The 72,089-nt window shown below is 35.6% G+C and overlaps 1 long non-coding RNA gene across 1 annotated transcript; it reads right to left on the bottom strand.

Annotated features, from left to right (window-relative positions):
- Positions 1 to 54,131: 54,131 nt before the first annotated feature.
- On the bottom strand, positions 54,132 to 61,275 carry LOC110193850 (uncharacterized). Its single transcript, XR_002320567.2, has 3 exons — positions 61,197 to 61,275; positions 56,230 to 56,277; positions 54,132 to 54,264 (listed from the first exon to the last, which is right to left on the bottom strand). It is a non-coding gene; the product is annotated as an uncharacterized LOC110193850 (long non-coding RNA).
- Between the last annotated feature and the right edge of the window lie 10,814 nt (positions 61,276 to 72,089).

Here is a 72,089-nt window from a genome sequence, read left to right as displayed (position 1 = left end):
TACCTCCCACCCTTTCCACTCAAATAGAGACATCAAATAAGTTTAGGTATTTACCACCTCTTCTAAACTATTGTCATTTGCACTTGGAACAGTCTTCCTATAACCAAACTTCTCTTAGATTCTCCCACTTATGTAGCTTTCCAAGTATGTGTTCTAATATACAGATCTGACAATATCATTCACCTCCCTCAAAATTGTCAGTGCCTCTCCATTGCCTGCTGAATAAAAAAACAAACTCCTTAGCATAATAGACTATATATAAATCCATATCAGTCCACCTTACTTTATTTTATATTACTCCTCTTCATACATTTATCCTGCATCATCCTGCCTACATTTATGCTGACCTCTTGGACTAAAATATTTTATTCCCATGTCATCATCTATTAAAATCTTTTTCTTCTATCAACTAGCATAAATGTTACCTCCTAGTTTCTCCAATTAGAAATATTCACTCAACAAATGTCACACATCTGTTTTAAATCACTTCTGCACATAATAATATTCTCCAATGTATTATACTTATTTCTATCACATGCTATTTAACTTTTTATTAGATTGTAAGGCACTTCAAGAACATGGGCTATGTCATTTCATTTCTTATTTTTTTTATTGTTAATGATTAGCGCAAAGCATGACATTACAGCTATTTAATAAATATGAAATTATACATTTGCCAATTTCTGGAAAAACTGAATAGTTAGGCAGACATTATTCTCAGACTAATATCTGACACCATATGTCACAATAAACTCTAAATGGACATGTGATCTGAATATTAAAAACAGTACTGTAAAAAAAAATAGAAGAAAGCCAGATCAGGTACCTTTCATAGCAATAGGTAGAGAATTGGTTCTTAACCAATCACAAGACAAAGGTGATTAGAAAAGAGATAATTTCAAGTATGTGATAGCATTAAAAAAATTTGCATAAACAAAATTAGTGTGACTATGATAACAAAGGAAATAGTCAAATGGGTAAATAGTCCTTGTAGCCAATATCACTAAGAAATTTCTGCTATTCAAGATATATAAGCAACTATATATAGAATATATATATGCATATATAGAATAATACATAGAGAGAAATATATAAAGCAGAGGCCTTTTCTAATAAATTATTGGTCACAGGATAAGAGTGAACAGTCTTCAAATGAAGAATTTTAAGCCATTAACAACCATATCAAAGAATGTTCCAAATTACAATAATAAGAGAAAGGCGAATGAAAATAATTCTGATTCACCACACATAGCAATTTAGCAAAGATGACAGAAGAGGGGAATAACCAATATTAAAGGGATTGTGGAAAGATGAATGCACTAGTCCACTCTTAATGGAGCTGTGAATTGATCCAACGATTCTAGGGAGCAATTTGGAATTATATAATGAGTGCCTAATATTTTCCTACTCTTATACTTATAGATTTAACTTGTAGGCATATCCCCCAAGGAGGTCAGTAATATATTATGACAAAAGATCATATATACACCAATGTAGTTATAGTATTCCTTTTATAGTATCAAAGAACTGAAAACAATATAGATGACCATTGATTAGTGACTGAGTAAAGAAATTGTGACACATAAATAAAATTGATAATTATTGTGCTATGTAAGTGGGTACAGACTACTTCCTGGAGGATATATTAAGTTGAGATGAGTTTCTTCTGGCTACTTCCCTTGAACTATGTACTCAGAACTGAAGAACTTGGGGATAATGTCACAGTTCCTTAGCCCCTAATAAAGCAAAGGGAAAAGATCTAGATTTAACCCAAATAGGATTTACCACCAAGCCAAGAAGAGCTGCCCAATCATTAAAGTTAAAGAGCAATATTTCATTCTCATACAAGTCCTCTACATGTAAATATTTCAATTCTTCATAGAATTCAACTGGGGAGATTGGGACACCTCATCCACCATGGTGACTATTTTGCACATGGCATCAAGCACATAAGTAAAACGGGAGAAGTAAATCTGAGAATGCATATCAAGACCCTGGCTGCCTCTTCTGATTTGTATTTCTTTCCATGAATATAGATGACCCAACAACCATGATATAGATGTTTAGAGCCTGGGGTAACATACCATAAGTTTGAGAAATCAGGAGCTCTTGGGTCCCTCAGTTAGAACTGAATGTCATTAGGTGGATGGTGCAGGAAACAATTAGTTGAAATGTTATTTTTCAAATATTTTCAATTTTTTCTGTTTATATTTTCCAGTTTCATCCTTGAACATCCTTGGGATATTAGAGATAGAACATTGCATATACTTTCAGATTTCATTGCTTTATTGATTACTTCTGGGGTACTTTTTTTCTATTTCTTTTTCATTCTTTGTTATAAGGGATGATTCAGCTATATTGGAAAAATAAGGTGATACAAAACAGAAGACATGAATTCAACTAATCTGAAATAAAGAGAAAATACCATCTAATAATACATGAAAAATATGTATATTCAAGAAATTCTGACAGAATCAGGGGTTGTTGCTTTGAAGAAGCAAAAATGTGAAAACAATCTTTAGAAAATTAGAACTAGGGACAAAGAAGTAGCAATTATTTGAGATAAATATTATCTTGATTTTTTTTCCATTTGCATTTGAATACATTTTTCACTATATAAATGAAACTTGTAAAAGGAGAAAATACATAAGTATTTTGTAGTCATCTGAACTGAGCTGAATATTTTCCTTCCCATTCATAAGCAGCATCTTAGAATGTTTCATTGTGAAAGAACAGTTATTTTTTTTTTAACATGGAACACTCCCATTTGCTTTCACTATTAAAACTGAGACGTGACCATCATTGTCACAAACACTATCACAATTACCACATCATATCATCATAATCATTATTTATAATATTAAAAAAACCACTAGTTTCAGACTCAAAGGACCCAGGTTCAAATGTTAAATGCTTTTTGGTGCTTATGCTTTTGGGCAATTCATTGAATTCTCTAGCCTTCTGATTTCCTCATCTATAAAATGTGAAAAGTCAATCAAATAATTTCTAATATACCTTACAACTCTAAATCACTTTTGAATTTATAATGAATAATAATTAATCATGTTTCCATCGCACATTAAAATTTATAAAGCACTTCCCTCATAATAAACTTAGGAGTAGGCAAAGTATTATTATCCTCTTTTTATGATAGGGGAATGAAGACTCTGAAATGTTAGTTGGTCATGGAACTTATAAGTATTGCAGCTGACACTCAGTCCCAGATATTTTAGTTCCAATACCAGAGTTCTTTTCTTTTCTTTTTTTTTTGGCAATTGGGGTTAAGCTACTTGCCCAGGGTCACACAGCTAGTAAGTGTCAAGTGTTTGGTCTAAGGCCGGATTTGAACTCAGGTCCCCCTGATTTCAGGGCTGGTGCTCTATCCACTGCACCACCTAGCTGCCCCTACCAGAGTTCTTTTAGCAGTGCAGTGGTATTACAGGGCCCATTAAACTATGGTTGCCACAATTTGTTTCATAAAATCTGGTTGGTGATTTCTATGACCCTTCTTTTGATAAATAGAAGTATATTCTTACTTCTTAGAATTTTGTAACTATAAGTATCATCTTTCTCTGGAGAAAGGAAATTAATTTATATTGCTTGTTACAGAATATACAACTTCAAGACTACATTTATGTGTTATTATATTCATAACCTAGGCCTTTTCCCCAAGTTAAGATTCTTGTGTATTGGTAGTTAATACATTCTCTTCCCCATAAAGTCTCTAAGTTAACATATAAATATAGAATTCCAGGAAAAAAGTATAAATGCCTCCATTAGAAGGGATTTTATGTTCATAACAGAGAACAACCCAAAAATATTCTTCTAGTAATGGCCAGGCAATTGAAAGGCAGAACTCCCTGAGATGGCTCATAATCATGTTAATTGGATGATCTACTATATTCCTATATAGTTTTAACTGCTTCACATTCATTTTTGCATTCCTTCCTAAAACCAGAAGAGAGGGTACCCTTATATGCCCAAATACAGCTTCATAGATAAAGATCTGACTCTAAAAGGTCTTATAACAATTTGGATCATAAATAAAATTCTTCCTAAACCTTTGTGATCCTCACATAGATTGTAAAACATTCCAAGTTCACAGGACTCCAAATCCTATGAACCTCAATTGCCTCATCTGTAAAGTGGAGATAATAATACTCCCTCCCAAGGATGTTGTAAGGAGCAATAGAGAAAATATTTATAAAACATTTAGCACAGTGCCTGGCACAGAGTAGCCACTCAATAAATGCTTGCCTCCTACCCTTCTTTCCTTCACCTTTTATGTTGTTCAAGGATCCCAAAGTGCAGATTTGAAAAGAGGTACCAGAAAATGTCTTCTTTTCTCATCAATAACCATCAGGGAATGTCTGAAAATAAGGGATCACCCCTAAAACATATGAGATAGAACTTTTTCTCTGCAAAAGTGAAAATTAGGAAGTCATATTGAAAGCTGCAACAACATCACCCCTATATGATAACAGATTAGAAAGATTTCAGAACTCCCTTCCTATGGCCAGTATTTGACTTCAGATGTACAGGATATCCTTTAACCAATCTCATTTTGACATTTAAGTCTTATATGTGAGATTTCTTCTTTTCCCTTCCCAAGTGTGGGTACTGAATTGTTACATAATAACTAATGCTGAGAGTTCTTTTCTATCAAAAGTAGGTATTAAAATGAGTAGAGATTATTGATCATGTTATCTTCTCAGTTTAAAACTCTTAGAACTCACATAGAGAGCCTTCATTCAATGTTCTGCATTGTTCATCTAAAGAAAATGGCCCCTGTCTATAGGAATTTTAGGAAGTCATAGTCAATGATGACTTAAAGTGCTATAATATGTATTGAAGTATTTAAAGAAAACATATTATAAACATTCCTATAAATGCATAAATGCTTTTGGCATATATACTCCTTTATTGTTTCATTTTTCTAGTCATTTAATCAACAAGTATGACTCACAAGGTATCTGGAGGGTAATAAGAAAGGGCAAGGCACTTAAGGTGGAATTCAAGGATCAGCTGAAGAAATTAAGGATGTTCACCATGGAGAAAAGAAGTAGAAGTTAGTAGTAGTAGTAGTAGCAGTAGCAGTAGTAATAGAAGAAGAAGAAGAAGAAGAAGAAGAAGAAGAAGAAGAAGAAGAAGAAGAAGAAGAAGAAGAAGAAGAAACAGCAGCCTTCCATGGGTCAAGCACTATGCTAAGCACTTGACAAATATCTCATTTTATATTCACAACAACCCTGAAAGGTATGTGTTATTATTATTATAATTTTACAGTTAAGGAAACTGAGGCAAACAAATAAAAAGCACATGGAGATAAGATAAAAGAACACTGAAAAACAGTAAAAATGAATAAGGGCTTTGAACGTCAAATACTGTTTTATACTTGATAATGAAGATGATAGGGACACTGGCAATTATGGAATGAGGAGTCAGGGAGGTAACATGACCATACTTGAACTTTAGAAAGATCAGTTTGACAGTGGAATAGAGGATGAACTAGAGTAAGGAGAAGTTTGAATCTAAGAGAACCACCAATAGGCTGTTTCAGTAGTCCAAGAGTGGGACAGCAAGGGTCCGTACCAAAGGAGGTAGCAGTGTCAGAGGAGACAAGGGGGCATGTGCAAAATATGTCACAAAGGTAAAATCAACAGTGACTGATTTAGATGGCGTCAGGGAGAGAGTAATGAGGAATTGAGGATGACACAGGTTGTGAGCCTGGGTGACTGCAGGATGATGATCCCCATGACAGTAATAAAGAAGTTTTGGATTTCTTTTTGGTGGGAGTTGGCAGAGTAGGGGGGTGAGGAATGATGTTTACTTTCGGCATGTTGAGTTTGTGGTGATAATGAGATATTCAGAAGTTGAAGATGTGATACTGGAAGTCAGGAAAGAGGTCAGGACTGGACACATAGATGTGAGAATTATCTATGTAGAGATGGTAAATACACCCATGATAAGATCAAAAAACAGAATTGTTAGCAGGTGAAGAAAAGGCCTAGGACAGAGCTGGTGGGGACACCCAGGTTTAGTCATCCATATAGCAGTTGAAATTAAAGACATACAAGTGAAGTTACATGCAAAGACATGCAAATGAGATTACAAAGAAAGCTGAGGACAGAGCCTGAGAGGAGGCTCTCACACTGAGGGAGCAAGTAAAGTAAGATGAGCCAGGTGGGAGAGATTGTAAAGGAAAAAAATTAATTCCTAGTTGGGTGAATTACCCCTGGAAAAAGTGAGACTTTATTTTGTAATTCCATGATACAGAGGAAAAAAAATGAAGCCTGAATTTAGACCAGACATTTCTCCCTAAAGAACAAATTCAAAAAGAGGTTTTTTATAGTTTTAAAAATAAGAGACCACCAATTAACACAATTATCAGTTTGTACATTTAAAAAAATAGGTATACTTTATAATTAAAAGGAAAGGACATCAAAGAAAGTGCAGCTGTGTTAACTCCTTGAATTATTTAAGGTTTTGCTTACCAGCAAGGACAAGCATATGCAGTAAGAAACAGGAGGCTTTTTCATTTTTAAATAACACTACAAATTGGTGAAGCCTCTTATTGCCTCCTCAAGTTAAAGACTCCTGATTGATTAAGAATTAGAGGGTTTTATATCTTTGTTTGAGTGATATTGGGTTGAGGATTAGTAGATAAAGGACTAAAGGGTAAAAGATAGATGAAAATAGATGCATAAATATAGATATACAAATGTCTATGACACAGATGGATAAAGATCAGGTTCAGAAAAAATTAGAGGAAAAAGTAGAAGCAAAAAGATTATTACCAATTGAGTATTTCAGAATTTTAGACCACTGAAGTTGGAACAATTTAGGATGGTGATGGAGTTTAAAATATGACTATCCTAGTTAATAGCTGAGGTACACTGGAGATACAGGTCATGTGGTGGTGTGTCACTATCTCTTCCCAGTTTCATCCTTCATGCTGGTGTCAAGTTAATATCCTTAAAACATTGGTTTTGATATATGTATATTAGAGAGAGAGAGAGAGAGAGAGCGAGCACAGGGTGAGTTGAAGATGAAAGGTTGATATCTAAAAAATAAAATTAAAGGGTGAGAGATGATTATACTGGGAGAAGGTGAAAGGGAGAGGTATAATGGAGTAAATTATCCCACATAAAACAGACAAGAAAAGGTTTTTACAATGGAGGGGAAATGGGAGAACGTGAGAGGGAATGAATGAATCTTATTTTCATCAGATTTGGCTTAAGGAGGGAATAACATACACTCAATTGGGTATGGAAATCTATCTCACCCTACAGAAAAATAGGGGGCAAGGTGATAAGGGGGGGTGATGGGGGGCAGAGGTAATCAGAAGCAAACACTTTTGAGGAAGGACAAGGTCAAAGGAGAGAATAGAATAAACAGGGGAGAAATAAGATCAAGGGAAATATAGTAAATTTTTCACTACATGACTATTGTGGAAGTGTTTTGCATAACTACACATGTATAACCTGTATCAAGTCGCTTGCCTTCTCAATGAGGGTCAGTGGGGAGGGAGGAAGGGAGAGAATTTAGAACCCAAAGTTTTAAAAACAAATGTTAAAAATTGTTTTTATGTGCAACTGGGAAATATACAGGCAATGGGGTACAGAAATCTATCCTGCCTTACAGGAAAATAGAAGGAAAAAGGGATAACAGAAGGATGGGCTGGTGATAGAAGGGAGGGCAGATTAGGGGAATTCAGAATGCAAACCATCTTAGTGTGGGGGGAAGGGAGAGATGGGGAGAAAAATTGGAATTCAAAATCTTGTGAAGTGAATGTTGAAAACTAAAAATAAATTAATCAATTAATGGGGGGAAACATTGGTTTTAAAACTTCTTTATGTTTCTTTTCTAGACTTCATGAATTTTTACTCTGGATCATGATTTTGCTGTATTTATATACAAAAGACTACCTTTCAGGTTTCTAAAACACTACTTACATTAGCTTATTTTAATGGGTTTTCTTAAAGTATTATTAAATTTAATAAGGTTATAAATAAAATTGATCTAAGTCTCTTCCTCTACTGTTTGTTTTCTTCTGTGTATTTTTAAAAGTTTTAATGTTTTATTGATGTCTTTTCCCTTATTTTTTCCCTGATAGTGGTTACTTCCTACTAACTAACCTGCTCTCCAAAAAAATTCTCCCTTTTATCAAATAAGTGTAGTCAAATCAATACATTGGTCATGTCTGAAAATCTGTCTCTATCTGTACCTCTAGGCCCTCACCTTGCTTTCATCCTAATTTGAAACCAAGTACATTTTCCATTATACCAACCTATATCTTACTTTCTCAAATCCCCCATGCCACCTGTCACAGAACTTTGTACTTAGTAGACACTAGATAAATACTTATAAAATTTAATAGAATTAGTTGCAACAAAGGCAAAGGTCAGTTCTCAGGCTGATGTTGCGCTATGTTCATTCTGAATCATAAGACCCGTCAGGAATATTTATTTTTGGTTTAGTTCTTAGTATTATATATCACCATAACTAAAATTGCACTCCCTCAAAATGTTTTGTGTTTCACATTTTTCACTAATTCAGGTTGGCCTCCCCTTTTACTAGTATGAATTTATACATTATGAAGAAGTACCTGAATCCTGATGGTGTACAATCTAATCACGGCACATTTTGAGGAATTGAATGATTACTGGCACAGAGATGATACCTACATTGCTAATGTTTCTGTGGAATTATTTGGGTAGCATAAATAATATTTAAAACTAGCAATAGGATTGAGGAGACAATTTACCATAGGCTCTTTAGTTCCATGATACTGCCAACTCACTTCCTTCTGTCCATACAGATGTAAGGCATGTTATTCTTTGAGAAAATAAGAGATATTTTCAAAAGTGTGTTAATCATCATATGTGATACCTCATATATACCTCAAGGCCTGTTTTTTTTTAAATTTTCTGGTAGAGATGTTTGTGAAACAACTTAAAACTAAATGACTCACATGGGAATTGAAATTTTAAGGTCAATTTCACTGGCAACATGTTCTAATGATTCAAATAACTATATTAATTACATATAAACACCTCAGAAGTAGAAACAAAAAGGAAACTAAATTGGGATGGGTGAGTTTTTATTTATAAGTGGCAAGGGGTAGAGAGATGTAGTTGTCTGGAATTAGAAAAAAAATCATAGATTTTTTTCAACCCATTCTCAAACATTTTTGGCATATCAATAAATAATCTCAAAAGATCAAAAGACACTAGATTCACATATACCACTCCTTTTGTTTCCTATTATTTTAAAAAGTCTCATTATAATTAATAGGAAGGTGGTATGAGCAGATTTGATACACCACATAAATAAGCAAACATAAACAACCTTAATGTTTGATAAATCCAAAAACCCCAGTTACTGAGGTAAGAACTCACTATTAGAGAAAAACTGTTGTCTATCAATAAACATTTATTAAGTGCATAATATGTGCCAGGCACTGTGCTAAATGCTGGGGATATAAAGAAAGGCAAAAGGCAGATGGTACCCTTTAGGATCTCACAACCTAGTAGGAGAAAACAACACAAAAAGAATCTTAAAAGAGGGAGAGATGGAGGAGAATGCTGTATAGCAGAGTGGAACCAGATGGGAAATGACTAAAAGGCTGACCTGTATGCTCTCCTTAAATGGAGGATCTGGGAGGAATTCTCTTCTATCTACCTTCCACTCTCTCCAATCAGAACATATGAGGTGCAGAAACTATAGTTTATTAGAAATAACCCTGGACATTCTGCTTCTAGGAGCCAAGATGGCAGAATAAGAAGCAAGTTCCTTAATGACTTCTGAAAGCCCAGAAAATATTGTCCAAGGAAAAACCCTGGAATGGCTGAACCAGTAGAAAGACAGAATGCAGCAGTCTTGTAGGCCAGAAAGCTTAGGGGATTAACAGGAAAATCCCCTCTCACTCTGGGGGAGGGGAAGCAGTACAAGAACATGAGGCATCCCAGCAAGCTAACAGAAAACCCCACCTCAGCATACCAGGGGGAGATCCTGAACCCCAGGGTGGTGAAGCAGACCAGCACCAAAACCAGGATCCTTAAGTGTCTCAGTGCGGGCAGGGGGACCTAGTGGAAAAAGTCAAATAAGAGAGTTAGAAGAAAAATTCGGAAAAGAAATGAGAGTTGTGCAAGAAAGAGTCAATAGCTTGGAAAAGGAAGGACAAAAATTAACCACAGAAAACAAGTCCTTAAAAAATACAATTGGACAAATGGGGAAAAGTACACTGAAGAAAACAAGTCCCTAAAAAATAAAATTGGCCAACTTAAAAAAAAAAAGTACACCAAAGGAAAAAACTACTTAAAAAGCAGAATTGGCAAAATGAAAAAGTAGGCACAAAAATTCACTGAGGAGAAGAAATCCTTAAAAAGTAAAATGGGCCAAATGGAAAAGGAGATACAAAATCTAATAGAAGAAAACAATTTATTAAAAATTAGAATTGGGCAAGTGGAAGTTAATGACTCAATGAGAGAGAGAAAGAATCAGTCAAACAGAAAGAAAAGAATGAAAAAATAGATGAAAATGTGAAATACCTCACTAGTACAACAACCAACCTGGAAAACATATCCAGGAGAGACAATTTAAAAAATCTTGGTCTCCCTGAAAACCAAGATGGAAAAAAAGAGCTCAGAGAGCATCTTTCAGGAAATCATCAAGGAAAACTGCCCTGATGTTCTTGAACCAGAGGGTAAAATAGTTATCAAAAGAATCCACCAATCACCTCCTGAAAGAGATCCCAAATTGCTAACACCAAGGAATATAGTAGCCAAATTCCAAAGTTACCAAGTCAAAGAGAAAATACTGCAAGCAACCAGAAAGAAACAATTTAAATGTCATGAACCACAATAAGGATTACACAGGACGTTGCAGCATCTACACTGAAAGATCATAGGGCATAGAATACAGTATTCTGTAAGGCAAAGGAGCTTGGATTACAATGCAGGATCAACTACCCGGCAAAAATGTGTAATCTTGCAGGGGAGGAGATGGAAATTCAATAAAATAGGGGACTCCCAAACCTTCCTGATGAAAAGACCAGAGCTCAACCGACACTTAGATCTTCAAATACAAGACTCAAGACATAAAAAGGAAAACAGAACAGAAAAAAAGCACATTATTAATAAGGACAAATGATTTATATCCCTACAAGGGAAGATGACACTTGTAACTCCTGGGAATTGTATTGTTATTACACCATTTAAAAGGAGTATACATAGGCAGAGGGGGTGGGTATAAGTTGACTTTGATGAAATAATAAAAAAAATTTAATTAAGTGGGTTAAATGGATCTAAGTAAATGGATTAAGTGGATCTTACTAAGAGATTATACTGGGAGAAAAGGAAAGGAGGAGGCAGACAAGGGTAAATTACATTAGAGAAAAAGGCACAAAAATCTATTACAGTAGAGGTAAAGAAGGGAGGAAGATGAGCATTGTTTGAACCTTACTCTCATCATATTTGGATCAAGGAGGGAATAACAAAATCAGTTAGGTATAGAAATCTAACTAGCCTTGTAGGAGTAGGAGAGAAATGGGGCAAGAAAAGGGAGAGCGGATGGAAGGGAGGGAAAAAATAGTAAGGGCTTAGGGGAAGAAAAGGAGGGGACTAATAGAAGGGAAGGTGGATTGAGGGAGGCAGTGGTCAAAAGCAAAACTCTAGTAAGGAGGGAAAGGGAGAAAGGAGAAAGAAAATCATAAGCAAGGTGGGGAAAAGGATGGAGAGAAAGACACAGATAGCAATCGTAACTGTATGTGAATGGGATGAACTCTCCCATAAAACAGAAGCAGATAGCATAATGTATTAAAAACCATAATCCTACAACATGTTGTTTATAAGAAACACATTTGAAACAGAGGTATACATATAAGGTAAAGGTAAAAGGCTGGGGCAGAATACATTCTGCTTTAGCTGAAGCAAAAAAAAAAGCAGGGATAGCAAAAGCAAAAATAGATCTTATTAAAAGAGATAAGGAAGGAAACTACATCCTGCTAAAAGGCACCATAGACAATGAATTAATACCATTTCTAAACATATATGCACCAAATGGTATAGCATGCAAATTCTTAGAGGGGAAGTTCAGCAACTTATAGGAAGAAATAGACAGCAAAACCATACTAGTGGAGACTTCAACCTCCCCCTCTCTGGACTAGATAAATTGAATCACAAAATAAACAAGAAAGTTAAGGAGGTGAATAGAATTTTAGAAAATTTAGATATGGTAGACCTCTGGAGAAAATTGAATGGGGACAGAAAGAAATATACTGTTTTCTCAGTGACACATGGCACTTACACAAAAACTGACCTTGTGCTAGGGTATAAAACCTCACAATCCACAGAAAAGCAGAAATGTTAAATGCATCCTTTTCAGATCATGATGCAATAAAAATTATATGTAATAAGGGGCCAGGGAAAGATAGGCTAAAAATTAATTGGAGACTAAGTAATTTAATACTAAAGAATGAGTGGGTCCAACAACAAATCATCGAACAATCCATAACTTCATTCCAAGAAAATGACAATAATAAGACAATGTATAAAAACTTATGGAATGCAGCAGAAGTGGCCCTTATGGGAAGTTTTATAACTCTAAATGTTTATATGAATAAAATAGAGAAAGAGGAGATCAATTAATTGGGCATGCAACTAAAAAACTAGAAAAAGAACCAATTAAAAATCCCCAATTAAATACCAAATTAGAAATACTGAAAACCAAAGGAGAGATTAATAAAATTGAAATTAAGAAAACTATTAAACTAATAAATAAAACTAAGAGCTAGTTTTATGAAAAAAATAATAAAATGGATAAACCTTTGATTAATGTCATTAAAAAAAAGAAAGAAGAAAGCCAAGTTAGTATAAAAAGTGAAAAGGGTGAATTTACCACCAATGAAGATGAAATTAAAACAATAATTAGGAACTATTTTGCCCAACTGCATACCAACAAATATGACAATCTTAGTGAAATGGATTAATCTTTACAAAAATATAAATTGCCCAGATTAACAAAAGAGGAAGTAAAATACTTAAATAAGCTATCTCAGAAAAAGAAATTGAATGATGATCAATGAACTCCCTAGGAAGAAAAATCTCCAGGACCAGACAGATTTATAAGCGAATTCTATCAAACATTTAAAGAACAATTAATTCCAATATGATATAGACTATTTGGGAAAACAGGTGAAGAAGTCTTACCAAATTCTTATTATGACACAAATGTGGTACTGATACCTAAACTGGAAAAAGTCAAAACAGAGAAAAAAATCATAGACCAATTTCCCTAATGAATATAGACAAAAAATTTCAAATAAAATATTAGCAAATAGATTATAGCAACTTATCACAAGAACAACACAGTATGGCCAGGTAGGATTTATACCAGGAATGCAGGGCTGGTTCAATATTAGGAAAACTATCAGCATAATTGATCATATCAACAACAAAACTAACAGAAACCACATGATCATCTTAACAGATGCAGAAAAAGCTTTTGACAAAATATAACACCTATTCCAATTAAAAACACTACAGAGCATAGGAATAAATGGAACCTCCCTTAAAATGATAAGTAGCATCTACCTAAAACTTTCAGCAAGCATCACATGTAATGGGGACAAGCCAGAAGCATTTCCAAAAAGATCAGGAGTTAAACAAAGATATCCGTCATCACCACTGTTGTTCAATACAATACTAGAAATGTCAGCTTTATCAATTAGAGAAGAAAAAGAAATTGAAAGTAGTAGAATAGGCAAAGAAGTAAAAAACTACTTGTAATAATAAACAACTTTAGCAAAATTGCAGGTTATGGAATAAACCCACATAAATCATTGGCATTTCTATATATTACCAACATAGCCCAACAGCAAGAGATAGAAAGGGAAATTCCATTTAATGTTACTATAGACACAAAATATTTGGGAATCTACCTGAAGAAAAAAACCCAGGAACTATATGAACACAATTACAAAGCACTTTTCACACAAATAAAGTCAGATCAAAATAATTGGAAAAACATCAATTGCTCATGGGTAGGTTGAGCTAATATAATAAAAATGACAATTCTACCTAAGTTAATTTATTTATTCAGTGCTATATAAATCAAATTACCAAAAAAATTTTTATAGAGCTAGAAAAAATAACAAGATTCACTTGGAAGAACAAAAGGTCCAGAATATCAAGGGAACTAATGAAAAGAAATACTAGGGAAGGTGGCCTAGCCATACCAGATCTTACATTGTATTATAAAGCAGCAATTATCAAAACTATTTGGTACTGGGTAAGAAATGAGAGATAGATCAGTGGAATAGGTTAGGTATGCAAGACATAGTAAGCAATGACTACAGCAATCTACTGTTTAATAAACCCAAAGATCCCAGCTTCTGGGATAAACACTCAGAATTTAACAAAAACTGCTGGGAAAACTGGAAAAGAGTAGGGCAGAAACTAGACATAGACCAAAATCTTACACCATATACCAAAATAAAGTCAAAATGCGTATACAGTTTCGATATGAAGTCTCACTATAAGCAAACTGGGAGAGCAAAGAATAATTTACTTGTCAGATTTGTGGAGAACAGAAGAATTTATAGCCAAAGAAGAGATAGAGAACATTATGAAATGCAAAATGGATAATTTTGATTACACTAAATTGAAAAGTTTTTTGCACAAACAAAGCCAATGCAACCAAGATTAGGAGGGAAGCATAAAACTGGGAAAGAATTTTTACAACCAGTGTCTGTCATAAGGGCCTAATTTCTAAAATGTATACAGAACTAAGTCAAATTTATAAGAATACAAGTCATTCCATAATTGAGAAATGGTCAAAGGATATGAACAGACAGTTTTCAAATGAAGAAATTAAAGCTATCTATAGTCATATGAAAAAAATTCTTTAAATCATTATTGATTAGAGAAATGCAAATCAAAACAATTCTGAGGTACCACATCACACCTATCAGATTGGCCAACATGACAAAACAGGAAAATGATAAATGTTGGAGAAGATATGGGAAAATTGGACCATTAATATATTGTTGGTGGAGTTGTGAAATGATCCAACCATTTTGGAGAGCATTTTGGAACTATGCCCAAAGGACTATAAAATGTGCATACCCTTTGACCCAGCAATAGCATCTCTAGGGCTATATCCCAAAGAGATCATACAAATGGGTAAAGGAGCCACATGTAAAAAAATATTTATAGTAGCTCTTTTCATAGTGGCAAAGAATTGGAAGTTGAGGGGATGTCCATCAATTGCGGAATGGCTGAACAAATAATGGTATATGGATGTAATGGAATACTATTGTGCTATAAGAAATGATGAGCAGGCAGACTTCAAAAAAACTTGTAAAGTCTTGTATGGACTGATGCTGAGTGAAGTGAGCAGAAACAGGAGAACATTGTACACAGTAATAGCCATATTGTGTGATAACTAACTTTGATAGACTTAGCTCTTCTCAGCAATGCAAGGTTCTAAGACATCTCCAAAAGCCTCATAATGGAAAATGCTATCCACATCCAGAGAAAGAACTATGGAGTTTGAATGCAGATTGAAGCATACTATTTGCTCTTTTTTTCCTTCTGTTTTGTTTTGTTTTGTTTCTTCTTTCTTGTGGTTCCTCCTACTAGTTCTAATTCTCCTTTACAACATGACTAATGTGAAAATATGTTTAATAGAAATGTATACGTACAGACTATATCAGATTGTGTGCTGTTTGGGGGAGGGAGGTAGGGAAGGTGAGAAAATTTAAAACTCAAAAGCTTATGGAAGTGATAGTTGAAAACTAAAAATAAATTAATTGAAGAAAAAAAAAGAAATAACCCTAGATTGTAAATTAGAATAGTTTAATTCTAGTCCTAACCCTGTAGTAATTGACTATGTGATCTGGGGAAAGTCACTTAACTACTTAAGGCCCAGGTTTTCTCATCTTTAAAATGGCTGTTGGGCTAGTTGGGCTAAATGACTTCCAGGATTCCTTCTAGCTCTAACATTCTGAGTCTTTGGGAACTACTGGTCCATTTAACAGATGAGGAATCTGAGACAAACAGAAGTTAAATGACTTGCCCAGGGTTACACAGAGAGTAGGTGCCTGAGGCTGGATTTGTACTCAGTTCTTCCTGACTCCAGGCCCAGCTTTGAATTCCAAATTTTCTCCCTTCCTCCACCTTGCCCCCGATTAAGGCAAGCAATTTAATACAGGTTGTACATGTGTAGTCACGCAAAACATATCCATAATAGTCATGTTGTGAAAGAAAACATAGACCAAAACCTCAAGAAAAATTAAGTAAAAAAAATATGTTCCAATCTGTATTAAGACACCATTAGTTCTTTCTCTGGGGATGGATAGCATTTAGTGTCATAAGTCACATACCATCTCCCAATTGATGGGCTTCCCCTAAACTTCTAATTCTTTACCCTCAGAAAAGAGCTTCTATAAATACTTTTGTACATATAGGTCCTTTTCCTTTTTGTTTTTTATCTCTTTTGGGATACATATTTAGTAGTGGTATTTCTGGGTCAAAGGGTATGCATGGTTTTATATCCCTTTGGGCATAGTTCCAAATTGCTCTACAGAATGGTTGAATCACTTCACAACTCCACCAACAGTGCATGAAAGTCTCATTTTTCACACATCACCTCCAACATTGTGATTTATCTTTTCTGTCCTATTAGTCAGTCTAATAGATATGAGGTAGTACCTCAGAACTGTTTTAATTTGCATTTCTCCACTCAAAAGTGAGAGTATTTTTTCATATGGCTACAGATAGTGTTGTTTACTTCATCTGAAAACTGAGGGCTGAAGGAGGAAACTGATGATATCTTTTGATCATTTAGCAATTGGGGAATGGCTTTTATATTTTTATAAATATGATTCAGTTCTCTGTGTGTTTGAGAAATGAGGCCTTAATCAGATAAACTTGATTCAAATTTTTTTTTCACAGTTACTAACTAATTTCCCTTCAGTCTATTTCCCTTTCCCCCATTTATTCTATTCTCCTCTTCACTCTGTCCCTCCTCAAAAGTGTTTTGCTTCTGACTACCCCCTCCTCTAATCTGCCCTCCCTTCTTTCACCCCCCCTTACTTTCCTGTAGGGTAAGATAGATGCATGCATGTGTGTGTTATTCCCTCTTGTAGCCAATTCTGAATACAGTAAGGTTCACTTACTCCCCCTCACCTCTCCCCTCTTCCCCCTAACTGTAAAAGGTTTCTTTCTTATCTCTTTTATGTGAGATAATTTACCCCATTCTACCTCTCTTTTTCTCAGTACATTCCTCTCTCACCCTTCAATTTTATTTCTTATATATTATCCCTTCGTATTCACCTCACACCTGTGCCCTCTATCTACATATACTCCTTTTAACTATGCTAATAATGAGAAAGCTCTTATGAGTTACAGATATCATCTTCCCATGGAGGAATGTAAATAGTTTAAAATTAAGTCCCTCATGATTTCCCTTTCCTGTATACATGTTTTATCCTTCTCTTGAGTCTTGTATTTAAGAGCCAAATTTTCTATTCAGCTCTGGTCTTTTCATCAAGAATGCTTGAAAGTCCTCTGTCTTATTGAATATCCATTTTTTCCCCTGAAGAATTATATTCAATTTTGCTGGATAGGCAATTCCTGGTTGTAATCCTAACTTCTTTGTCCTCCAAAGCATGATATTCTAAGCCTTCTGATCATTTAATGTAGAAGCTGCTAAATCTTATGTTATCCTGACTGTGGCTCCTCCATACTTGAATTGTTTCTTTCTGGCTGCTTACAATATTTTCTCCTTGACCTGGGAACTTTGGAATTTGGCTGTAATATTCCTGACAGTTTTCATTTTGAAATCTCTTTCAGGAGGTGATTGCTGGATTCTTTCAATGCCTATTTTACCCTCTGGTCCTAAAATATCAGGACAGTTTTCCTTGATAATTTCTTGAAGGATGTTATTTCCTCATTGACTTTCTGTATATCTTTTACCATTTGGCCTAGTCTGTTTTTTTTCTTTGTTTATTTTCTTCAGTACTTTTTTTTGCATTTCCTCTACCAAGCTGTTGACTCATTTTTCGTGATTTTCTTGCATTACTCTCATTTCTCTTCCCAATTTTTCCTCTACCTCTCTTACTTGATATTAAAAATCCTTTTTGAGGTCTTCCATGTCCTGAGAGTAATTTATATTTTTCTTGGAGTCTCTGGCTGTAGGAGCTTGGACTTTGTTGTTTTCTCCTAAGTGTGTGTTTTGATCATCCTTGTCATCATATTAATTTGAATAGAGTTTTTCTGTTGTTTGCTCATTTTCTCATTCTATTAGTTGACTTCTAACTCTTTGTTAAAGTAGGCCTCTGCTTCCAGGGTGGATGGCACACTGTCTCAAGCTTCAGGTGTTTTGTGCAACTATTTTCAGAGGCACTTTAAGGGACCTGTAAGTTTTCAGTTCTTCCAAGGTGGTATGATTTAAGGAAAGGTGTTTACTCCTCTTCTTGCCTGTGTTCTGGTCTGTGAGTGGCCGCAAGTACTCTTTTCTGCCCTGGAACTGTGAGGAGGGTCTCCCCTCCATGCTGCCATAAGCTCTGCTATACTAGTACTTCTCCTCACCCTGGGACTGCCACCCAAGACTGCAACTTGGATCTGAGTATGGATAAAGCAACAGAGTCCTGCCTCAGTGGTAGCAAAAAGACTCCTGTAATTTCCTTCTTACGAGCTTCTCAACCCTCTTACTATCCATGAGCTGATAGCTCTGGAAGCAGCTGCTGAGGCTGCTGATTCATTTACACCCAAGGCCTGTTCCTGGTTTGTTGGGGCCCAGTATGCTCATAATGATCTTTTCAGATAGTTAACAAAGATATTTACATTTTTAATTTACAAATGAGAAAATAGGGATTCAATGAGTTTATGTGAATTACCCATGGTCACACAGCTAGTGATGTGCCATAAGCAGGCTCTGAAATTAGTTTTTCTTGAATCCAAGTCATCAATAACCTAAGTATACCATGTTCTTGAAAGTTGCCTTTTTCTTTGACTGTACAATTACTCTAATATGCAAGTCATCTGAATTTCTTACAAAGGGGGAGAATGATCTTCCCTCCTGTTTTCACACCTCTGAGTCCTCCAAACTGAATCATTATGAAGTTTCTAACCTATGGCAACAACTCCAGACATGGTGGAGAAAGAAATCCCTGTAGTCTCATAGACACTACATAAGTGTTGAGACTGTTAACAGCCAACTTATTTCCAGGTGTTAGGTCTCAGTCATGAGTTATATTTGTGTTCTGCTCTGTGCATTAGCTTCATCTAAACTTTGGGGACAAATCAAGTATTTTCATTTTCTTAAACCCTCCCTATGGTTGGTTTTTTATCCATCCCTAGTGGATCATTATGACTAACTGAGTTTTATTCAGGTAACTGAGAAAAATGAAAACAACTTTGCATGCCCAAAGGTAAAAGAAATTGGGCAGTGACCTTTGAATATAAAATATACTTCACCATTCATTCTATTCTTATTCATAGTAAATCATTGTTTTTAAGGAAGTTGTATGTCATTGGGAAAGTGCATATATGTATTACCTGAAGGATGAGTCTTATATTGTAGCTGGGGATATAATAACAAATAAAATAGGATAGGATAGGATAGGATAAGATAGGACAGTGCAGGATAGAAAAAGACAGGGCAGGAAAAGAGAGGACAGGGAAGGGCAGAAGAAGATTTGGATAGGATTGTATTGAGTTGGAAGCATGATAGAAGGCAAGTAAAATGTCTTAATTTTTCAGAAGAGAAAACTGAGCTTGAGAAAAGAGACTTACCCAAAATTAGGTATATTTTTATAAACATATGGTTCCAGAGATGCCTGCAATAATCATAGAATTATTCAAAGCAAATATTATTAGTGGTATAGTATCTTGACATTTCAAGTGATATAGTCTTACAATACATGTTTCTTTTGATAGTTAGCAGTAGTGACTTAATTTAGCAATTAACAAGTGATAGCTTGGAGAAAAGCTATTTGAGCACAATCTGTCCTGATTCTGCTCCTTTGGAATTTGCTCTCTCTTTATTAAAGTTTTGGTGCACCAAGTTTTGAATAAAACCACCTCCTCAGTCAATAGTCTACTTCACTTTTGAATTGTATCAGAAATTATAAAAGTCTCTACACTAAGAAATCAAAAAGAGAAGCGAGGAAATCAGATAAATACTAGAAAGAAGAAATGTTCATATGTATGAATTTCTCAGCTATGTAGATGAGTTGGAAAAGACAGTCCAGAGATATTTATTAGAATTGTGCATATAAATGGACTTATCAACATAGAAGTCAGTTATAGTTTAATAGAAACAACACTAGACTTTGAGTCAGAAGATCTGGGTTTGAATCTCATCTCTTCCACATACCACAATAACCTCGGATATTGGAAGATGATCTCGGACAAGTCATAAAACTCCAAGACTCATTTTCTCACTTAATAAATGAAAATGATATCTGTGCTATCTTCTTCAGAGTTTTTTGGTGATTATCAAGTGAGATAAGAGCTGTGAAGTCCTTTGCAATGGCTTATAATTTAGTGAGCTATATTATGGCAAAGAAACTGTTAGATAGCAAGGAATGTATATTTATTGTGAGCATTTAACAGGAAATGGTACTGTTGGTTTCTCATTGTTTATCCAGCCTAGCTAAATTCAGGATGGCCTATCAACAGGTTCGTTTCAGGCCAATAAATTCTAGAGGCACAACAACTCTCAAAAATGATTTTTCTTAGTTGCAAAAGGATTGCTGTCTTCATTATACTGAGGAAATTATAAGTCCTGAAAGTGTGTAAAGCAAAAAAAAATCTCTAGAGAATTTGAACTTGATTACTGAGTCAGCCATAGTAGGAGTAAAATTAATTGCTTGTAAAAATGTGGGGTGTGAGCAAAGCAGCATTTGTTCTTCCTGAATATATAAAACAGAGTAATGGTTAAAAACCTTTACTACAAATCTGGCTTTCATAAAACTATTTGGAAATTCAGCTATAAAACACATAGGGCTGGAGGCCAGACTCATCTATGTTTGCTGCCACTACACAAGGCCTTTGGGGTAAAACATTTCATTGGAGATGTCTACATTTTAATGTGCCCCAACCGTGACATAAGTAGTAATTTTCTCAGCAATTTCCATTTTTACTCTACCATTTTGGAAATCCTGTTGAGTCTACTTATAATCCAAGCCCCCTGCAGCCAGTCACTTTTTGGTATCAATAATATATTCATCACACTAATGAACACACTGGTCTATTTGGGAAATCAATTTGGAACTTATCTCAAAAAGTCATTAAACTAAGCATACCTTTTGCACCATCAATACCACTGCTTTATCTATGTCCCAAAGAAATCAAAGAAGAAAAGAACCAATATGTACAAAAATATTTATAGCAGGACTCTTCTTAATAGCAAAAAAAACCAGGGAACTAAGGAGATGACCACTTGTGGTGAATGGCTAAATCAGTTATTGTACATAGAGTAATGATGAATTTTTTGACACTATTAATGATGAAATAAATTGCATCAGATAAAACTAGCAATCACTGTAAAACTTAATTCAGAATGAATTGAGCAGAACTAGGAGAACAATTTATAGAATAAGAACATTAAACAAAAGGAAAAATAGTGTGGAAGATTTTAAAACTTTGATCAATGCAATGACAAACCACAATTCCAGAGACACCAAGATGAAACACCCTTTGTTCCTGAAGCAAGAGAGATAAAAAATGTTGGAATGGTTGTGAGAGATCAGGGATATTGATGCCTAGTTGGTGGAGCTGTGAATTGATCTAGCCATCTTAGAAATAAATTGAGAAGTATGTCCAGAAATTTGCCAAACTATGCATATCCTTTGACTAAGATATACCATAGATCCATGTCCAAAAGAAATCAAAGAAAGAGGGAAAGGATCTGTAGCTACAAAATATTTAAAGTAGTTCTTTTTGTGGTAGCTAAGTAATTAGAAACTAAGGGGTGCATATTTACAGGGAAATAGCTAAATGAATTGTGGTGTGTGCCTGTAATAGAATATCACTGTGCTGTAAGAAATGGAGAAATGTACCATTTCAAAAGAAACTGTGAAGACCTTTGTGAAGCAATGGAGAACAAAGTGAGTGAAATTAGGATAGCAATTTATTCAATGATAGCAACATACTAGAGAAAAATAACTGAAAGAATGTATAATTCTGCTCAACACAATAAATGAAAAGAATGAAAAATGAAACATACCACTCATCTCCTGACAGAGAAGTAATGAACTTATAATTCAGAAAAATATATTTTTGAATGTGACTAATATGAGAATTTGTTTTGCTAGATTATGCAGCTATATATTAGGTGCTTTATTGTTATTTTTTGTTTGCTCAAAGGGGATATTGGGAGAGACAGAGGCAGTGGTGTGCAAAAGACAGCTTGAACTAGCTTGCAAGAGTCAATTATTAAATTTTCATTATGAACATTTACACCTTGGGAATCAGCAAATCCTATAAATTAGTGCTTGATTTATTGCTTTGTTGGTTGCCCAGATTTAATTAAGCGATGGAGAAAATGTTACTAATGCATAACAAACTTAAAAGTGTGTCACTCGTTATTTTTCCTTTGGAGAGCCAGTTGTAAAATATTTACCAGCAGACCACTGGACAGATTAATTTTTAAGTGTATATTAATTTTAAAAAATAAAAATGAAATGAGTATCTACTACAACTCATAATTTTAAAGAAGATAAAACTGAATCCCATATTTATTAGTGTTCACAAAGTAGCTGTTGGATTCAACCCCAATTCCCCTTACTCCACTGCTTTCAACTGACTATTATGTCACCTCTTCCTACAGAACAATTTCACTTCTCAGGGATGAGATAGAGAATCATAACACGGTAAGACCCAAGATTAAGATGAAGTTCCAAGTCCATCCAGCCCAATGTGTTTATTTTACAAATGAGATGACCAGGGCCCTAAGAGTTTAAACAACTTACACAAAGTTACAAAGGAAATAGAGGTAGGATGCAAACTCAGGTTTACTGACTCCAGATCTAGTTCTTTTCCCACTGTGTCATAAAAGTGGTAGGATCATAGATTAATATCTGCATGGTAATCTCAGAGATAATTTGGTTCACTTCTTTTGTTTTATAGGTGAGAAAGCCGAAGTCCAGGCAAGTTACCTGTGAGTGACTCACTCAAGGTCATACACTAAGCATCAAAGGTGGTATTTGTACCCAGACTCCTAAGTCAGCACTCTTTCCACAGCATTATACATTCCTGTTCAGTATAGAATAGACATTTCTTCAGTTCTTTGCAACTATATGATTCTGTAATATGTGATTAAAGAGCTCCCTGAGACAAAATGGACAGGCACATCAAGAAAACCTCAGCTACCAGAGAGATAAAATAAATCAATGACAGTGAGAAAAATAATGTGGAAAGATGAGGAGGAGCTTTTGATGGCAAAGTTCAGCTGCTTTGCAAGTTTGTCTAGGGCTGATCCCAAATAAAAGCAATTTATTAGAGCTGTCAATTATCCCTATGATGGAAGATGCATCTCAATGCATTTTATATGGGACAATAATTTTCAAATTGACTCACTTTGGTATTATTTATTTTTGTTGTGGTTACTATTATTGTTATTATCATTACTGCTACTACTACTACTACTGCTACTACATTTCTATTTGTATTTGTTATGTAAGGTACAATAGTATCATAAGATCATAGATTTAGAGCTTGAAGGTATCTTCAAGGTCATCTAGTCCACCCTCCTCATTACTGTACTGTACATATCTTTGTACTTTCTTTTTAAGCTGGCATTTTCAGAGCACTTAATGGATCTGTTATCCATTATGGGTGTAACTAATCCACAATCTCCATTATAATCACAAGAGCTCAGACCCTGGAATATTTTAATGTCCAAGTGACAATTCCCAGAGTCATAAGTCACAATTCTTAGAGTCATAAGAACTTGAGTTTGTGTCCTGGTTCTCATACAATATAAATTACATGAGCTGTCTAATGATGTAAGACTATGCAAGTCTCTTTACTTTCCTAAGCCTTGATTTTCTTACATATAAAATGAAGGTAAAAATATTCTCATTACATGTCTCACCAGGCTATTTTTGATGAAGGGTATTCAAAAGCCCCAAAGTGCTATATAATTGTAAATTATCATTATCCCTTTAATAATGACCTCAGAATCACACTGTAATCTATGGGTGCTTGTAATTCCAAGTGTAGAAATCATGAAGTGCTGAAAAGAGCTCCAGTGGGAACTAAAACCAGAGGTCCTGAGTTCAAATCACTGTTCTATTAAATATTATCCATGTATATTTGAAGAAGGTTCATCTCCTTTCTGAGTCTAAGTTTTCTCTTCTATCTAAATGAAAGAGTTGGGTAAGATGGAATTCCAAGGAATTCTAGGGGTCTAATATATTAAACTGGACCACATTATCTCCTAGTGTACAAACCTAGTAAAAATTTAATTCACCTTACTGGTATTTCCTTCTGAAAGGTATATACTTTCTTTTTAGGCTGGCATTTTCAGAACATTATTCTGAATCTGTTATCTGATATGAGAGTAACTAATCCACAATCTCCATGGTGGTCATGAGGGCCCAGATCCTGGAATATTTTGATGGCCAGGTGATAATGCCTCTGTTATTCCTCTGAGTGCTCAATGATTCATTTAACAACATTTATTAAGCACCTATTATGTGCCTAGCACTGTATGAAGCACTAGTAATAAAGGCAAAAGAGTTCTTGTTCTCAAGGAGTTCACAGTCTAATGGGAGAGACAACATGAAAACAATTATGTACAAGCAAATTATAGATAGGACAAATTGGAGACAATCAAGAAAGGGAAGGCATTAACATTAAGTAACATTGGGATGAGTTTCTTGTAGAAATTAGGATTTTAGCTGGAACTTAAAGGAATCCAGGAAAATTGAGAGGCTGAGATGAAGAGGGAGATTTTTCCAGTTATGGGGGATAGCCAATTATAACCACGAAACAGTAAGAAGGCAATCTATCATAATCATTAATGCCTTCTTTGCATTTCCCCTTTTAAACTTTAAAGGTTGGCTTAAAAACAAAACCAACTAAACCAAACTATGTCTAACCTGAGGACCTCTTTATAAAACAGTGCTTCTTCACTCATGGGTAGAGTTGTAATTTTCAAATCTCTCCAGATCTGCCCAAGAATCTATCATTCAAGTATTTCACTAAGCTGAGTAAATTACTCAACCTGTATCTTCTATGGAAAACTGCTAGCTTTTCATTATCATAAATTCCAAGTATTTGATGACTTCTCTTTATTCTATTTTTCAAACTAGCTATCATTATGAAACTTACTTGATTTACTTTGTTATTTCAATTACTAGAATTAAATTCAATGATTAATTTTTAAAGCATTTTATTAAGTAACTCTTTCATACAAGGTTTTGTGATAAGCACTGGGGATACAAACATGAGAAATGGCACTGTCTTTGACCAGAAGGAGTTTTCAATCTAACAGGGAAGGTGAGGGATGCTCTCCAATAAGTATGATACAGGTTAGGATGCAATGGGCAAAGCAGACATACAAATAAAGTTCTCTAGGGAAAAAAATGAAGAAAGGAATTTCAAAATGGAGTAATCAAGGAAAACTTCATGGAATAGGTGACTCCTTAGCTGAGTTTTCAAGGAAGAAATATATATATTTTTAAAAAGCATTAGTTAGAAGGAACTGTCAAGAAAATTCTCAAATTAGTTTAAAAGACTATAGGCCTGGAATAAAGTATGGGTCACGTACATAAGCATATGAAGATCAACTCTTTTTTTTTGCATGTTGTCTGTAAAGATCAATGCAATTTGCCACCTTTTAAATGGAATTCTACACTGCCATAATGAAAAATGGAAAGAGCACTTGTTTTGGAATCAGAACTTGGTTCTAACTTTCTGTCCACCTGGGAGCAACCAACTTTCCCTTTCTAAGTCTTGGTTTGTACTCCTACAAAATGATGGGATTGGACAAGATGATCTCTAAGGGTCCCTGCAGGAACTATAATCCATGATACGATAAATGATCTTCCCATCATTTACGAAGAGGCATTTTTCTCTCTGATTTTTTTTTGTGAAGAATCCCAACACATATTTATCAGCTGTATGATTTTTAACAAAAATGCTCAGTTTCTTCCTCTACAAAATAGGGATAATAAATACTTTCACTAACCCTTCTCAATGTTGTCTGGAAAGTAATCTGAAATCCTTAAACAAGTATATAAATTTGAGTTATTGTTAATATTATTACAGATCTGTTTCAGAAATTGCATCTTATAGGAATAGAATGTTGAACTTGGAACTTATGAATTTAAATCCTGCCTTATCCTTTCTTAGTCTTAGTTTCCTCATCTATAATAATAATAATAATAATAATAATAATAATAGCACTTACCTACCATGGTTATTGTGAAGATGAAAAGAAAAAATATATATTATATATATACACATAGATATATATGCATATATGTGTGTATATATGTGTGTATGTATATATAGTATATATACATATATGTATAATGTATATACATACATGCATAAAGCACTTTGCAAACTTTGAAGTGATATGAAAACATTAGCAACTATTATTAATCTCTGTTTATCTAGGCAGCTCCCTAAGAAACATCTAAGTCCATAGGTTATGATCTAGAATAGGGGAAGGAGTTATCATATTAGGAGTTCCTTATGCTGACAAAGTCATGGTTCATTCTTGTGTTTGCTTCTGTGTTTCAGAGGTCAGATGGAAAGGATAGATTGTGATTTACACTGTTGTTAAGTACTGAGCAGACAGAAACTGATCTTAGAAAATAGTCTGGGGGTTTTAGTCAACTGTAAGTTCATTCTGAGTCAACAATGTGGTATGAGAGTAAGCTAACAAATATAATCTTAGACTACCTTATGAGAGGCATGGTGTCCCAGAACAAGGAGAGGATAGCTCCATTGTTCTCTGCCTCAGTCAGACCATATATGGCGTTTTGTGTTCAGTTCTGAGTATCATAATTTATTAAAGAAATTAATGAATTTAAGGAATTAGAAAGCATTCAGAGGAGTATGTCCAATCTGGGGAATGCCTTCAAACTCATAAGTATAGTATAACATAGGAAATGACGCAAAAGAGGTATGTAGGCAAAGTTTTCTGGAGGAATTTAAACAGGACAATAATGTTCTTAGTTGTGGGGAGATGGTTCAAAGGATGCATATATACATATGTGTGTGTATGTGTGTGTGTGTGTGTGTATGTATCACCAGACTTGAATCATGAAATAAAAGAAAAATTTTGAAAGGCATAGATTTTCTAGACAGAGCATATTCCAGACATGGCAAATGAATTACATAAATGCATGGAGGGATGAGTTAGCATTTTGCACTTGGAAAAGGCTAATATTCCAATTTGCCTCTAAACAAGGGAAACAATGTGATAGAGCCTAGAAGAATAATTTAGACCTATATTGGGGATACCCTTAAAAAATTAAAGCATTAAAACTTTGCTAACAAATTACTTATCTTTATTGACTTATTGATTTAGTTCCTCTCAATAAAAAAGATAATTTTTGGAAATTTCTCTAATACTGAGCCACATATTATTTAACAGGGGAAATGAAGTGACCTAGGATTATTTCTAGGGACCTTTCTAGAGTTCAAATAGAAGCCGAACCACTTCCTCCCCATGCGATTTCAAGCAAATTTTCATGACATGCTTTTTCCTCACTCAACCCAGCTGTACAATTAGGTAGAAGCAAGACCCCAATAAAAAACAGATGCTGCCTGTTTCAGCGTTGAGCTTTCCTGGGGAATGTAATTTGAAGGTCTGAAACATGGATTATTTCCCCAAAGCAATGCAATTGTTGATCACATTTAGATCCTCAGAACATTATTGGAAAAGCCCTACTGACAGAATTGATTAGTGTGCTGCACTGGAGACAGGTGCCTTGGTCAGTACGGCTTCAGGGGAAAACACCAAGGGCCTGAAATCTTAAATCACTAAGATTTAACTCTCATCCCTGGTGTTTATTTTATTTAGTGCCATAGTTTCTCCAAAACATGTATACATTTTCTTTACATACAAAATGGGACACCCTAAAAAAAATGAAGAAACTGTCCATACAAATTTTCATTTCAGGCCCAGTTTCCTGTTTACTTCATGGAATGAGCATTGAAATCTCCAGGAGGAAAAAGCGGTGGGAAATGTTGATTTTTGTTTAATCTGGAGAAGAAATCTAAGTTTTAATACTAAAATTTACTGCCATGATCTTTTTGACTGAGCTAATTAGATTTTTAAATTTTTTTTCTTTTAAAGAAGACATGCATTTTTAAATTTTTTTCAAGGAGAACATAAATGTGATTACTAAAGGAAGGAATTCCAATAAAGCAAGACTGCTAGATTACAGTCAAATCATAGTTCTATAACTTACTATCTGCATGACTTCAAGAATGTAATTTTACATATCAAAGCCTCAATTTTCTCATCAATAAAATAAGAAGATTGGATTAAGTGACCTTAAAAGTCCCATCTAGCTCTAAACCTATGATTTATGAATCACTTTCTTAATGAGTCATAATGTGGGGATAGGAATGGGGGGGGAGTATAGGAAGAGGTAAACATTTCACTACATGTACTGGCACATACCTGCAAACCCTGCTGTTATGGAGGCTAAAGCTAGTGGATAGCTTAATCTTAGGAGTTCTGAACTGTAGTAGACTATATATTAGGTTTTCAGAAGTCCAGCACCAAGGGCCTGGTAACAGTGAGGTTAGTACATGGCCCAGGGAAGGGTAAATCTGCACTGGTCAGAAAAACAGAATAACAAAGTTCTCAAGTGAGTCAATATTGGGATTGGGTCCATAAGTGCCTCCCTTACTTCCAGCCTACGCACCTCCAAAAAAAACCCAAAAGTACAAATTCCACAGGTATGAGGATCTCCATCTTATGGAAACTTCCTCCACCACTGCAAAAGTACAATGCATCTTAAATTCATAGTCTTAGAGAGTTGCCTATAGCCCTGAAAAGTTAAGTGATTTGCCCTTGGTCACACAGCTAGTATCAGAAGCAAAATTTGACAGTAACTATCTGACCAGGCCAGTTGTCTATCCACTATGCTATAATGCCTATTTAGTGTTTCCAATACCTCTTGAAAAATGTTAGCTTTATAATTTGTATGAATGGATTCTAAATATTAGGATTCCACAGCATCTTAAAAGATGTAGTTTAAAATGAAATAGTTTAAAAACAAAACAGAAGTTTGGACTGAAAAAAAAATGCTTCACTTTATGGCATCCCAGAACTTTGAAAAAACACTGGAGATTTCAAAAGTCATAAACATGGCAAGGCTACCATAAGTCAACCCTAACATGATACAGTGGTACAGTCCCTTTTTCCTTATTAGATCCTCCCATCAGCACATGGTAGATTTTAAACATGGGACACTAGTAAAGAAAAGCAAAACTGAAATGTCAGGAATTGTTTTTAAAGATATTCCATAATGTCAGCAAGTACTCTCTTTAAACACACACACACACACACACACACACACACACACACACTCACACTGTCATTTTCTAGGAACTGAAAAGATTTCATTTCTAGTATCATCAAAAATGGCTTCAATAATTAGAAAACTATTTCCTTTGAAAGCTGTTGCATTCAATGACTAGTTTAATTGCTGTCCATTGCATGAGTGGCAGTGCAGGCAGCCAAAATCTGACAAGTGCAGCTGCATTCCATTCAAAGATTTTGATCATGAAAACATGGCACTTCATAAGCCAGAAGCTCTATGAAAAGTCTGTGTTGGACTTGTAAAAGCCTCAGTTTTGTCCTACAACATCATCAAAAAACTTTTCTTCATGATCATCACATTTCTTACAAAATGTAGCTGATGGCTAATCTGTGGTTGGGGTCTAAGAATAATCAGTGTCAGGCCATCCTTGTGTGCTTTCACTGCAGGAGTCATAAAAGTTTCTTCTACAAAATAATATTTACCCAATCACCCTACTATGCTGCCTTACATCCACTTCATTCCATTCCATTCCACAAACATTTTCCTGAAATTCATTTTCAATGAGTTTCTTCAACTTTTGCCTTTTCGAACTTAAGTAGCTTCTTGATTTTATCTCATTTTTCTTTTTAATCTAGGATTAAGGATGAAGTTTTTTTTTTTTATCAGTGCTCTGCAATGGTTGGCATGACACTGTTGTTTGACCTATAACTAAGGCTACTGTTGAGAAGAAGCAGCATGAAACTTTTGACTGTAACTACCAAGATGCTATTTACAATTTTGTTATAATACTGTAATCAAAGTATTAATTCATCAGTCATTTCATGGGCCTTTGTAGTTTACCCACTTAAATAGTCAGTGCCATCTGCTCCAAAACATTTCCAGTAGGTAGAGGATTGGTATATCTTGCCTCCTTGTGGACCTCAAATATTCACTATTATCTTCTCTCTCAAACTTATTATCATGATGGTTTTTACCAAGACTCACCTGAAACCTTGTATTGGGAGCAGTTATATCACATGAACCAATACGTTAACCTAATTAGTGGTATCACTAGAGCCTAATTCTCCAGGGTTTCCAGGATCCTGTCAGGACTTCTTAGCTGCCATAAGGGTCTCTGAACATACACTTTGCCTGTACATAATACTGCCTGACATTCCCCTACTCTGCCATTACATTTTTTGCACACCATAATCAATGATTTAAACTTTAAGGGAGTAATCACATTCATTATTATTAAACTTATCTAAAGTCATACATCCACCAGTACATTATATGCTTTTGTCCTAGAAACCAAATCAGCATGAAATGAAGAGGAATATAGGTCTCAGCAGATTTCAACATACATTCTCATTCACTTGACCTAATGCAAAATAACATCATTGTACAAGCTGAAATGATCAATAAGTCAAGGCTTTTAATGAAATATTTTTCCTTAATTTCTGGTGGCAATGACTATTCTGAATCACTATTCCCATTTTGATAAACAAATCTCTATGGCTCAATCATTTGTTGAACATTTCTTTGTTGACATATTGTTGCTGACATTCATGTGGAGGTTGTCCATGGAGCACCTTTTGATTCTACTTTTGAATTGTTACCATTTTCAAAAGCTTTTTCCAAAGACAAACTTTTTTTTGTTAGATTCAACAAATTCAGTGGCAAATACCAATTGTCAGCCTTTATTGTTGCCTTGAATAGAGAGAGTCTGTTTTATCTAAAAGTATTTCTGCAAGTTTTTTAATCTATTTATCCTCTACTATAAGAATGTCCATCCATCACCTTTCTCCTTTTTGACAAGGAAATATAATAGTGCTATGAACCTACCTTTTCAGCCTCATTTCACTATTCCTACTACCATTACTATTATTTCTTCTTCTTCTTCTTCTTCTTCTTCTTCTTCTTCTTCTTCTTCTTCTTCTTCTTCTTCTTCTTCTTCTTCTTCTTCTTCCATTACCTCACTGTCCACTTGGGGCATCATATACTATTATATGTGAGTTCTCTGTCCAAAGGAATATAACTTTGAGTCACATATTTTGTAAAATATCTTGGGGTTTCAATGACCAGATTTTTTTTTTTAAAAAGCTGAGACAATTTTCTCTTTGTTCTATGCAGCTTTCATTTATGATTTCTTGAAATATAACTAAAAAAAAGCTTTTAAAAAGTCCATTGTGATTCATATGGACCTACTTGACTATTCCTTTAAACACAAATCACTCTGGCTTTCACTGAATGGGTCAATAATAGGCCCCAGCCCAAGCCTCTGTTGCTCATCGTTTGGGTTTTGATGGCTTAGAGAACAAATAGCAACTGTTTTCTCTTCTGGCCAGAAACTCTGAGAGACTTTTTTTGTGTGTGTGATAGCAAACTAGGCCATCTTTTGTTTCAATTCTTACCCAGCCCTTAGTCATTGAACGGATCTTACCTCAAAGTGACACCTGGGAAAGATCTTAATTTAAAAATGCCTAGGTTACCCACTGCATCCTGGGCTATCACCAATCATCTTGAATCTCATCTTGCTACTGACCTTCAAAGACTCTGGAGGAGAAAGGACAGCAGATGACTTTGTACAGCTCTGGCTCACTTAAATCTAATTCACACGCAAGTCAAGACATCACCCTCATCATGTCATTTGTCCTCTTTGAGAACAAAGGATGAACAACAAACAACAATATTTCATATCAATCCTCTTTATACATTCTGTTACAGCCAAACTAGAATATTAGCCTGTTCCTGAACTTAACATTCCAATTCCCACCTACACATATTTACACAAGTTGTCCCCTGTGCCTGGAATGTGCTCCCTCATCTTAGTGTTTCAGAATTGTTACCTGCCTTCAAAATCCAATTCAGGCATCATCAGGTTCATGAACCTTTCATTGATTGCTCCAGATGAAAGAGGCCATTTGTTTCTCAAGCTATGAAGACAGATAGACAAAAAGCTGCTGTTGAGAAAAGGAAAAAATCTAGAGAGGGCAGAATAGAACATTTTGTCTAATGCTCTATATTATTCTTGTCTCTCTCTACTGTGTATTTTATTTTTATGCATATATGTCATAGCTCCCTAATTAGGTTTTAAGGTCCTTGAAAGCAATGACAATGTCATTTTTTAAATGCCCATTTAAAAGTATTTACCATTTTTGACAGCTTCAATCATTCCAAATATATACTTCCCCTCCTCAGAGAGACATCCCTTGTAACAAAGAACAAAAAGAATTAAGGCATTTTCACAAAACTATCCTGTATATTTACCAAATCTGATAGCATATGTGGTACATTAATAGTGTACCATCTCTGCAAAAGGGAAGAGCTATATTTTAAGTATTCTTCAAGAGAAAAGTTATAATTTCATAACATTCCATTTCTATTTTTGTTGTTGTTTTCATTTTTTCCATTTATATTCTTATAAATGTCACAGTGCTTGCTTCGTTTTTCCTTGTTCTGCACACTTCAATTTGCATCAATTCATATATCTTCACATGGTCGTCTGTATTTTTTTATATTTACTGCTTCTTATGGCACATTAATATTCTATTACATTCATGTACCACAATTTATTTAGTGATTTCCCCTATTGATAGGCATCTGTTTTGTTTCCTGTTGTTTGCTACTATGAAAAATATTTTGGTACAGATGGGACTTTTATCACTTTGACCTCCTTGGGGGTCTATCTGGTCTAAAGGTACAGGCATTGCTTTCACTAGTGGTTGTACTAGTTTATTGCTCTTCCAGAAATGAATTTGTGTGGGAAAGGGTCATTTTCATCATTACATTCCCAATATTCTGCACAGGGTAGGTACTTAGTGAGTGTATCCTGAATTGAAGTGGATACTCTTCTTACATATTTTCTTCTTCAGGAGTGGAAAAGAATTTCTAATTAAGTTAGGCTTTCATTCATCTGAGTAACCTGAGGTTTCCATTTGAATAGATGTTCTGGCCCATCACCACCACCACTCCTCCCTTCATGTGACAAATACCAAGCAGCTTGAGAATGTGGACCACCATGAGTCAGTTGCGATTCAAAGAAAAATCATCTTATACTCCACACAAACATGAAAGGACATTCAAATTACTCAAGGTATTTATTTGAGCTCAATGTCCAAGGAAGATTTGATTCACAGACACAAAAGAATTCCAACAATGTATCTGTTCATCTTGGACCAAACACTGTTCTCTGAGTGCAAAAAAGGCTAAATCACATCTACAATACTTGGAATTCCTTCTCCTCATCATACTCATCATCTTCATCTCCCCTTCCTTCTCATCCTTATCCTTGTCCTAGTTGTCCTCCTTCTCCTCCTCTTGGGATACTGAGGTAGCTGGATCCTCTTCCCAGAAATGATTAAGTTTTTCTTGAGAGAAAACTCTTGGGAGTAGATGGAGAAAATTGTCATGGTGGTTCAGAATTTTTTAGAGCCAGAAAGAAAAAACACACAGAGGCTGCTTTTTCACATTTATAATTTCAGATTTTTTTTAAGTTCAACTTCTCTATGGCAGAATTAGTGAAAGTATGGTAGAAGAAATAGAGACTTCCACTGTATGTCCATAAGAAACTCCAAGTACCATAGATGTGTTTTAGCCTTTTTGCACTCAAAGAACTATTGGCAGCCATGTCTTCAAACAAATAGGAATACTGTCTGCCTTGACTTAATGAATCTTTCAGTCATTTTTTCTTTCTTCTCACTATTTATTAACTTATTTATGATTATTTATGATTATATTATGTTGCTATTAAGATTATAGTATGTTAGATATTATAGCATTATTATTTATAATTTAAGTTTGTTTATTAACTAAATAAGTTTATTGTGACAACTTGTCAACAGATTTATACACTTTAATCAATAATTTCAACAATTAAACAGTCATATTGACAAGATACAGACTCAAGCCAAGACCTTTGCCCCTTATCCCAAAAAGAATTTAGGTCCCATTTGTCTATCTGCCCTAAAAAAAAAAACTCTCCTTGAACTCCTACTTGATCAAGGAAGTCTCTAGAAGTCACCTGAGACTATAATTCTATCAACTGGCCTTTCCTTATCACAAAGGTTTAATCTCCCAATTCTCTGTTACCCTTAAACTAGCCCAGCCCTCCATTGTCTATTACCTCCCTATATCCCCCAGCTACTTCCCATCCTTGTTCCTATCTAGATACCATTCTCCATCTCCCCAGCATTCCCATCAAGATCCTCCCTAGACCCCTTCTCCCAGACCCCTCCTCCAGTCACCCAAAACTACTTGGCCACCCCTAGATCCTTCCCACTGTCTTTTTGTATATAAGGTCCATCTGGCCTCCATTAAGGTGCTCAGATTCTTAAAATCTAGCCAGTGGCTGAGATTCACTCTAGCCCACTTGTCAATATGAGCATCAGAAATGTTTTTAGATTCCTTAACAGTCTGGCTAATATGACAGATCTTTAATAAACCTTGTCTTTGGCTCTAAGAAGGCTTGGGTCAAATTCATCCAGGCACACCCACATTCACTATTTTGGGGTCCCAGAACCCCTATACCTATAAACCTCGATATATGGTTCCCTGACCAGGGAAACTGCCTAACTCCAAGCTCTTCTGCAGCCAACACTGGAAGATATGTAAGCTTCCTGCCTCTCCTTAATCCCTTTCTTGCCTTGTAGTTGTGGTAGATTTCCACTTCGCTTGGAAGTGCTTTTCAGGCTTGACCTCTCAGATCCCACAAGGTCAGACTGAAGCTGTCTCAAACTCAGTCTTACACTCTCAGGTTGTCACAGTTGAGTGGTTCTGTTTGAGGCCATGGATCTGGGCACACCTTCAACTGCATAGAGTACAAGCATGGACATCTTATTCAGAAGTGTATGTCCAATTCTCTCTATTCTCTCAGTGCTAGAGAATTGGGAAAACTTCAGGTACTTTTTTGTGTTTTTGTTTTTGTTCATTTGTTTCCTGAGGCTTACTTTCTGATCCTCTCTTAAGGAAGGAGGGACTTCCAGCCCCCAAGCCCACAATGAGTCAATCCTTTTCAATTCCCAAAAATTCACCTTTGAGTTGTCTTTTATAAAATTGGAAAAAATTTAGTTTCTCTAAAGAACTTAAAAGAAAAGACTGGTGTTCTTTTGCAACACAGTTTGGCCTCAGTACCACCTGGAAAATCATGAGGCATGGCCCATTTGGGGGACATTACAGCATAATACTCTCTTACAGTTATAATTATACTGTCACCAAGAAGGAAAATGGGTAAAGACTCCCTACATAATGACTTTCGTAAAGTTTTCTCATGACCCGATTCTCAGAAAAAATTGTAAGATGCTCATACTAGAGCTGCCCCACAAAGTGGGAATGGGGGGCCAATTGGACCTTTTGGATGACTCTCTTCTTAAGGTCCCCAGGGCTATAGCTCCCCCCTCTTCCCAGCCTCTGTTCACACCACCTACCCAGCTCCTATCCTCACCCTATTCTCCAATAAACCCACCAATGTGGCAGATTTTTAATAAACCTTGTCTTGGCTGAAAGAAGGCTTGGGCCAAATTTATTCAGGCAGGACATGTGTGTCACTATTTTAGGATCCCAGAACCCTAAACCTCTAAACCTCAATAATACCAACTTCCTTTCCCTTTTCTAATATATCCCATAGTCAATTTACAATCACCCAATCCTTTCTTGTGTAAGGTAAGGTAAGGCAAGGTGTAACTTCTCTTTTAAGAAGTGAGTTTTACTGCTGAAAGGGGCATAAAAGGACTATATAAATAAGAAGAAATAAATCAACTTGAGAAGAATGTCAGATAATGTCCCTTTTGTATATGAATAGTTTGGAGTCAAAAAGGGGGAAAATAATAATTTTAAAAATAAAAACTAGTAAAATAATATAAATAACATAACAAAAATTGTTAAAATATTGTAAATAATATAAAAACTATTAAAATGAGGAAGCTAGATAGCCCAGTTAATAGATTACTAGCCCTAGAGTCATGAAGAACTGAGTTCATATCTGGGCTCATACGCTTACAAGCTCTGTGACCCTGAGCAAATCCCTTAATCTCTGTTTGCCCTAGTTTCCTCAAATGTAAGTTGAGGACAATAACAGCTTCTACCTCACAAAGTTATTGTGATGATCAAGTGAGATAATATTTGTAAAGTGCTTAACACAGTGCCTGACCCAAAGTGAGTGCTCTAGAAATATTTATCCCCACTCCCACCCCCAAAAAATCCAAATATTAAGAGATGAACTATTTGCCATTTCATGGGCTTTTGTTTAAATAGAAAAAAGATTTAAATCATCCTCTAAGGAACATAAAGTGATGCCCCTTTCCCATGTGAATATTTTAGTGTCTGAAAGGGGAAGAAAAAGAGCATTTATGTAATTAAAAACTTAAAAATGAAAGTGCAAAAATGCTAATATGGAAATGTTTTACATGATTGCAAATGTATAACTATATCAGATTGCTTAGTGTCTCAGGGATGGGGTTGGGGGAGGGAGGGAGGGAAGAATAGAATTTGGAACTCAAAACTTTTTTAATGTTAAAAATTGTTTTTACATGTAATTGGAGAAAAATAAAATATTCTTTAAAAACAGAAAAAATGCAAGTATGATGAAATATGGTTTTCAATGACGTAATTTTAAGTAGACTTGTTTGAGCACTTCATGGCTGTGTGATATCCAAACTATTTTAAGGCTTAAAGGTTAAGACTCACAGAATGATAAAATATATAAGTGTTTGAAGGCTAGGATTTTTATCTTTTATAATTATTATAAAATGGCCTGTTAGAAATGGGGGAGGGGGTATTTGTTTTATCTTATAAGGAAAGAAGAGTCACCAAGAACCAGGAGTCCCTGATTTAAGAAATCTAATTAAAAGCCATTGAAGTGGTCAGCACGAGAGGAGAACTGAACAGAATAGCAACTTAACAGTGGTTGAGAAGCCACTTATGACAAAGTTGTATGAAAAAACCAGCAGCAAAAGAGTCACCTGGAACATAGGTTCTAGCCACTAGTTCCTGATTGGCTGGGAAAAGGCTGATTCTCTTTGGAAAACAACTATTGCCCTGTTGTTCAATCTATAGAGTTAAGAGAGGTCAAGCCTCTCAGTAGTGACTTTGTTCTCTGTTGCTGCTCTATTGGGTGGGGGTGGGAATAAAAGAAGAAAAATACAAGCTATTTAGCTGATTTGCTGTTGAATTAGAAAACTGATAATTCCTTGAAATATTCAGAATTCAACAAGTGAAAAAAGCTTGTTGTGCTTGTCTATACTAGCCAGAGAGAGTTAACCTACTGAGTTTTGCAATTCTCTGGATTAAAGAGAAAGGTTACTCAATACAATAAGATTTTCTCAATATCCTTTTAAAAATGATTGTTAGCAGTGTCAGCAACATTGTATGATGATCAACTATGAATGACTTTGCTTTCTTCAGCAACACAATGATCCAAGAGAGTATAAAGGACTCACAAAGGAAAATGCTATTCTTATCCAGAAAAAGAACTGATGGACTCAGAATGCAGATTGAAGCATATTTTTTCACTCATTCTACTCTTTCTCATGTTTTTTTTTTATGTTTCTTCTTTCACAACTGTGACTAGAATGGAAATTTTTTTTTCTATTTTAGCACATGTATAAACTATATCAAACTGCCTACCATTTTCAGAAGTGGAGAAGGGAAGGAGGGGGGGAGAAAAATTTGGAACTCAAAATCTTGTAAAAATGAATGCTAAAAATGTAAGTTGGGAAAAAATAAAATACTATATTTTTATTGAAAAAAATGATTTTTTCATTTAAAAGCTTGTCAGTGCTTCATAAATTTCATAGCACAATAGAAGAGGATTTGCCTAACACCAAAGGAGTATGTATCAGAAAACCAGCTTTTTGTGGTATTGATGTTGCCAAATGGACCAATTACATAAGGACCTACAGTTCAGAGCTGTGGGAAAATAGGTTTCCTCCACAATCTAGGCCAGGTTTCTGTGAGTGCCCACCTTCCCTCCATAGATGCTGAGTTCATTGATTAGGTAATGTAACTCAAGCTTAAGTGTGGACTGTGGTATGTTGGTTATTCATTTGATTTATATTTAGTGCTCAGAATACACTTTCGTTTTGCCTTATTAAGTAAATGCTTATGATTAAGATCTAATGTTATCATGATTGTAAGTGGCTGGCTTTTTGTAAATGGAAATATACCAGTAGAGACTTTGAGTAGACATAGTATATTTCTCCACAGTAGGGATATTACTCTAGAACCTTGAAAGAATTTGAGTTTAACCATATTGTTAACCACAATCTTCCCCCAGGAACCCATATCTGCCAGCGTAAGGGCATGTTAGAAGAACACCAGGCCAGAGAGTGAGTAGATGTCCCAAACCCAATGTGAGATGCAACATTGTAGGAGTTATGTGAGTCATGCATACTCATGGCTTTGTGCACACCCACATAGGACACCCCATGTAGGTGATACACTTGAGTAGTGATTGCTTTTGCTGACATGCTACACTACAATTCCTTTTTCCCTGCACCCCAAATCCTGCAAGCCAACTCTGAAACTACTGATAGAATGATAAGATTCTATAAAAGAAACTTGATTCATTCAGTTGTTCATTATTTTTTCATTAAACATTTATTAAACATTTACTACCTGTAAGACCTATACTAGACATGTGAGATGTAAAGTGAGGAAATCCAAAAATAAATAAAAATTGGTGTCTTCCTTCATGGAGCTCATAATTCAGTGGAAAGGAAAAGATTCTAACTAAAAAAAAACTGTAATAAAAATTCAAAAATAAGTATCTGAATCCTAGGTATTAGAATTCTAGTTTTACAAGGATCATTTCCATTTAGAGATATTAAGTAAGGCTCTGGGGAAGAAGTAAGGACTAGATATACAAGTAGAATTTCCATCACTGAATATTATAGGGGAGCATTATATTGTAGTAGGAAGATAGGAATATTGTAGTAGGATGATAGGAACATTTTATCTTCTATTGCTAGAAGATGAAAAAAATGGCACATTTCAATCAGAATGATCTTGGGATTCAATGTCCCCTTATCCCTCCCTACCACTTTACTAAGCACCATAACATCCACCTCAGCATACGTAGATGCAAGGAGTAGGAATTCCATGTCATCACATTCATTTCTTTGAAGAGACTGGATAAGACATCAACAAAGTAGCAGTGCAGAGCTCTGGGATACATTAGTGAGAAAAGGAGAGTAGGAAATATAAGTTAAGCTATGGACTTCCTCTTCAAAATTTACATCTAGAAACCCAGCCCAGCTGCCTGAATCATATAGCAGGCTGTTCAAAGAGATCAGAGAACAACTTTTCAACAAATAATCTAAAAAAGCCTCCCAGGATATCCTTGTGGATAAGATGGAGAAAAGTATATTTATAGCTGGTTGGACAATCATGTCCAAAGAGTGATGATTAACCGCTTTGGGTGAACTAGTTGGAATTATCTCATGGTATGCTATAGGGCTCTTCCTATAGTCCTTTCCCATTCAAAATCTTTATCAATAATTTAAGTAAAAGCACAATTGGCATACTTATCGAATTTGTAGATGACACAAAATTTCAAGCAAGAACTACTTTGATAAATCACAGAATCAAAACTGTAATACTTTCAACAGGAGGTGACACCAGGCTGAAACAATTAAGTGAATTTTAAATGGGAAATCATAAAGACCTACAATCAGGTTCAAAAAAATTACCTGTATATGTCTAAAATGGGAGGGCAAGGTGCAGAATTTTACTTTTTAGCAGTCCATGTGAAGAGCTAAGGAATCTAGTTGTTTGGAAGCTTAAGATAAGCCAATAGTGTGATCCAGTTGCTTTTTTAAAAAGACAATACAACTTCCTTCTTCAATATTTCAAGGGTAAATGATGGCATAAATATAAGAATTCCCTCTTTCTCTCTACCAATGCAGGACACCACCTCTCTATACTTTAGTGCAATTCTTAACATAGAGTACTGAGACTTCAAGGAATTCATTGATAGTTTCTACTATCAATGGTTTACACCTTTATTTTCAATAACTTTTTGTTTCCTTTGCAACCTTATGAATTTTATGCATTCAAAAACATTATTTTTGGAAGGATCCATGGTCTTCACCAGACTGCCAAAGGTCCATTACATAAAAAATGTTAAGAAGAACTTCCTTGAAGTAAATATACTCTCCATGAGTTGTTATGGCCAAACCACTTATCACAGTGAAATCAACCCAGTGATGAGCCCATGTGAATACAGAAAGGGTAGTTCTTAGATAGACACAGTGTGTTGTTAACACCATGTACACCATGAAGTATTATCAGGATCATAGGGCCCACCAGAACTTATGCTCTAATACTGAAGTTTTTCAGAGCCCAGGGCCATTTCCACATGACAATGAAGCATCAAAAAAGATTGTAGGAAGTAATGTAATAAAGTGTAAAGGATGCTCAATTTGAAGTCAGAGGACCTGGGATAAAATCTTGACTCTGCTATTTACTCCTTATGGGACTTTGATCATGTCTCTTCACCTGTCTGGGTCTCAGTTTTCCCATCTGTGAAATGAGGAGCTTGGACTACATAGTCTCTAAGGTACCTTCTCAATCTAAATCTATGACCTTGTGAGCGGAGGAGAACCTACAACCTAAGGCTATATTAGCAGATGCATAGCTCCTATGCCTTGAGATCCTCTCCCCCCTCCCCCAACCATACACTGCCTGAATAAGATCACACGTTAAGTTTTGTGTTCAATTCTGACTTTTAATCACATTTTAAGAAAGGTGTTGATAAATGGGGCTGATCTAAGGACAATCAAGATAAATAGGGAACTAAAGATTATCTTAGAGGAGCAATAGTTGGATGAATTAATCTGGATAAGAAAAAAATAAGGAAAGATAAGATGTCTTTCTTAAAAGAGTTGAAATGTTTTCACAAAGAAGAGGAATAAGATTTATTCCATGCCATATCAGAGACTAGGGACTAATAAATAAAAATTTAGGGATGCAGATTTGGAATTAACACTAGGATATTCTAATAAGCTGCCTAACAGAGGAATGATTGCCTTAGATGACGAGTTCACTGTCTTTGGATGCCTTCAAGCAGAAGGTAGATATCCTTTGCTAAGAATGGAAAAATAAGGTTGTTGCATTTTTTTTTCTTTAAGAGATTGGACTTATATTGGATTATATCTTTCTATATCTAGGAGACTATGTGTAGGTCTAATTGAAGGATTCACAAACAAATAACCTTCCAAACAGCTAACCATATATTGAAAAAAGCTTCTTTACCAACACCCACACTTAACGTGAAAAGTCTTAACAGCATTTAACATTAAGTAGGTAGGCAGTGTTGTTGCAAACAAGATCCTGGAATTCAGCCCATCTCCCAATGCTGAAGTGAAGTTTCCGTTATATGTGGTATAGCCAGACACTGCTAAGTGGAACATATGTGATGAAAGAAGGACATCAGAATATCCATTCAACTGTTTTAGGGTGGACTTATATAAAGCAGGTGCTGACAAGATGGAGAAAAGCAAGCCTTGCAGGACTCATGAAAGCACCACTTCACATAAGTAGGCAGAACATAGAAGGGTGGAGCAGCACATGACTGGGAAAGAAGGGCCCAAAATAAGCCCACGTGTTTTGCAGCGATGAGAAATGAGGTTGCTTGTCTTCATTACAGGAAATGAAGACAGAAGTCTATGATCTGCTGGTGATAGTATCATGTCATGGTATCAGGGGCTTTAGCCACAAAACCAAAGAATAGCAGAATATATGAGTGTATGTGAATATTTATATATCCTGGGTTTCAAGCCTGGCCCATTTGCATGCTATTCTTCTCTTTGCAAGAGAAAATGATGACTTTCTGCTCTGTGATTGAGTGAGGAGTGGGACTGGTGTGAGAGCTTGAAGGAAAAGAGGACTTTTCCTTCCTTCCTGCTTCAAAAGAGTGCACACGTTTCCATACCCTCTTTCAAGAAGAAATATGGAGGGGGAGGAAGATTTTGGAAAGGAGATTTATAAAAGAGAGACAGCCACCCAATAAGTGATCCTCTAGATACTTTAAAGAATTTATCTTTGTGGGAGATTGGGAACCTTCTCTCGGTCAAAATGAAATATTTCATTCCCAGTGGGAGATCCCTTTAACTATATATTGTCTGGTATATTCATATATATGTATGTATATGTGTACATGTATGTATCTATGTATATATATATACATATATATACATGAATGTGTATGTGTGTGTGTATATATATATATACATATATTATGTGTGTGTGTGTGTATATATATATATGTATATATATCTTCTCTGATTTCTATTGCTATCTGCTTGGATAAATGGCTTTATTCACTATCTGTGATATTCTTTTCTATGATTAGGGTTTGGTTGGCAAAGATTCATCTTCGCAGATAAGTTTAAGGTACTCTTTCCCCCTTAAATAAGAGCAATCAGAGAATCAGCTTGAACCTAAAAATATGTGTCCCTTAAGATCTATGTCATTCTAGATCTAAGAGACTATGCATAGAATAAAACTGTAGCTCTAAATGAAGAATTCACAAACAGATATGAAGTCTAACCTTCCAAATAGCTAATAATATCTTGCCCCTTCCTGAGTTGAGCAGAGTGGTCAGACTGGTGGTCCCTTCTTTGTCTCCCCTCCAGGAAGGAAGCAAAGTATTCCCTCTGGAGAGGGGTGGATGAGATTCTAAAGATATCTATTTACACTTCCTAGTGAACCACATTTTGATAAACCTATGTGGACATACACATAACAATAAACAACCCTACATATATGTATAAGTGTGTATATATGCATAGATACATACATATTATAATTTACATTCTATTTATATGGGTCAGTCAAAGGAACTGAGGATGTTTAGCTTAGAGAAGAGAAGATGGGCAGGGGGAACGCATGATAGCTATATTTAAGTATCTGAAGGACAGTCATGTGGATGAAATATTAGATTTGTCCTCCTTGGGTATTTGTTCAGTGAAGTTTGGATTCAGTCAAAGGGCCACACTTGAGGACCTAGCAGGCCATACATAACCTTGAGATCACAGATTCCCCATTCCTGGCCTAGGTGATCTCTAGTGTCCCTGGCAATTCAGGAACTCCATGATTTTGATTCTGAAGCCCTCTAAAATATTGTCTAATTTCTTTTCTGGACATTCTCAAGAAGGACAAATTTATTAAAGTTAAAACATCAAAGCACAAGTTTTAATTTTCCTTCATCAGACACTTATGCAATTAAGTTATGTGACTCTTTGATGGGATGTGTTGCCTTTTTTGATTCATTCCTTTTTTTTCCTTCTTTAAGACAATCAAGATACTGCTACCGGGACCTCTTCAACCCACTTACTAAAACCGCAAAATAACACAAATGAAAAAACTAGATGAAAACATCATTGATATTTTAGGTCTAACACAGAAATTTGTAAATTCAAAGGTTATTAAAAAAAAACAATGATGACTACAATGAACTCAGTGCCCACATCTTGGCAAGTATTCTCATTTTATGGCAGTCTTCCTACAGTGGCCTACAGTTGATTTTGGAATTGAAAATTAGTAAAGCTTCAAACAGACACAATACTCAAAATAGGATTCTCTTCCTCTGGATAGTTGAGATGCAGTGTTGACTGAAATCATCCATTTCTATAACCACTAATCCTGAAGGCATTTGTAGCTAAGATAGATCAGAGAAAATGTGGTCTCCATGGTAGCCCCATTCTAAGCATTTGTGTGGAGTTCTGTTATTATTGCTTTTAGATGTTGAATATTGCTCAGTTGTGAGAGCTAGCTGAGAGAAAATCCATTTTGCCCATGACTCAAAGTGAGTGCATCAAACACAGCACACCTCCACAACTAAATTTTTAAAACTAGCCATAGTAGGTAAAATTATATACAAACCTCCACTCTGATGCCTCATCATGACATGCAGGTGAGTCTGGGTTGTCAAAGGCTATGACAATGGGGCCTGAGCTAGAAAGGCTTTAAGTATGGGTCTTGTGACAAACCATGTGTTCATCATCAGAGGAGCATTCTAATTAAGTTCAGAGAAACATATGGCCACAATAGCCAAACAGTTCAGCCACAGTAAACCAGAAAACCAATAATAACCCATAAAAGCATTGCTACATAGATTATTGGAGGTTGGGGTGGGATACCTACACTGGAGAAAACATTGATCCTTAAAGTAAAATTATGTAGAAATAGATCGATTGATCGATCGATCGATAAAGAGATACCCACAGATATACATACATTCATACATATTAGGCAGGACCTGCAATTTTATTGTTGTAGGAAGCTGCAATGAGATATTTCATCTAGCAATGTAGATTGGCCCCTTCTCCACATTATATAGTCTTAGAGAATTCTCCGGGTCAGTGAGAGGTTGAGTTACTTGCCCTGAGTGACACAGCCAGTAGGTATAAGATGTGGACATTGAACCCAAGTTTTCCTGATGCTGAGATCAGCTCTCTGTCCACTACACCATTCTGCCTTTCATATTAGTAAATAAGTAACCTTGTGGGGTAGAACACTATAAAAATAGCTTGCCATATATGCTTATATTGCATGTTAATGAGGTAAGTATTGCATATTAAGAAATATAGAAAAAGTCAAGGTGATTAGTCTGAAAAAAAGCCAGATCGCAGAGAACTTTAAATTGGCTCTGCTTACAAATTGTGGACTTTATTTGGTGGACAATAGGGAGTCATGACAGGTTGTTGAGTAGTGGAGTGATATAACCGGAGTAGTACAATAGGAATACTACTTTGAGAGTAGTCTCTAGTAATGATAAAATTGACAAGGGGATATGGGGAGCTTGAAGTAGAAAGACAAGTTAAGTAGTTCGTAAATTTATTAATGAAAGCTGAACAGAGAGTAACATAAATGACAATTGAATGATATGACATGGAGATAGAATCAGCAGGACTTGACAATTGAATATAAGGGTGAGAGTCTTCATCTTTTTGTAAGTATGCAGGTATTGATTTCCTTAACATTCGATAAAAACATTTGTACATATAACATATTATTTCTATGATAGGTGGCATGGCTTAATGGATAAAGAGCCAGCCTCAGAGCCAGTCTCAAATCCAGGAAGACCTGAGTTCAAATCCTGCCTTTGACACAAATATACTGTGTGATCTTAGGCAAGTCATTTAATAGTTGAGTGTTCTAGACAACTCTTTAATAACTTTAAGTTACATTGAACAAACCTGTATTGATGAAAAGCATTTCCTCACCTGGGAGTTCACTACACCTAGTTCTTAGCCCACTACATTCCTATAGTGAACCAACCCAGATAATAATTATTAATAATCATCAATAAACATGTTTTCATAAAACATTTGGTTATCTTATACTGCAGCACTCATAAGTATTTACAAAAAGATCACCATGAAAATAATTATAGTTTATGTACCAGTATCAGTCGCAGTAGATGAAGAGGCAAAAGAACTTAACAAGAAAACCACACTAAATAAACACATCCTTTGATACTTGATAATTTCAATATGAAATTTGGGCCAGGTGAAAATGTCAAAAAATGTTAGAAAATATGGCTCTGAGTCAGGAGTGATTTGTAATGTTTTGTCAAAGACTTGGAATGCTATGACTAGGTTTGTAAAGTGCTTAGCCCATTACCTAGACACATTGTAAGTGTTTAATAAATACTTATTTCCTTCCTTCCTTGTAACCCCCACAGAAATATCCTATCTATGTATCAAGAATACTCAAGGGCAGCTAGGTGGCACAGTGGAGAGGGCTCCAACCCTGGAGTCAGGTGGACCTGGGTTCAAATCTGGCCTCAGACACTTGACACTTACTAGCTGTGTGATCCTGGGCAAGTTATTCAACTCCAATTGCCTCACCAAAAAAAAAAAAAAGAAAGAATTAAAAGGTGTTGGACATGACAAATACCAAACAGCACACACACACACAAAAAAAGAAATTTATTATTATTATTATTATTATTATTATTACCATTATTGGCTAGGCAATGGGGCTAAGTGACTTGCCCAGGGTCACATAGTTAGGAAGTATCAAATGTCTGAGGCCAAATTTGAACTCAGGTCCTCCTGACTCCAGAGCCAGTGCTCTATCCATTGTACCACCTAGCTGCCCCAAAATTTATTATCTATTAACAAAATTATTTGTTACTGATGTGGTCATCATTCCTAAATAAGCTATCTTTGTAAAGTCATATCACTAATTCATTAGCACAAAGTCAAAAATTAATGCAAAATTCAAAGAAAGAATGAAAATTGTGGCATCCAATTTAAACATATCTGACTTGATCTAACTCAACTATCAATGTAAAATAATAGAAAATAGATAAAGAAAGGGAGATTGAGATAGGTTATGACAATTGCATACAGAAGTTTAAACAATGTAAATGGTTATAAGAAGAGATAAACATTTGCCTTTCTTGCCAGGCAGAAAGATGTGGCAGCAAGGAACAATTTATATGTATAAGAAATCTGAACAGGAAAAGTCATACCAAGGGCACTGAAGGGTAACTTGTAGAGAAGACAGACAAAAGATGGGTAAGTTCTACAAAAGAAAAAAAATTAATAACATTCTCTTTTAACCATCAAGGACAAAATAGTGACATCATTTAGACTCTAATAGCATAATCCTAGATATACTTATAGTGAAAAAAGTCACTAAAGAGGATAAAGATGGGGAAAGTCATCTGAGAAGATCAAGTATACACAAAAGATGTCTATGCTAAAATAAATACAATTTAGGAAATTTTAAGATCAGCTCTCAGACTATCTAAAGGAGGGGAAGATATTAAAGCTGTTGTTATTACCTCAAGAAGAGATCTAGTAAAAAAAAAACTATTATTTTTTTAAACTACTGGCCACATGCCTACTCTTTCTTGACTCCATACCTTCATCCCACTCCCACTTATCAAAATTTTTTTTCCAATCTTTCCATTCTTACTTCAGCAAACCTCTTTTCCCTAATCACACAGCCACAGCCTTGATTCAGGCATCTCTTGTGCTATTATTTCAATGACTTCCTAACTGATCTACCTTCATAAATTCTTCCCCCATGCTAGTCCATTCTCCAAACTGTGGCTGAAATGATTTTCTAAAAGCACAGGTTCTGTTTATGTCACTACTCAAATTTCAGTAGTTCTTTTTTGCCTCTCTGTCAAAACACAAACTTCTGTTTAGCTTTTCATAACCTGGTCCTAGCCTATTTTTTCAGCCTCTTTGAACCAGACTCTGTGATACAACCAAATAGGTCCTCTCTTTCTTTATCAAACACATTATCTTTTATCTCTTGTACTTGCATTAACCATCCCTCATGTGCGGAAGCCACTCTGTTCTCACCCCTTCCTCATAGAATGCCATTCTCTCCAAGACACAAATTAAACACCACATTCCAAAGAGGAATTTCCTGATCCCTTCAATGAATCATAAAGAGAGATAGAGAGGATAGATAGAGCTATCTACATACATAACAACAGGGGCAATCTTATTCAGTGGTCCTCTGATCATTAATGCCAAGGAAAGCATAAAACAAAAGGAAATATACTCATCAAAATTATTCACCACTATCATGAAGGAGACACAGCTCAGAGTCTAAGTTGAGGACTCCAGATGTTCCATCATGAGGTCCTCCAGATGCTGCTATTCACATAGGATATCATGGTGACTACATTGTTTCAGAATATTGCAGAGTCTCTTATATGAGATCCATGATCACTCTAAAAAGTTTCACCAAACTATCCACAAAGGAAACTCAAGAGAATGAAGAATGTCTATTAATTAGACTTAAAGTTGGGCCTAAAATATGCAGTTGACTACACAACTGGTAGTATTCATTCATTAGTGCATGCAAATATAAACAAATAAGCATATGTAATTATGTATGTGTGTAAGAAGGGTGCTCCATCCCTTCTACCTCGACTCAGATCTCCTCTTTGAATTAATCAAGCTGAGGTATGAACAGGATTTGAACAAGGCCATAATCCTTATACGGAATCAATGAATCAATCAAGGGCATTAGACTATAAGGAGAAATCCTTGATCAGTTTGAAAGGAATGAAAGTTATTAGGTGAAACAATGATACTGTAATGAGATGGATTAGGGAAATTCAGTCATGCCTGTGAATCTGATATAAGATAGCAAGCTGGTTCAGAATATGGGTATTCAGAGGTTGGGCCAGCAGTTCAGCCATGCCCCTGAGACTGATAGCTTGGGAGAAAGAAGGGCCTTGGTATGCTACACCACTAATCTTAGCCAGAGGAAGACCTTGCAGACTTCAAAAGGTCTAGAATATTTGTCCTTTCTACTGGTATCCTTGTAGTGTCCCTAAAATTACAGGGACTGGTGGTAAATTCTACATCAGGAGCCAAGAAGAAACTACACAAGCTAAGGAAACCCAGATTTAGAGCTCTACAAGAACCCCAGCATAAATCTACACTAATTCTAAGATGGTGCTGGACTTTGTAAAAGAATCTCTCCTATTTTTCAGTTTACCCCTTTGCCACAGGAACTCCCTAAGCACCAGCCCACTTTCCCCTAGGTCCCTGTATCTACCTATGGGAGAGTATGCTCCCATTTTGGGAGAATATTTGTATCAATTTTTTTTATTATACTACCTTAGTAAATACCAATTTCCAAAGTCTAATTAAATCTGATACAATAATTAATATTAACTGAGAAACAGACCTGGGAGGAGGATGAAGTAGACAAAGTTGATCTTCATTGTAATTCCCACGACAGCCTCCTGGCTTCTTTGATTGTTTATTTATCTGTGCTTTTGTTATATGTGTACCACCCTCTCTAAGGACTATTCCCTCAATTTTCACTTACATTCATAGATTCAGTCTCCCAGGGAATAGTTACTGTTCCCAGGTTCAAAAGGTAAACTGTGGGTCTATATTCTTAAAACTATAGTTAACAAGCCCCTACTGGTTCACTTACATTTAAGAGTCAGCGCATACTCAAAATTAACAAAAAGCAAAGTCATATATTAAGATAGTACAGTAAGAATAATGACTACAAAAGTCAAGGTAGCAGGGAAAAGGACAGACAATTCTGCTCCTCCTCCCTATTGCTATTGGTACATTAAGTTGTCTTCACAAAGCTGTTTCCTGCTTCAAATGTTATTTGACTGACTCAGAACTAGCAAACTTATTTTTTAAGGAACTTCAGGATGGTCAATCTTCAGACAACCAATGGAAAAGCTGCCTTTTTAACTCTATGGGGAAACTCCTTCACACTCATTATAAATCAAGAGGCCTTAAAAATGTCTTTAAACTTCATTTAACCCTAATACCTTATCTTTCTATGAATTATTCTTTCATTTAATTCTATCACCTAGGATGGGGAGAAAGACTCCTCCCCTTCCCCTCATCACTTGATGCTACTAATTAAGGATATATCCACTAACAGTAATAAATTCATAGTTTAACATAGATACAGAAGCTAGCTATCCTAAAGAAACAGAGATTTTCCCAATTCAACTATAGGGCAAGAGCCAAGCCACTTAGAGAATTTCTATAATTCTGCTAAATTCTGAGCACATTCTAGCATATACTCACTAGATGGCCTTCAAACCCAGAGAGAGTGAAAAGGAATTAACTTGAAGATAAGTCATTAGAAAAGAGGGTTGAGATTTAATATAGTTGCCCCCAAATACAACTAAGAAGCACAGTTTTCACCTTGTATAACCCCAACCTTCTCATAGTAATAAATATAAACATATGTTATATTGCCATACATATGCACATATACAGCTATTTCTCTATCAATTAGAATATATGTATATGTATGTGTGTTACACACACACACACACAAACATACAAATTTAAGTTCTTGTTCAGTTGTTTTTCAGTTGTGCTGACTCTTCATGATCCCATTTAGGGTTTTCTTGGCAAAGATACTAGGGTGGTTTGCCATTTCCTTCTCCAGCTCATTTCACAGGTGAGGAAACTGAGGCAAACAGGATCAAGTGACTTGCACAGGGTCACACAACCAGTAGGTTTCTGAGGCCAGATTTGAACTCTGGAAGATGAATTTTCCTGACTCCCGGCCCCGTACTCTATCCACAGCACCACCTAGCTTTCTCCTCCCCCAACACATACCCATATACTTTCATTGTCATAGATACTTTAGATTGAACAACTCTATGTGAATAAAGATCAACAAATTCTTTGGAATTGTTAGTCTTAAAGAATTTCCTCAGACACTAAGGGAATTAATCCATTGACTTGTGCAGGGTCAAACTGCTATTATATGTCAAAGCCCAGATATAAATTCTGGTTTTTCTGACTCCAGGGTTGCTTTTCATTGAGTGTGTATATACACACATATGTCGATGAGTGTAGGTAGGTATGTATGCATACACACACATACATGGGTGTGTCATGTACACATGTGGTGCCAATAGTGACATGTGTATATAAATGTACATGTATATATATATGTGCTTGTATGTATGCATGTACATGTTCCCACTGTTTGTATGCTGTGCTTTGATATACCATAGTCATATATATGAAAATGAAATAGTGGAATCAGCTGTCATGGCAGCTTTCTACAGAGTATATAGAGAAAAAAGTTAAGTATACATACACACACATAGTTTAATAGGAGGAGAGGGTTCTGAATTGCCTTTGGGAAACTGCAAAGTTCTTTTAATGTTCCTAAGCTTCTTCCTGAAACAAAAAGACCATCTTTACTTAATATCAACACTCTTCCCGTGCTGTTTTATGACAAAGAGTTAAGGAATATTGCAAGCCCCAAAGAAATTAAATTGAGGATCACCCAAAGGGAAACAGAAATGTGTATGGTGTGTATGTGAGCCGTCTGTAACACATAACAAACAAGGACTTATGAAGGCAATGCAGTGCAAGGTGTGTCATCCAAAAAGATTATGATCAAAAGATATGGGCAAATGACCTGGTGAGAGTATAGGATTAACTAATTAATAACCCACATTCTTTATCACTGTCCTCTAGTTGTCAAGAGAAAACATGACAGGACCCAAACAGGTTGGATGAATTCTCTTTGATGACTTTTTTGGAGAACATGACTGAATCACACAAAATGAACACACATGAATGGGCTATGATTTACATTAGTGGAGGCAACAACCATATTGATAAGGTCAAAGATCCACTTGAATATTTGGGTATTTTAAAATTATTGAATCCAAATATCAACCTTCTTCATAAGAGAGTGATGTTTAATTTGTTTTCCTTTTAAGAATTACCTCCTTGTTTGAAGTGACAATTTACTCTTTTCCATGGTTCCTAAAATTGGGATCTCTGGAAACATTCAAGGGAGAAAAAAATACGTAATTTTTCACATATCACTGATATGTGACTTTTCTGTGAACAAATACTATTTTGGGAACATGAAATAGCATCATTTCTCCCAGCTAAATAATGATCGATGTGTTGTCATGGAAACACTAATGAATTTGGAGTCAAAAGAGACTTGGGTTCAAATTTCACTTCTAAAATTACTACTCTACAAAATTTAAGCTAAGGGTTGTGAAGAAAGGGTTTTTTAAGAATAAATACTATAAAATTAGAAGCTATTACTTGAGATAAATTACTCCTGTACACACACACACACACGCACACACCACACATGCTTTCCCTTGTATTTTACTTGAATATCCAAGGGAGTCAATAACTTGGTTTGGGGATCTTGTCATGTTCTTAAAATAATTTCCTAACTTCATCCACTTCACCAGATGTTGGTATATAAGCTGCAATTATCTTCATGGTGGTCTTGAGCTAGTATATCAATACATATATCTAGTGCAGATGCTACAGATGGATAATGAGGTGGACCCAAAATTAAATAGGAAGAAGAGTGGGCTGGAGTGCATTTGGGAGTGGTGTAGGGTTGTCAATGATCCCAAGCTGCTCTTTGACACAAAAGTCATCACTCTAACAAAAATATCTCCCAGTGATGCTAAATAGCTGCAAATCCACCAACATCACAATCATTGAAAAATAAAAATTGCAGATGACCCAAAGGGCAAGGGAGACACACATGGTGGCCATAAGCAGGCTCAGCCTATTTCTAATAATGACCTACATGTGAGAAGTGGTATAAGAGACAGCATCCAGCAAATAAATGATTGGAAAAGGAAATGGTCTTCTCACATGATGAGAGTAAGGAAGAACAGATGGACAGATACATGCTGCACCATGAAATATAAAAAGACTTAGAGAAAGAGTACCAAGGTGTTGGGTAGCTAAGGCTGATATGAGAGTCACCAATTCTATTGCTCCTGTGTGACGTAGCATCACCCTGCTTTACCATGTGCCCTGCCACCTTGTCTAGACCTTACTATAAGCTTTCCTCTAATGCCCTCCAGAGACAGGGTCCTGTTATATGAGCATCTCACAGAACCCAAGAGACCTTATGCTTTATGTCTGACCATCAGCCCTGCTATAGAGCCCTAAAGACTTCCTAGTCATTTTAGGTGAACTATTATATGTTATCTCCCCCAATTAGAGCATGATCTCCTTAAGAGTAAAGACTATCTAACTTTTTCTTTTGAATTCCTAGGGCTTAGCACAGTACCTTACATACTTACTTAATACTTTTCTAATCATTTATTCACAGTATGAAGAAGCATGGATCAGTTGTGATAACCCAGACTGTACCTGCCTTTAACCCAAACACCACTTGTTTCTAGTCTAGCTTTCCCAGCCATCAATCATCTGCAGAAACAATTCTTGTGAAGAAAGGACCAGACATCTCCACCAACTGCCAATCAACTGCCAAACACAGCACAGGCCAACCAGGCTAGCCAAAGCATCAAGGCACCTGAGGGAGAGATAGGAGCCAGTAGGTACCAGGCAAATCAAACCACCACCACGTCTCAGACTCTAATGGAGACAGCCTAGGACCCTTAACCCTAAAGCCCTAGCATTAGTGATATTAAGTGATCACACTGAAAAAAGTCATTAACCTATGCTTTGTCATCATGCCCTAAGGACTAAGAGACTTTTCCATCTAAATTGAAGCTGAAACTTTCCCTATGCATTATCTCCCCAATTTGAACTTAAACTACTTAAGAGAAAGGTCTATTATACTTTTCTATCTGTATCCCCAGTTTAGCACCATACTTTGCATACAATAAGCACTTAATAAATTCTTTATTCATTTATTCATTCACCTGCACTAAAAAAAAACTCCACATTGATAAGATCATAGATCCGTAAAAGCTTGAATGACAAGAATTAGAACCATATGAAAAAAATTTAATTAAAATAAAAAGTAATATTTAAAATAAATATTCTGGTTATAAATTACATATTCTAAAGTCAAGCACTAGTATAATTTTAAAAACCCCTCTAATGACAGTATACAAAATGGAAGTGGAGGGTGGATAGGCAATGTGGAATACATCTGTCTAAATCCTGGCTCTTCTAATAATTATCTGTGTTATACTAAACAAATAATTCACGTCTTTGGTCCTCAGTTTCCTCACTATATAATGAAGGGGTTGGACTAGAAATTTAATGAAATCTTATTATTGAGTGAATGAGTATAACATGATATTTTCCCTTTTAGGGGTGAAGAAGAATTAGAAGACATGATTTGCTTTTATTTTGTTTTTATTTTTTAGCAAAAGTGGAAAGGTTTGATAGGATCCCAAGACAAGAACTGTTTAAGTAGCGTATTATGTGTTGAAATTTCACTGCCAGTATCTGGTAAACAGGCAAAATACTGGAACTTTGTTTCTGTGGTCCAGAATATTCAGAAGAATTCAGTCTTCTTTGAAGTGTCTATCTTAAGGAGAGATTTTGTTGGAAAAAAAAATACCTTGAGAATGAGTTTTGTAAAGCTACTCTGAATCAGACTTAAATATGAAAAACAGTGGCAAATTCAGAAGTCACATTTCCAGTGAAATTACATCACTACCTAGTGATATACACATTCATTTTTTTAAAAAATTTAATCAATAAATAACAATTTACTGAGTGATGGGTATGTACCTAGTATTATAGGCTCTGTAGAAGATACAGAAGTGCCAGAAATGGCACTTAATGGCATTTAAAGAGCATAAAGACTCATTGTGGACTTGAAAGGAAGTAACTATATTGGTACAATGGTTAGAGCACTGGGTTTGGAATCAGGAAGATTCATCTTCTTGAGTTCAAAACCAGCCTCAGACCTTTATTAGCTGTGTGACCCTGGGCAGGTCATTGAACCCTGTTTGCCTCTGTTTCCTCATCTTTAAATGAGCTGGAGAAGGAAATGGCAAACTATTCTAGTAACCTTGCCAAAGAAAGCCCCAAAATGGGGTCATGGAGAGTTAATAATGACTGAAATGACAGAACAACAATTACAGGTCAACTAAGAACCACATTTATGTAGGGAATTGCACATACTTCAGAAGAGACCAAGCTATGTGCCCAAACAGCCAGAGAAGACTGCACCAAGTAATGAACTAGTATGACATGGAAAAAGGAGACAGTAAGGAGAGCAGTCATATGGAAATACAGAATGAGAGAGAGACTCAATCTCTTTGGGCCTCAGTCCCCTCACCTATTAAAAAAAATGGTGGTTTGACTAGATGGCCACTAATGAAGCCTCAGGCTCTAGATGTCAGCCTTATAATCCTATAACACAAACAAACATGCAAGAAGATGACCAGCTGGATATTTGGTAGTTATGATATCACAGTCTCACATACATATATGTTTACTTATACTGTGATGCTTTCAGGATTGTGATTTCTTTGGTGTAGGTGATCCCCCCATTGGCACATCTCCCAAAAACTTTGTAGAGAAGGAGAAGGATACGGAAACGGACATGGCCATGGAGACAGCCTCAGGCACTATGGTAAGAATTTTATAAGTGGTATCTCAGTTGATCCTCACAATATTGCAAGGTAGCTGCTATTATTATCCCTATTTTTCAGTTGAGGAAACTGAGGCAAATAAAGGTCAAGGGACTTGTCCATGGTCACATAGCCAGGAAATATCTGAGGCTGAATTTGAACTCAGGTCTTCTTTACTCCAGACCCAGCCCTCTATCCACTACAACACCTAGAACCCTTACGGACAAAAACTTGAAAACAATCTGGTAACAAGTCTATCCAAACTTACCAAATGCTGATCTTGCAAGTCTGCATGGTGCAATGGGAAAGTCATTGACTCTGAGGTTACAGGACCTCGATTCAAGTCTGATATGAATCCTGTGTGGCCTCAGGCCACGTGTGTGTGTGTGTGTGTGTATGTATAAAATTTATATAATAGACTGATCTAGTCCATATATATATTTGCTTGTATATGTATGTATATATTCTATATGAGTATGTGTGTATATGTGTGTGTGTATATGTATATCTCAGGCCTCTTAACTTCCCTCAATTGTAGAATGAGGGGTTTGGACTCTATGGCTTCTAAGATTCATTCTAAGTACAAAAATCTAAATACTAAGTCAAGAGCCTTTCTAATTGGTAACAGTTGTCAAAGAGTCCACTCTGTTCACATAATTTCACCAACCCAGGCTTGCCTTCATAGCACAGTAAGGTATCTAAGTAGGACATAAGTAGACACGTATAAAAGTAGATATACACATGTCATAGATACACATAAAAGCCAGTGTAGCATAAAGGATAGAGGGACAATATTAGTGTCTGAAGACTTGTATATAAATCCTGCCTCTGACACATAGTGGCATTGTGGGCACAGGCAAATCACACTCTCAGTATCCTTGGCAAACACCCTCAAACTGTACATTACCAATCTGCATCACTAGAAGGAGTTTCTTACACCAGTGAAGTTGTGGATCTGGGAAAAAAAATTAATGCTCACATAAATATATTATAAATTATAATCATAGCTAGCATTTTTGTAACTCTGTCAGCTATGCAAAACCTTAACTCATTTGATCCTCACAATGAGGCTGAGAGAGATTCAGTGAATGGCCCATGGTCAACTAGTATAAAATAAGCTCAGATATTCTTGACTCCCAGTCTGGCATTCCAACCACTTTGCCATCTAGCTGCCTAATGCACATTTGTAGAGAGTTTGGCACATACTAAGAATGCTTATTTCATTAAAGAAATTATTTAGAAAAAGAAATACACATTAAAAAGAGGTCTTTTTTTTCCTCAGCTCAGAGGAAAACTTCTACAAGAAGTTTCCCAGATACCCCATTCTCTACATCCCCAGGTGAAAATTCTTCTCCCCTCCTCAAATTTCTAATTGCTCTTTTCCAGGACCTTTATTTTTTACTTAACTAACTCCTCTTTGTATGGAATTAATTTCATTCTTGTTCTTCTCTTTCCCTACTAGATTGTAACCATGGCAGCAGTCATGTGTTCGCATGCTATTCTCACCTTAAAGTTCTGTGTTTAAATCCTCTTCCAAACCCCACAACTACCTCATGATATACTTCCTCTGTGTTGATTACACTATTCAGACAAAATGTTATCATGATTTCTTATCAAGACCTCCTAAGTCTGGTATCATTAAATAAGGATTATGGAATCATAGATTTCAAGATGGAAGGGACCTTAGAGGGCATCTCATCCAAAAAGCACATTTTGCAAATGAGGATACTGATACCTAGAGAGGTTAAGTGACCAAACCAATGTTATACAGGTTATAGAGTGACAGAGGTAGGAACTGAACCTATATTCTCTGATGCCAAATTCAGCTCTTTCCACTTTATGGTGCTGCCTTGTTCAAGTTGAGGGGGTGGTCACTAAAACACCGAATAAAGTTCAACCAAACAGCGCAAGTATACTCATAGCAAATCTCTGGGCACCTGCAAAGATCACCGATTAAATTTATAACTCACATTGAATCTCCTCCTTTAACTCACAAATCACTCTCCTAACCTAATTCCTCTCTCAGCCTCTACCTTTGTCTCCCTATAACTCTCTTATTTTCTTCTCCAAAGATTCATTTTCTGTCATTAACCTCCTCTTTCTTCTCTTCTACTTCCACCTCTTCCTCTCTTCTCTCCACTTCAAAGCTCAAACCACTTAGGTTCCCAAGCTTCCAACAATACCCCCCCATACACACATATTCAAATGATTCTCATTCATGATACTATTCTTTCTTTTCCTTCCCCTCCTCCTCCTTTTCCTCCTCCTCTCTTCACCTCTTTCTCCCTCACATGCAAACTATAGTTCTTTATACTAAGTAACATAGATCACAAACATTACCTCTTTGTCATTTATTTATTCATTTATTCATCAAGCATTTCTTAAGTGCCTACTATACATCAGGCAATGTGCCAGGTCCTAGGCACACAAAGATCAAACATCAAAAAATCTACCAGCTCTTTGATCATAGGCAAGTCATTTAACTGTGTTTGCCTCAGTTTCCTCACCTGTGAAATGAGTTGGATAAGAAAATGGTAAGCCACTCCAGCATCTTTGACAAGAAAACCCTAAATGGGGTCACAAAGAGCCTGACATGACTGAAAAGACTGAACAACCACCACCTCCCATGAAAGTGATCAAAAAAAGATTAAAAAAAATGAAACATTCCCTGCTTTCAAATAGCTTACATTCTCTAACAATATATATGCCATTCTTACTTCACCCTACCCAGATGTATTTCCTCTTTCACACTTACTAGTATCTAAGGAATATCATGACACTTTGTGAAGAAGAAAAAAAAGCCAGGAATATAATCCTCAACATCAAGCAAACTGATGCCTCTGAAGTATGCAGTTGTTCACACTTTGTCAAAATTCTCCGATATATTCTTAGTATCCCTTGCTCTGAGGGTAGTTTCTTCTACAGATACATGAATTCTACAATGGGCATAATGTGACACTAGATACTATAGAGGATATAAAAGAGTGATATTCTGGTTTCTACCCTCAAGGAGTTTATAATGTGTTGGGGGGAAGAAGACATAGATACATCAATTAATGAACAAAACAATAATTACAAAAAGAGTTGGAGAAGGGAAAGATTATTGTGGGCTAAAATACAAATATAAATAGGATAGAGATTCAAGAAAAGAGGACATTATTTGAATCAGAGAACCTGAATTCAAAATCTGGTTCTATTACTACTTGGATCACCTAAGGGAGGTCATGTCATTTCCTTGGACTTACTTTTCTCATTTGTAAAATGAGCAATATGATTTCTAAGATGTTTTCTGATTCTAAAATATATATTATTTCCCTTAAAAGATTCAATATTCTACTGCAGTCCTCTATTCTCAGCTAACCTTCTGTGAAGTTCCCCATTACTGAAATGGACTCAGCACCCTTCCCCTCCAAATACACTGAGGGAAATACTTCCCTTTCTTTATCTTCCTCCCTGTCCCAATGAAGGCCACTACATGGTGCTAAATAGAACTCTGGCCCTAGAGTCAGGAAGACTTGAGTTCAAATCCAGCCTCAGAAATTTACTAGCTCTTTGATCATAGGCAAGACAGTTAACTGTGTTTGCCTCAGTTTCCTCATCTGTGAAATGAGCTGGATAAGAAAATGGAAAAGCCACTCCAGTATTTTTGACAAGAAAATCCTAAATGGGGTCATGAAGAGCCTGACATGACTGAAAAGACTGAACAACCACCACCTCCAATGAAAGTGATCTGTCCCATCCTTAAATTTTCCTTAACACTTTGCCTGGATCTCTGTTCTGCCTCTATCATATTCTACATTGCTTCATTCAAATTTACATTTATGTCATATCTAGCTCCCATGCCCTGCCCTGACCCAGCTCAGCCCCTCACCACTTTTACACTGAAAGCTAATTGAGGTCAAAGACTTCATCATCTCAACATCTCAGTATTAAACACAGTGTCTTGAACATTGTAAATTTTTTAATTGAATTTAAATCAATTAAAAATCTTCTAATGGAGAAGCATTGGATAGGGAAAGATAATAGAACCAGCTTTTCATAGAGTGCCTTTCTGTGAGGATATCAAAATGCTTTTCTGAATTTAATTTTCTTATCATCCTTCTGAGTCAAGGAGGAGGTGCCTATTATTAGTCTAATTTAACTAATAGAAAGAATTAAAAACTCAAAGATGCTGAATTACTTTCTTATTGGAGGTCACTGAGTAAGTAGTCTGGGGAGGGACATAGTCATGGATTTCTGTCTCCCAATTCAGCACTAAAGCTATGATAGTTTCAGCTCATGCTAAATTCTTTTTTTTTCTTTTTGCAACAAAACCTTAGACTTAGGAATTTGACAAGTATTTTCAGAGGTACAATTGGATGGCTGCAAGGGACAGATAACTAAGCTGTCCTGTCCGGTCAAAAATCCAGAGAATGTCCTGAGCTGCCATCCAGAAGAACTGAATCTTTGGAACAAGAGTAACTAACAGGTGTCTTTTTGCTTGCTTGTGTTTTTCTTATGCTTTGTTTTGTTTTTTGCTCTGAAGTATTCCTCAAGGGATTATTACTTTAGATACTGTATCCAAAGGCAGCGTGGATCAGTGAAGGATCTGGATTTGTGTATGGGTGTATTTCTATTAGCTGAAGAAAAGAAAATAAAGTTTTATAAAACACACTTACTGGAGTTGCTATTAAATGCTGTAATTACCTTTTCGTTCAGAAAGAGCACTTTACGAGCATCTAACATCCAGTAACTAGAGTCATACTGAGAAATCTGTTTCCCCTAGTGCTGCAACAAGCCCAGCTGCTGATCATTAACTATTTCCATGCAGGAGGAAAGAAGGGCACAAGGGATAGGAGCACCACACCCTGCCATTTTTATTTAGTTCTTGCAACCAAGGACAAGAGTTTGGAAATAGCTGGAGAATTATGAGCCTTTCCTCATCTCTTCCTCTTATGAGAACCCTTATTTTCACTGATCATATTTTGGTTTATCTGATATACACAAAACTGGCCAAGTATGAGTGGCAACACCTTCCTAGGATTAATCCAGGTCCCTAGATCTGATTTTTACTTGTACTGAGAGTATAGAGTCCCATGATCGGTGAAGTTAGACTCTTGTATAGTTATTAAGACTGTGGAATTTGTAGAAAGAAGTATTCATCCTTTATAATAAGAAACAAAACCTTCATGGTAGGGGTATATTGTGAAAACTTGTCTTCTTCTGTACATCTGAGATGCAAGGGATGATAGGCCTTATTCTTATTTTTTCTTCTGTGGAAAATAGTCCTGTAGATTATAAGATTTCCTACTCCAAAGGGCCAAAGAATGTTGGAAATGTATGCAAAAGAAGATATATTCCTTAAAAAAATCTTTACTGACAATTGACTCTCTGAGACAGTGTGACCTTTTCCTCATACCTCCCATAGCACCTTGTTTTTTTTTTCATTTTCTGTTACCTTAATCATATAACAATCTATGTTATGATTATTTGTGCTTCTCTCTTATCTCATACTAAACTCAGGACTCAATGAAGACAAGAACCATGTCTGTAGTTTCCACCAAAGTGTCCCTCACAGAGTAGGCATTCAGCAAATATTTGTGTAATGTTTATTCAATTAATGGAATGGCCCTTCAGAGCAGCCACCCGGAAGAGGGACCATGATTCTAAATTCTAGAATTTCCATTTCTGGTTCTGAAAACTTTCATTCCCTCATTAAACAAGTACTTTTCTGAGTAATGTGCAAGGCTCTGTGGGAAACAGAGTTATGAATAAGATACCATCCATATCCTTCAGATGCTTACAATCTAACCAAAAAGGTAAAACAGAATCACAAATCAACAAGGATACAAGGCAGATGAATTAAGTACCACATGAGTGACATAAACAAAATACCATGGATTTCAGATGAGGTCCAGATTGTTTCCAAATGGGCTGGTCAGTGAAGAGTTCATGGAAAAGATGAAATTTAGGCTGCATATAGAAGGATGGGAAGAATTGGTACTGAGAATTCATGTTATGTTTTAGCTGAATGTATATTAAAGCAGTCATAATTTCTCCTCTTCTCTAGCTCCCAAGAACCTTCCCTCCAATAGTGCAATAATACTCATATACATAGATTTCCAGAAATTCACACTATAGTTTTTGTATTTCATATAGATCTCACATTCTCAAATATTTTCTGTTTTTCCAAGTTTTAAAATGATACATTTTAAAATGCTTAGTATCAATGTTTTTTTTAAAAATTCATAAATAGTAAAGACATTGAAAAAAATGTTTTATAATGTAAGAACTACACATAGGTTCTCATCAATCAATCAATAAATTCCCTGGATATTTCTTAAACTCCCACTATGTACCTAGCACTGTTCCTCATTAATGGGGACATAAGTCCCCATTTGCTTGAGTAAAGTTGGGTGGAGAGAGTATTAGGTTCTCGTATCAAGAGACCTGCCCCTATCCTTAAAACAGGTCACTGAATCAATTGATCTGTGAAATGAAGCTGGTAGACCAGAAGACCTCTAAGTTAGCGTATAGCCCTAAATCGATGATCCTATATTCTAAAATCCATTTGCATGCTAAATCTAGGGTTCTATGGTCACACTCTAGTTTAGGATTCCACAATAACAGTCAGTCTATAATTAATTGTTAAATCAGTTCAGACATTAATTGTTATAGGAATTAAGATTATTATGTGGGTTAAACTTAAATGGGACCTGAAAGAGCGGGTAAGATTTAGAAAAGAAAGGCTGTTGAAGCATTCTGGACAAAGAAAGAGCATACAAAAACACAGAGGTGAGAATAAGTTATATTGAAAAATACTTCCCCCAGCTTGTTTTTTCTATCAGTAGATTTGCTTATCTGGGGGTCTTATAGCATAGTTGTATATCAAGGCATTAGGCTGCATTGAGATTCACAGAATATTAGTGCTGGAATAGACATTACAAAAAAGCCCTGGTCTTTGTATAAACCTTTATAAACCTTTGTATAGACTTGGTCATATATAAAAAAGGGAATCAAGACCCAGAGAGAATCAAAGGATTTAAAGCTGGGGGGAAAAATGTCATAAAAATCTTCTAGTCCAGATATCTTCTATTCCAGAGATTCTCATTTTAAATTAGAAGAAACTGGCTTAGAGAGGTAGGCACCTTGATGCGGCAGAAAGAACACCATATTTGGAGTCAAAGCATCTTCATTCAGATCCTTGTTCTGAAACCTACTACCAGTATGATCTTAGGCACATCTTTATGTCTCAGTTTCCTCATTTGTCAAGTGAAGGAGTTAGTTATGATTACTTTAATTAGTTCCAGGTCTTTGAACCTACAAGTGGCAATTTCACACAGCTAGGAGCCAGTAGAAATAGGATTTGAACCCAGATTTTCTGATGACAACACTAGTGTTATTCTCTTTAAATTTATTTATTCTTATTTTGAGATTTCAACATTCACTTTTATAAGATTTTGAGTTCCAGATTTTTTTTCTCCCTCCCTCCCTGCCCAAGGCAACAAGCAATCCAATATAGGTTATACATGTATAATCACATTAAACATATTTCCACATTAGTCATGTTGTGTAAGAAGACTCAAAACAAAAGGGGAAAAAACACAGGAAAGAGAAAAGAGAGAGAAAGTAGTATGCTTTGATTTTCATTCAGACTCCATAGTTCTTTCTCTGGATATAGATAGCATTTTCCATCATGAGTCTTTTGGAATTGTTAGATCATTGTATTTCTGAAAAGAGCTAAATCTATCATAGTTAATCATCACACAGTGTTGCTATTACTTTTACAATGTTCCTCTGGTTCTGCTCATTTCACTCAGCATCAATTCATGTAACTCTTTCTGGGTTATTTTTTTTTTCTAAAATCCACCTGCTCATCATTTCTTATAGAATAGTAGTATTCCTTTACATTCATAGACCACAAATTGTTCAACCATTCTTCAATTGATGGGCATCCCCTCAATTTCCAATTCTTTGCCACCACAAAAAGAACTGCTAAAATATGTTTGAGCATGTGAGTCCTTTTCCATTTTTTTATGATCTCTTCGGGATACATACCTAATAGTGGTATTACTGGATAAAAGGGTATGCACAGTTTTATAGCCCTTTGGGCATAGTTCCAAATTGCTCTTCAGAATGGTTGGATCAGTTCACAACTCCACCAACAATGAATTATTAGTGTTGTAATTTGATATTACTTCACTGTCTATGGTACCTTTTAGCAAGATGTAGCTTACTACCTTATCTCTTTTAATTAGATCTATTTCTGCTTTGTCTGAGATCAGTATTGCTACCTTTTTTTTAACCTCAGATGAAGCATAATATATTCTTCTCCAGCCTTTTACCTTTATTCTGTGTGTATCCCTCTGCTTCTAATGTGTTTCTTGTAAACAACATATTGTAGGATTCTGGTTTTTAATCCACTGTGCCATCCACTTCTGTTTTATAGATTTCATCCCATTCATGTTCATGTTATGATTGTTAACTGCATCTTTCTGTCCATCCCACTTTACTCCCCCCAATTTATATTTTTCTATCTCTTTTCACCCTTTCTCCCCTCACCAGTATTTTGATTCTCACCACTACATTCTTCAATCTGTCCTCCTTTCTATCTACTCCCCTTCCTTTTCTTTCCCCTTTCTCCTCCTACTTCCCTATAGAGTAAGACAGATTTCTACAGCCAACTGAATTTGTATGTTAATCCCTGTTTGAGCCAAAAGTGATGAAAGTAAAATAATGCTCACTCCCTTCCCTTCTTTCCCTCTAATGTAATAGGTTTTTTTGTGCATGGGCAAGTCACTTAACCTTGTTTGTCTCAGTTTCTTCATCTGTAAAATGGGCTGGAGAAGGAAATGGCAAAACATTCCAGTACCTTTGCCTAGAAAATCCCAAATGGGGTCATGAAATCAGATATGACTGAAATGAATGAATAATAACAAAGCTTTTAGTCTCTATTTCAAATAAGTGAATTCTATAAGGCTAGATTTTTAAATTTGAACCTCTAAACTAAGAAGTGGCTGGAGTCAGGGTTTAATCCTGGTGGAAATCCAGTCAGGCCTGCTGAGTTCTCAATGAGCTAATTTAAGTAAAGGCATTACCTGGTGACTGGCAAAGATACAGTATCCTACAGCAGTGACTCCAAGCCACAGCCCTACAAGACATGTGTTATGCAACTGTATCATCTACAAGTATTAAATACTCATGCAAAGTTTCTTTAAAAGAGGGAGATGCTAATAACATTACCAAGCACTATGTCAAAGGTGATACATGCTAAATTAAGCTTATAAACCAAGCAAAAACTAAGATACATTTATAACTAATTATGAACAAATCCCATACTTCCTGTCTTCAAATACTTTACTGGTCTTATCATCATATTTGATTGCATTGTTCCTTTTTAACTCAACCTGAATCTTTTTTTTTCTTAATATCATTTTTTAGCAATTACATGTAAAGATAGTTTTCAACATTTATTTCCGTAAAATTTTGAGTTTCATATTTTTCTCCCTCCCTCCCTTCCCAAGACAACAAGCAATTTTATATAGGTTATATACATGTGCAATCATGTTGAACATATTTCCACATTAGTCATGTTGTGAAAGAAGAATCATAACAAAAGGAAAAAAACATGAGAAAGAAAAAACAAAAGAAGTTAAAATAGTATAATTTGATCTGCATTCAGACTCCATAGTTCTTTCTCTGGATGTGTTTAGCATTTTCCATCACAGGTCTTTCAGAATTGTCTGGGATCATTGTATTGCTGAGAAAAGCTAAGCCTGTAATAGTTAATCATAACACAATGTTGCTATTGCTATGTACAAGTTTCTCCTGGTTCTGCTCACTTTATTCAGCATCAGTTCATGTAACTCCAGGTTTTTCTGAAATCCACCTGTTCATCATTTCTTGTAGAACAATAGTATTCAATTACATTCATGCACACAATTTGCCTAGCCATTCCCTAATTAATGGGCATCTGCTCAATTTCTAACATGTTGCCACCACAAAAAAAAAAAGCTGCTATAAATATTTTGGTACATGTGGGTCCTTCTATTTTTTTTATGATTTCGTTGAGATACAGACCTATTAGTGGTATTGTTGGATTAAAGGGTATGCACAGTTTTGTAGCTCTTTGGACACAGTTCAACCTGAATCTTTATCTTCAAGTTAGTTCCCAGCTCTAGGATTTCAGGTTAACTTACAATCAAAAGTCAATCAACTGGCATTTATTAAGCACCACTATGTGCCAGTGCCTCAAATACTTACTAGCTATATGCCCCTGGGCAAGTCACTTAATCTTGTTTACCTCAGTTTCCTCACCTGTAAAATGAGCTGGAGAACAAAATGGCAAACCACTCCAGTAACTTTACCAAGAGAACCCCACATGGGGTCACAAGAAGTCCAATACGACTGAAATGACGGAACAACAGCAATGAGAACATGTGCCAGACAGTGTGCTAAGAACTGGGAATGTAAATAAAGGGGGAAAAACCTACAATAATCCCTGTTCTCGAGGAGCTCACCATCTCCTGTGAGTCTCTTTCCATAGTCTGACTTATGAGAACTTCAATTTAAGTAATTGTTCCATTTATAAGTCTTTATAACTGACAGCTAATGTAATTCTCCACAGGTTTCTCTTCAACCAGTCTTTCTTTTATGTCTCTTATGCACCAAAAGTCAGGTAACAAGTTGTATAATATCACTTAGGTCATGAAACAGAGTTAGGCAAATCACTCAATCAGAATTAAATAAAACTAACCAACAATCAACTGAGTCTGATAGTGTGTACAGTGTTCCATATACATATTCCCCCACCTCTGCAAAGAACTAAGGGAACTACATTTTCTTATCCAAGACCCAGCTTGGTCGTTAAAATTACAAGCATTTAGTTTCTCTTTTTATTCTTTCCATTTACATTGTCATAATCATTGTGTGTTTCATTTTTCTGGTTCTTCTTATTTTAACTCGGTTATCAGTTCCTGCAAATTTCCTTATGCTTCTCTAAATTCTTTGTAGCTATTTTTTTTCTTGGAACCCAGTAAAATTCCATTATGTTCATGGCCCACGATTTATTTAGTTATTCCATGATTGATGAGATCCTGCTTTGTTTCTAGTTTTGTTTTGTTTGCTACCACAAAAAAGTGCCACTATGAATTTTTTATTTATAGGGACTTTTCTTTCTGCCTTTGATCTAGAGTATATGTCTATCAGTGGGATCTCTGGATCAAAGAATATGAATATTTTTGTTTCTTCCTTTGCATAATTCCAAATTGCTTTCTAGAATGTTTGGATCAATTCACAGTTCCACCAACAGTGAACCAGTGTGCCTATCTTTCCTGATCTTATTTCAAAAAGAGCATATTCCCCTCATAGAATAAAGCAATGCATAGACCACTCCAGAAGACAGATCCCAACCTCTAAAATAATGTGTTTTTGAAAGGAAAAAATAAAAGTAATAACACTGGTCATAGACAGAATTGAGGAGAAAATACGGTCTGTATCCAGTTCAATGTGAAAAGCTTTAATCGACAGTGGACTACACAGACATTGGGAAGAAAGAAAAATATGACTAAAAAGAGAGACAAATCTAAGATAAAGCAAGAGCAGGGAAAAGGCTTTTCCCCTTCAAGAAAGAGAAAGAAAGATTGAGATAAATAATAATAATAATACATGGAAGTACTGATGCTTTCTGTAGTCCCTGGAAGTACACATTTCCAGCATCAACAGTGTGCTGGCCAGAGTGACACAAAATTGTGAATAAGCCATGGCATAAAGGTTGAGTCAGACCTATCATCTAGCCTTCATCCGGCAGCCCACATCATCACATTTTAGCCAGTGTTTCCACGTCAGACCTTAATAGAGTTTAAAATTTCTGTCATTTTGCTCTTCCTTTCTTGATTTCTTCAGCTAATATTCCTATGAGCATCTTCATTTCAAATCATTACACATAAAACTTTGGTCTTCTTTTAATTTTTAGACTATATTATTTTTAGGTCTCTGGTAATGTTCTAGGCGTCTCATTTATATTCTGCTATGAGCATTTTTCACTATAGCTAGGGATTTTCCACATCTGCCTTTCACAATTCTCTTAGCCTCCAGGTTTGTGAGTCTGTGCTGCTCAGATCCTCTACAATTCTGTCTCCCTTCCCTTGTGTATACAAATATTCCTTGATTTACACTATAGACATGATGGAAATGAAAAATGAGCTCTAGCTAATGGCCACAGTGGAAAAGTATAAATAATAAATTTATTAATTTTTTTTTCTTTTTAAACTTTTATTTTTAAAAATTATAGCTGACATTTAGGATCCTAGGTTTAGAATTGAAAGGGACCTTATTCCCTCATTTTACAGAGGAGGTAACTGAAACCCAGAAAGGTTAAGTAATTCACTCTAGGTTACACAGATAGTAATCAGGTCACACAGCAGAAAACAGCAGTTCTGGGAGTCTTTTGACTCGAATTCTGGTACTCTTATAATGATTTTTAATCTTCATAGCAATTGAGTGAAGTAGGTACCACAGAATTAGAAAGGTTGAGGGACTTGTCCATGGTCATACAACTTAAAATTCTCAGAGACAGAATTCAAACTCAGGTGTCTCCCGAAAAAAAAAAAAAAGTCTAGCAAGGTCCATGATGCCTTTCAATCTCATAGCTAATTGTCACAACATTTTCCATTGCAAGTAAGTAGGGATGATCCAACCCAGGTAGAAAAGGAAACAGGTCAAAGCTCTCATGCCAATCATTTGTGAAATCAGCCCATATATTTCCAACTCAGGCAAGCTAGAGAGACCCAGTCTCAAAAAAAAAAAAAAGTTCCAACCTACTTTTCCAATATGCTTACGCAAGTTATCTGAAAATACTCTGTGTTTGGCAAATGTACCTACTTGCTACATAACCTGTACATGACATGCTGTCTCCCATATGAATGAATTTGAAAAGGTTATCCCATACCAAGAATGCCCTCCCTCTTTACCTCTGCATTTTGGAAGCCCTAGGTCCCTTCAAGGAGCAGGTCAAATGATACCTCCTCTCAAAGAGTTTTTCCTAATTCTTCAGTTGTTACTTCCCCCAAATCCAACTCATTGTGTATTTATTTTTAACATATCCTGTACCTATTTATCTGTTAACATATTGTATATCCCAAGTAAACACCTTGAGGGCAGTGACTATATCACACATATGCAATCGTATCTAGCATCTAGAATACAGCCTAGCATAAATGCTTATTGGTTAATCATTTGAATATATATGTGTGTACACATATATACATAGATAATTGTTGTCATTGTTATTGTTGCTGCCATTGTTGTTACTTTACCCTAGAGAACAAGGCTCAAAAAAACATTTATGATTCTTTTTTAAAAAGATTTATGGAACAGAACAAACATTTCCAGAACATAGTATAATAAAAAAAAAAAGATTATTGTACATAAAGCTGTATTCTAATATGCACAACTTGCTATTTCTTTCAAATATACAAGAAAATTATCATGTAAATTCTTTTTTCTTCCCTCCCCCCGATCTACAGATGGCTACCATTAGACACAAATAGGTGTGTGTACACACACACACACACACACACACACACACACACACATATGTGTGTATATATGTATACACACACATATATGTAAACTCATTCTATACATACTTATATTTATCATTTCTTTCTCTGGATGCAGACAGCATCTTCATATGTCTTTTGTAGTTAATTCGGGCATTTATAATAAACAAAATAACTTATTAGCTCAAAGTTGTTCTTAAAACAATATTGCTTATGCTCATTTCACCCTTTATTAATTTCATGCATTGTCTTTCCAGTTTTTTCTAAAATCTTTCAGCTCCTCATTTCTTATAGCACAGTAATATTCCGTCACAATCATATACCACAATTATGATTATGATTCAATTAAGCATGTATTTATTGTATGCAAGGTATACATGCCAACCTCTGGAGATATAAGGACAAAACGAAAAACAGTTCCTGGTCTCAAGGAACTTATATTCTTCTGGAGTGGTTTAATCTCTTCTCTCATGGAAGTAATATTTTAGTGTATATACAAACAAGTGCAATAACAGGCAAAAAGAATTTTGTCTTAGAGATTCAGAGAGAGTTCAGTGAGTTCAGAGAGGTAAAGATTTCACAATTCCTTGGGGATAGGAAGATCTATTTCCTAATGGCCATAATCAAAGAATATTCATTACAATGTTCCAGATTCCTTTAAATGAAAAATTCTTAATGTGTTTGTTGTCTAGCATTCTTTTGTGCCAAAACTCTGAACTACAAAATTAACCAAAACATTTCACGATTTTAATTCTTTCACACAATCAGCTCTTAATAAATGCTTTTTGGTTGATTGTTTCTAGCTTGCATATCAGGTTGGTAATTCCAGTGTTAAAGAAAGCATAGTAATTCAACATGACATTTCTTTCCTTCCAGCTGCAGGATTTACTTTGGAGATTTTCTATCTTATGTAAAGCATCAATTGCTTCTGTTGCTATCTACAAAATACATTGGCCTTATCATTGGCTTTGTAAATAGATAGCATGTATCTAGCCATAAGTGGAGTATGTATGAGGTCCATATCTACATATAGAACCCCTGATTTTTTTAACAATTCGTTCTTTGAAGCTGTGTTACAAAGATCAAAGTAAAATTAAGCATGTTTTCCCACAGTAATAATGTAATAAATGGATAGTGCATTTCTGACCACTGAAATGGCATCAAATAACACAGAAGTAGGACTAACAATATGAAATAAAAACAAAGAATTAATAATTATAAACCTCTATAGCCATTAAAAAATAGAAAACTATTCTGCAAATCCTATATAATGACATAAATTATTATGTCCACTGATAAACAAGAGGTTCCTAGAGATTACAAAATGTATACATTTTCTTAAATATTTCAAATTCCAACATGACAGTATCTTGGAATTAGAAAGACCTCATTAACTAAATAGTCTAATTGGTAACTAAATAGGAATTCCCTCAAAAAAAAGTGATCATGTAACTCAATGTTCTCTTTGATGTGAAGGAGATGGATGACAAAATGAAGAGTTCCTTAAACAGCTCAATAACAGAGTGAAGAAACTCCTCAATTAACCTGATAGACCTATAAATTACTGGCTATTAAATGAAGGCAATCTAAAAAAAAAAAGCAAACTAGTCACATTCTAAATCATTCAAGCTTCAGGACAAAGTTTTTCTTCATCCTTTTTTTTATACTTCTTGGAGAATGCATCAAGAAGTGATGGGTTTTCTCTCCCCTGCCATACTGGCAATGGTGGCAACTTACAGGAAAAGTGTGGAACAGCATCTAGTAGAGCAGAGAGTTCAGATGCAGAATCAAATAGTATTCAGGACCCTAGTATTGAGGAGATGGCAGGCCTCAGAGCTGAAACCCCAAGGGAAGAAGCATAAAGATTGCACTGATTCTACTTTAAGAATTTCGACTCTTTCCAAAAGTGTAAAATGACATATTGGGTCAGGATTTTAGGTGAACTTAAAGCTCAAGAAATATTGCAAGAATACATGTGACTAAGGCAACTCACATCTCCAATACTGTAAAACTCCGATGTGTTTCTAGTCCTTCTTTGACCTTTGCCACTGGGTATAGAACATGTGCTTGGCAAGTTGGCAAGCTACTTCACTTAGTAGTCAGCTTGCTTCTCACAGCTATGCCTCCCTAACTGTGAACTCCATTTGTAATTACTCTCCCCACAGATGCAAGTTCAGAATTTATATCAGATTTGGGTTTCTTGGTTTCTTACTACATGTCAATAAACATATTTGCTTTGAGTCAACTGTGTCTTCTGGCTGACTACTAAAAGCAATTCAAAAGCCCTCACTAATATTCTTTCCTTTAGTAGTCAGCCAGAAGATACAATTAACTCAAAGCAAATGTTTATTTAATATAAAATTTTATATATGTATAATATTTTGACAATTTATACCATGTGGATATAGATATAGATTAGATTAGATATAGATATAGATATAGATATAGATATAGATATAGATATAGATATAGATATAGATATAGATACATAGATATGTAGAGAGAGATTTTTTAGAATGTAGACACACAAAGTACTTCGAGGCAATTCTCACATGGGGAAATCAGTTTGCAATTTGAGTTGGAATGAGGGGAGGCCAAAGCAGGGTAGTACATTAAAATATGGCACTCAGAACACAGTATTCTAGGCATGGTCTAGCTGAGCATACAATAGAAGGATCATCATCTCACTAGTTCTTGACAAAATGTCTTTTAATGCAGACCATGATCGCATTAGCTCTTTAGGCCATCCCATCATATTATTCTGTAAATTCAGATTGATTTTATAGTGGAATGAAACACCCAAACCCTTTTTTCAAATGAAGTGCTTTCTAGCCACACTTCCTTACATTGTACATGGGAAGTTGTTTGAATTCAAGCACAGAACCTCTGAAATTTCATCTCATTATATGTTATGTTCTAATCACTTGAAATGTTTGCATCCTAACTCTGTCATTCAACATGTTAGGGATCCTTCCCAGTGTTTTGTCATCTTCAAACTTGATAAGCATATCACCTGTGCCTGTATTCAAATGAATGATAAACATGTTTAATAGTATTGAGCAAAGGACCATATCCTGGGACACTGGACTGAAGCCCTTTTCCTAAGTTGATATTTTACCATTAATGACTACTCTCTGTTTCAAGATATTCAACCAGTTTTTAATGCATCTAGTTATGTCATATGCTAGCCCACATCTTTCTATCTTTTCCAAAAGAACAGCATGAC

Source organism: Phascolarctos cinereus, unplaced genomic scaffold (assembly GCF_003287225.1).
Source record: "Phascolarctos cinereus isolate Bilbo 61053 unplaced genomic scaffold, phaCin_HiC Scaffold_2;HRSCAF=192, whole genome shotgun sequence".
In the NCBI taxonomy this organism is placed as follows: domain Eukaryota; kingdom Metazoa; phylum Chordata; class Mammalia; order Diprotodontia; family Phascolarctidae; genus Phascolarctos; species Phascolarctos cinereus.
Note: the sequence above shows the minus strand (reverse complement) of the source record. Positions and strands in the feature narration are given on the sequence as shown.